Source organism: Pleurodeles waltl, chromosome 1_1 (assembly GCF_031143425.1).
Source record: "Pleurodeles waltl isolate 20211129_DDA chromosome 1_1, aPleWal1.hap1.20221129, whole genome shotgun sequence".
Lineage (NCBI taxonomy): Eukaryota > Metazoa > Chordata > Amphibia > Caudata > Salamandridae > Pleurodeles > Pleurodeles waltl.
The window spans coordinates 111,042,763-111,114,851 of record NC_090436.1 but is presented as its reverse complement, the minus strand read 5'-3'; positions in this window follow the sequence as shown (position 1 = coordinate 111,114,851).

Sequence of the window (72,089 nt, the reverse complement as noted above, 5' to 3'; positions counted from 1 at the left end):
ATAAAAGTCTCATATATATAGAAGCAATTATTGTAAATCAATATTCTTCATTGGACATTAATTCAACTTCAGGATTATAATTTGGGTGATAGTATTTATTTTAATCTTAAATTTTTATTTTTACATATGTTTTTGAATAATGTCAAACTACCTTAACCAGAATGCAATGGGGTGGTAATAATGACATCACACTATTTAAGGGTGTTAAGAGAAAAAACTCATTAACCATAAGCAAGACTCAAGTGGAGTTGAAAAGCGTTGGTGCTTGCTATTTTATCAATAAATCTGCCTAAAGGAATTTTGGAGTGCGGTAAATTACTTTTTGGATATATATATATATATATATATATATATATATATATATATATATATATAGAGAGAGAGAGAGAGAGAGAGAGAGAGATCTATATATATTTATAGAAATATATATATTTATATATATATATATTTATGTATATATATATATATATATAGATAGATAGATAGATAGATAGATAGATAGATAGATAGATAGATGGATAGATGGATAGATATAGATATACCTATTTCTACAGACATATAGATATATATATATATACATACATATTTTTTTAATGGCTATATGGTATCCCTGGGGGGGCAATCATGCCCTCAGAGAAACCAAACATCTATGTTAAAAAAAATACCCCCACAGGGGGTCAACCCTGCTCACGGGCGCCCCCCTGTGAGTTTATTTTGTATTTATTTACAACCAGGGGGAACTAACATATATATTTTTTTAAATATGCCCCTGGGGGGGGCAGCCCATTTTCAGAGGGGGCCGACCCCACCCAAGTGTAATCCCTGGTGTCTAGTGGGGTTTCGTGGCCGTGGAGCGCAGCACAGCTGCGATCCACGACCAGGAAACCATTTCAAGAAGGCCTTGTTTGAAAGGGGAGAATCTCCCCTTTCAAATGAGGCCTTCCTGAAAGGTGGGGATGCCCTTTCAGATCTGTTTTCCCCACCAGAGCAGAAAGCGGCCTTACCTCGGCTTCCTGCTCCATTGGGGAAAACAAATTGTGAAGTCAGCAGACATCTTGGCGCACTGAGGTCGCAGAGTGGGCGGGTGGGGCAGCAGGAGGAGACACAGAACCTCTTCCGTGTCTCCTGAGGAAGTTTTAAATAAAACAAAGTCCTCAAGGGAAACACACTGGAGGATTTTTAAAACCCCGCCATGGCATCGGCCACTGGTGAAGACCCGCACCAGGGAGGGTGTGCGTGCATCAGCCAGTGGCCAACGCACACACCAATGTGGTTAATGAGGACTGAAACAGAATCAGAGATTATCAAATTTTAGTTTAGGCTTGTTATCATAGGGATTTTAGGCAGATGGTCAAGGAAGGTGTGACCTACAGATCACTGCACTCATCACAAACGTCTTACAACAAGGAAATATCTCTCTAGCCATGCATAAAAGTTTGCCTGTAAATATACATTTATGGCACTTCTCCACTTATGTAAGTCCAGACAAAATAAAAAAGTAAGATCCCTAGAGAGGCCATATTTGGGGGTAAGGATCTACCTTCCTTCACAGCTCCCGGTGTTGCTTGTTTTTGGACTATCAACAAACACCGTGGGGTAAATCTACTAAAGATTTGCACTGCATTTGCATCACAAAAGAGACACAAACCAGCACAAACTGTTGATTTGGGGTTTACTTTTCAGTGTTGGCTCATGGAAGCCTAAAGTAAGCAAGCACAGGGCAATAGTGTCATATCGTAATAGATATGCCACTTTTCTGCTCTCTACCTTTCATGATAGATCAACACAAATTAGCCTATGCTGAAGTTAGGATTGTGTTTACTTTTCAGAAAGGCATAACTTTCCAGGTCCACTTATGGATTTCACACCTATTTGTAACACAAACTGCAAGCAGGTAAATGCCACAAAAATAGGAAAAATTTACTATCACTTAGGAAAATGCAAACACTGTGGTAAAAATGTTTTTTTCAGAATTTTTTTTATGTCTAAAAGATGGAAAGAGTGTGCTCTTAGCACGGCAAACCATTTGCTGATGCCATTTTTAGAAAAGAAAATACAATTTCTTGCAAAGCACTTTTTTCCCATTTTTAGAAAATTATTATATCATGGTGACATTCTGGGTTCACTCCACAGTAATTTACAGATCCATGTGAATAAAGAGGATAATAGTTTTTGCCTGTGTACCTTATGTGGAAAAAAGATGTGAAGGCTTGCTGATGAAGTGCCACAGTGACCATACTCAGGCAGAGGGGCCACAATCTCAGCTTGTTTGTTTACAAGCAAAATGAAAACTAAGGGCCTGATTTAGATCCTGGCAGAGTGGGTTATTCTGTCACAAACGTGACAGATATCCCATCCGCCGTATTACGATCCCATTATACCCTATGGCAGCAGCGCCGCGTCCCGTCTCCTGCCGGAGGACGCCGTGCAAGCAGGTAAGTGTGTAATGCGTGTGTGCATGAGTGGGTGGGTGTGTACATGCATGTTGTGTTGTGTGCTTGCGTGTGAGCCTGGATGTAGGTTTGTGAGTGTTGCTGTGAGTGTGTTTGAATGTATGCATGCGTGGGTATGTGTGTGTATGCGTGTGTGTATGGATGTGTATGTATGTGCGTGTATGTGTGTATATGTGGGGGGGTCGGGAGTGGGAAGGGGAGGATGGGGAAGGACTCTGGGGATGGGAGGGGGAGACCCCTGTCAGTGCCAGGGAAGGAATTCCCTGGCACTGATAGTGCCTAGCGCCATGGTTTCCATGCGGTACAGAAACCACGGAATCCATGGCGGTGGGCGGGGCCAAAATGCCATGGGTGGTCTAGAGACGTCCACCGGGCTTGAGACTGAAGTCTCCAGCCCAACGGTCGTTACCACCGTGGCGGTCGGCATGTTGACTTGGCGGTTTGGCTTTGGCCAAAATGCCAATGTCATAATAGTAGACGTAGGTACCGCCAGCCTGTTGGCGGTAATACCTCCACTATAGGACCGACCGCCGGGGTCGTAATGACCCCCAAGGACTACTGAAAAAAATAACTTTCAGTTTGCGAATGCAATAACAAAGATTGGGGTCTGCTGTTGATTGCAGGCCACCACCCCTGGTGTTTGCAGCCAATCACAGAGAGGGCGCAAATAAGGGTCTGCCTAATTAATATTCATTAGGCTGACATTCTGTGACCCCTGTGACTGAAGATTTTGTGAAATGACCTGTTAGTACATAGATCGTATCACAAAATTAGAGATAGGTTGCAAAAAGAAGATTTACAACTTGCATCTACTTTTTTGCGAACTGTCTGTTTGCACATCTGACCATAAATGGTTACAGTGTGATAATTAAGTAAGATGAAGGTTTTGGTAGATTAGAGTTCTGAGTATGTTTTGCAATCGTTTTTTTTCAGCCCATGATTGCACTTACCATATCTATTCGCCCTTTTGCAAGGTCATTGTGAAGTATAATTTTTCCCCTTGGCTATCAGATCCGGCCTCCATTCACTTCCATGCCAGGGCCATATTTACTGCAGCCTTCACATCAAAGTGCTGAATGACGAATGGTTCCTGAACGTCCTATGAATTAAACAATAATTTCCATTTATATGACAAAAATTATCACATTTATGAACATCTTTAGTCTAAGAGGTGAAAAAGGATAGAACCAAGTACCAACCAAAGCTATTTAAATCAGTCATTTGTTAGGCATGGTGTAGCAGGAACCTCATGCATTCAGAACAGGCAAAGGCCATTGATAAGTCCTGTCTGTAAATCAAAGAGATACTTAAGCCATTAATGATAACTATTTGCATTCATGGGAATGAGAAAATGTATATTTCAGATAGGATCTTTATAGAATCCTAATTAAACAGACTATGGCCCTCATTCCAACCCTGGTGGTCTCTGACCGCCAGGGCGGAGGGCAGCGGAAGCACCGCCAATAGGCTGGAGGTGCTTCCTGGGCTATTCTGACCGCCGCGGTCAGAAAAGGGGAACCAGCGGTTTCCTGCCGGTTTTCCCCTGGCCCAGGGAATCCTCCATGGCGGCGCTGCTTGCAGTGCCAGCATGGGGATTCCGACCCCCTTCCCGCCAGCCTGTTTCTGGCGGTTTTCACCGCCAGAACCAGGCTGGCGGAAACGGGTGTCGTGGGGCCCCTGGGGGCCCCTGCACTGCCCATGCCACTGGTACGGGCAGTGCAGGGGCCCCATAACAGGGCCCCACAAAGATTTTCACTGTCTGCTTAGCAGACAGTGAAAATCGCGACGGGTGCCACTGCACCCGTCGCACCCCTGCAACTCCGCCGGCTCCATTCGGAGCCGGCTTCATTGCTGCAGGGGCTTTCCCGCTGGCCCGGCGGGCGCTCTTTTGGAGGACGCCCGCCGGCCCAGCGGGAAAGTTGGAATGGCTGCCGCGGTCTTTTGACCGCGGGGCGGTCATTCGGCAGTGACTGCATGGCGGGCGGCGACCGCCGCCTGCCGCGGTCAGAATGACCGCCTATGTTCTGAAGATTAAAATGAAACTTTTACTTAGAAAGTGAAACTTTGGAAGTAAATATTTATGGTTTTATACTTGCGATAGTGATCTTAAAATGCAGGAACACGAATGTGGCACTGATAGATGGAGAGGTGTGCAATGAAAAATAGGTTTGAGCATTTATTGGTTACATCTTTTGAAAAGCAAACACAAAGCCATTTGGTGCTCTGTATTTTTATTTCCATTGTATCCTGAATTGTCTGCAGGGGTGAAAAATATATTAGCACATGAACAGATCATACAAGTGCAAATATTAAAGTGGATTATAAGCAATATCAGAATACACAGTGCATGAATAAAATAGAGCACCACAGACGGCCATTCATAAAAAAAGATGAGTACAAAAGAGGGCATGTAAAACTTGCCCAAGAGTACCGATGCCCAAAGCTCTGCTCAGAAGCTTGCGGCTAGCACAATTAATGTCAGCACACCGAATATCAAGGTAGCCTAGTATCTACCCCAGGTCTCTTCATGGACGTCAAAATGCCAGCGGTAGCAGAAATTACATCACACATGCTTTGACCTCCACTTTCACTCACACACACACACACACCACATACTTACACCTGCACACAAAATCACACTTACCTACACTCTTTCTCACGTAAACACACTCTCACCCGCAAGAACACAACATACATTCGAAAACATTTTTTACTTACCTCAGGTGCCATGAAAGGGCATATTCCAGCTAATTGTACTTCATATTTATTACACTAATAGTGAATAATATTATTCACTATTAGTGTTATAATAAATTGACAGAAAACAAAGAAAGTGGATCCCCAACTGACGACCATAAGGATGGGCTGCCACTTTGCTCCTGGCACTGAATTTGCCACCTCGCAGCCAGGTGTCGCAAAGGCAGTGGGAGGTGTTGCAAAGTGCAAGCCAGGAGTCGCAGCTGCGACCCCTGTTGACCTCTACATGACACCCATTGGGTCGCTTTAATCTCTTATTCCACTGCCTGACACCTTCTTTATCTCTCCCTTTTGTGATGATTTTTCCATCTTTCTCTTCTACCGTTTTTCCTCATTGTGTATTTTCCCTCCCTTGCTCTCTGGAAATGTATGAAGAGTTAAAAATAAGTGCCAGTCCCCAAATATGACTGCTGGTGACCCCATCGGCAACCACCTGCTCCAATTAAGCACTGACAGAAACAAGCATGTGAGAAATCTCGGTCGGTGGACCTCAAGGCAGTCAGCATACTGGCTCAACAGCTTTTGTACAATTTTTATCTAGTTCGTATAAAACATTTTAATGATTTGTGCAAACAAAAGGAAAAAAAGTGTCCTGTAATCACTGTTGGGTAGTATCTAATATGAAATTAACGATTGAGTTACATTTAAATATCCTGAAAACATACAGGGGCTGTTGACAAATGAGTCCCATGAGGCAATTGTGATATTGTATTATGCATCCTGTACAGACAAAGATTCATCTATAGATTTCCTTCTTCTGTTGGTACCTCTTCTCTCAAAGACTCTACTTTGCGGAGGAGGTTAAAAAAGGAGGTGGAAACATTTCAGGGTACCATCGCTGCCAAATCCAGAGATGCCACATCACCCAAAACACGTCACGTCACTGTGACAGCTGACAGGCTAGACCACCCCGTCCAAGCATATTGGGGTACTTTCAAAGTGACAATTTCTATCTGGGGCTTGCAAGAGCTTTCCCTGTATCTTAGCTCTGCCCGAGTGGCATTGCAAAACTGCCTGTTCCCCGTTTGTTCTTGTTAGATGGGTATCTCCTTGATATACAGATTCTCCCCCTTCCTTACTCTACCAGAGGAAGACTAATTCCACACAAACTGGCCTTTTGTCCAGGAGTGGCTTTGGCCTACCAACTGGCAGGAGGCTACTTAGTTTGGCCTGGTAGGGTAGTTTTAAACCCAATTCCAAATAAGGCTGGCTCAGGGAAATATTATAATATCAAAAGCATGATGGAGAGTGTTAGAAATGGGGCCTTTGGTTGGCAGTCAGGTTACCCCCTGTCCAAGCAAGGACGCTCACTCTAGTCAGGGCAATGGAGAAGCACAATTAGATAACCCCTGCTTACCCCCTTGGTAGCTTGGCACAAGCAGTCAGGGTTATCTCAGAAGCAACGTGTAAAGTATGTTAACACACACAATAACACAGTGAAGACACTACAAAATGGACACCACACAAGTTTAGAAAAATATTTATCTAAATCAAACAAGACCAAAATGACAAAAATCCAACATACACAAGTTAAAATACGAATTTTCATAAGAATAAGAGACTTAGGGGGTCATTCTGACCCCGGCGGGCCAGGGTCGGCGGGAGCACCGCCGACAGGCCGGCGGTGCCCCGCAGGGCATTCTGACCATGGTGGTAAAGCCGCGGTCAGACCGGCAACACTGGCGGTCTCCCGCCAGTGTACCGCCGCCCTATTGAATCCTCCAAGGGGGCGCAGCTAGCTGCGCCGCCGAGGGGATTCCGACCCCCCCTACCGCCATCCAGTTCCCGGCGGTCCGCCCGCCGGGAACCGGATGGTGATAGGGGGGGTCGCGGGGCCCCTGGGGGCCCCTGCAGTGCCCATACCACTGGCATGGGCACTGCAGGGGCCCCCGTAAGAGGGCCCCTACAAGTATTTCACTGTCTGCTTGGCAGACAGTGAAATACGCGACGGGTGCAACAGCACCCGTCGCACCTTCCCACTCCGCCGGCTCGATTACGAGCCGGCATCCTCGTGGGAAGGGAGTTTTTCCCTTGGCTGGCGGGCGGTCTTTTGGCGACCGCCCACCAGCCCAGGGGAAAACTTAGAATACCCTCCGCAGTCTTTCGACCGCGGAGCGGTATTTCGGAGGGGGAAGTCTGGCGGGCGGCCTCCGCCGCCCGCCAGACTTAGAATGACCCCCTTACTCCATAAAAACCAATGGAAACGATGATTTTGCACAAAGTACCTGGTTTGCATCAAAAATAAAGCCGTACAGGCAAGCATGCGTCAGAAAAGTCAGCAATGCGTTGATTCCTTCCTCGCAAGGGAGGCCGTGCATAATTTCTTCTCTGGTCAAGTCGGCGATGCGTTGTTTTTCTCCCTCGCAAGAGAGCGATGCATCGATTTCCGGACGGGGCACCTCGGATCCACGCAGAGTCAGGTTGACTTCGACATCCAGGGAATATGCGTGGAATATCCTGTTGAATGGTGTTAGAAAACTGCGCTGCGTGGGGTTTGCGTTCTTATCAACAGCCGCAAGCAGGTGTTGTGCGTCATTTCTCCAGCCACGATGTGTCGATCTCCCAGCCGCCATATAGGTGGATCGTCAATTTTAGCCGTGAAGCCGTTGGCATGACATTTATCAGCTGCGTAGCAGATAGTGCATCAAAAATATCCCTGCACGGTGTTCTGTGCGTGGATTTTCAGCTCTTGTTCTGCCAACTTCACCTTTCAAGGGCCCAGGGACTGGATAGGACACCACATGGCAGGACAGGAGTCTCAGCAGAGAGTCCAGGTGCTGGCAAAGGAAGTCTATGATGGCCCTGGGACTTCAAAACAGAAGGCAAGCTCAGTTCAAGCCCTTGGAGATTCTTCACAAGCAGGAGTATACCACAAAGTCCAGTCTTTGTCCCATTTGACAGGCAGAGGCAGCAACTGCAGGATAGCCCAACAAAGCACAGTCACAGGCAGGGGCAGCACCTCTGCTCAGCTCTTCAGCTCTTTTCCTTGGCAGAGGTTCCTCTTGGTTCCAGAAGTGATCTAATTTTCAGGGGTTTGGGGTCCAATACTTATACCCCTTTCTGCCTTTGAAGTAGGCATACTTCAAAGGAAAGTCTCGGTTGTTCACAAAATCCTTGCCCAGGCCAGGCCCCAGACACACACCAGGGGGTTAGAGACTGCATTGTGGGAAGGCAAGCACAGCCCATTCAGGTGTAAGTGACCACTGCTCCCTCCACTCTAGCAGAGATGGCTTATCAGGATATGCAGGCTACACCCCAGCTCCCTTTGTCTCACTGTCTAGAGGGATTCACAAAGAGCCCAACTGTCAAACCGACCCAGACAGGGAATCCACAAACAGGCAAAGTCACAGAATGGTTTAAGCAAGAAAATGGCTACTTTCTAAAAGTGGGATTTTCAAACTAACAACCCAAAAACCAGCTTTACTAAAAGATGTATTTTTAAATTGTGAGTTCAGATACCCCAAACTCCTTATTTCTATCTGCTCTTAAAGAGAATCTGTACTTTAATAATATTTAAAGACAGCCCCCATGTTGACCTATGAGAGAGATAGGCCTTGTAACGGTGAAGACTGAATTTAGCAGTAGTTCACTGTTAGGGCATGCAGCACACATCAGTATGTGTCCCACCTTTCAAATACACTGCACCCTGCTCATGGGGCTACCTAGGGCCTACCTTAGGGATGCCGCCTTACATGTATAAAAATGGAAGGTTTAGGCCTGCCAAGTGGGTACACTTGCCAAGTCAAATTGACAGTTTAAAACTGCTCACACAGACACTGCAGTGGCACGTCTGAGCCATGTTTACAGGGCTACTTATGAGGGTGGCATAACCAGTGCTGCAGGCCCACTAGTAGCATAGGCCCTATGCAGCTCTAGTGCAATTTACTGGGGACATACTAGTTAATCAAATATGCCAATCATGGATAAGCCAATTACATATACATTTTATATAGGAGCACTTGCACTTTTGCACTGGTTAGCAGTGGTAAAGTACCCTAGTATCAAAAACAGAGTCCAGCACCCATCAACAACCTGGGAAGCAGAGGCGAAAAGAGAGCAAATATGGTATAATGAATATTTTATGTGTGCTCTGGGCCTTTGTAAACATAGGAAGGTCACATCAATCATTTCTCTTTTGTGAGTCAAAATTATATTCTGAGCAATTTGCTACCAGAATGGAAACCAGCAGTATTCGTCTCTCAGCCTGGAAATATATGCACACATGTGCACACCTATACCCCTGTGACTAATGCAGAGCCTCTTATCTCAGGGTATAGCAGCAGGTTTTTTTTAAAGTCGAGCAAGAATATACATCAGTTCTGTTTTACCAGAAGTTTACAGTGTGTGGGGGTCTCAATTAGTGAAGCATACTCTCAAAGGTCCAAATAAAAAAAATCTAGGGGGTTTAAGCGGATAAGAACCAAATTTCTAAAAAACGCAAATTGTTTTTACACCTTTTTTGAGCACTAGCAGCTATGTTGGAATTGGTTCAGGGTCCCCAGACCAGACTGGGACCACTGGGCTCCAATTATGATAAGTGGAGTTATTTACCTCTGCTGTCTTGGAGCCTTACCTCCTAATGAGCCACAAACATGACACCAAGTACACCTTTTAGCACTTGACATTCAAGGTAGTAAAGCAAGGGAGTCCAAGGCTCAGTGATGGATGTGGTCGGGTGTTAGGGGCTCAGAGCACTGCACAGCCTAGATGACTAGTAACAAATCAATGTCCAAACAATACTTATCTTATAAAAATAAAGTTATTCTACACACAGAAAAATAGTACACATTCAGTAACACATTTTGAGGTATCTACACAGCTGGGCAACCAGAGGTCTGTGGCTAGTGTATGAATTCATACCTCTGTGTGAACAGGCACTCAGTTACTGCAGTGCACTCTAGGATGTGCAGTCTACGTAGCAATACATTTAGAAATCAGGTTTCACCCTGTCGCGTAGGCTCTCATTATTCTAATGAGACTACTGGATTTTGAGCAGCAAGATCGTCCACAGTGTGGGAGACTGAGTCTGACCCACGGTGGGTGACACCTATTGCTCCAAATCTGGGTTTTGCTCCGGCTAACTAGCAGTGCCTCATCTCTCCTGAAAGATAAAGATGATTGGGCAGCCGAGCGCATGACATATCATACTTCTCAGGGAAATCGTGGACACTCAGTTCGCGTCTGGTTCTCTCATTCACAATTCGGTCTCATATATAAATGACAATGAAGGCAGTATACGTTTTAAAGACTGGTTTAATAAAACGACTGCATCTTAGATAGCAAAGCGTGAGCTGCAATAACCAGAACGACATAACATAACAATATTAAAATGGTGACGATGAGAGTGAAACATAAAAATAACTAAAGTTGATGCACTATTTTCTATCTGAATCAGAATTTGAGCATGGCATGTTAAGCTCTAATTCTGCCTTTCAGGTTCCCCCGGGAGGACATCGACCCTCATACCTGAGCAAAGGCCTGTAGCCTACATTAACATCTATAGCGAAGCATTCAGCATACAGTTTTGGTTCCCTGGCTGGAATCTCCCTCTCAACGTGTAATGGGACTAGGCAGTGTTTTTATAATAACACAGCTAATGGTCTAAGAAACTGTCCATACGTAAGGATGTGTATTTTCTACTAATGTTGGAGACTAAACTTCTACCACATTCACCGGGAATGTACCAAACTGTAGCCTTGACTGAAGCACAAAGTGATCAAGAATGTATTGTTTAAGAACACAGTGCTGGGCTAAGCAAAACAGTTAGACAGAAGAAATTAAAACGAGACCGTAAAACTGGTTATTGTAAAAATAACAATGCAAAGCTGAATAAAATATATCTAGGTCAAGGTGCACAGCGGCCTAGTGTATTAAACTAACGTGCATGGAGCTATAACTAAAATGGCTACACAACAACCCTCCATAATAGTCCATTCATGGGGACATTTTCCTGTCCCACTGCCCTTTTTAGCTCTCTGAGCTAGCCAAATTCACTTACAGCTTTTAGTTCTCAATATTCATGATGATCCCCCCTTTGTCTCACGTAACCACTCTTCTGAACTTCCTCTCAATGAGCGTGCTTGAGGGCTGCAGTGCCAGGCAAGGTCCTCCCTGGACCGGAAACAAGCATCCTGGGGCCAGCCAGGCTAGCTTGAATCCAGTGGTACAGTGAGTATGGGACCCACATCTGGGCATACCCTTCACACTTTGGGAAATTTTAGCAACACAAAGGGAAGATGGACGGAGTGCTGAAACGTTTCAAACACTCACCCCCAGTCACCGATCTGGGTTTAATACATCGTTCTTTTGCTCACCATGCCAACCCAGTTTGGACCTATCCATATGCAAATCAGTCTTGACCATGTTCCCCATGGGAACAGTCCAGCCCGAACTACTGGGCCAGGTTCTCTCTGGACCCGATACAAGCATCCTGGGACCGGTTTCAGGGCATCACCCTTCATCAGCCAGCACAGGACCCACGTCTAGGCATACCCTTCCCACTTAGGGCAATTTTAGCAACACAAAAGGATAATGGACTGAGTGCTGAAACCTTTCAAACACTCACCCCCAGTCACAGATCTGGATTTAAGCCAGCTGTAGTGATGAAGCCACTCAGGTATGAAAGTGAGTGATTAATCACACTTTACATGGTCTAGGTGGCAACTTCTTGTAGCCATGCCTTTGTTGGCATAAAAACGTCTTCAGTGTCAAGGACTGGGTTAGTGTGACCAGTGCAGTAAGGAATATTTCTGCCTGAACCCTTCTGCAAAGAGCCTACCGAGTTATGCCTCAGGGGTACAGGAAGTTATAGCCATGGGGAGCACAACTTGGTGCAGGGACAGCATCACACTCACCATAGCTCAAGGGAAACAGCTCTATCCCAATCTCGTTCATTTTTTTGCTGTCATATTTCAGTCCTTCTTGCACAGCTCCTGCTTTCTCCAGGGAGCTGGATTCTGTGTCACTCTTTGAGGCAGCACTTCTCTGTAGAAATGCCTCCAATATTATTTTATCCACAGTGATAGTTCTTTCCCTAAATCCTCCTCCCAAACAGCACTTCTACTAGGATTGTCACAGTACTTCAAGTGTTGTCCCAGTATCACAATAAGACTGGCTCCCCAATGCACAAGCCCTGGAACTCAGAAACTTTCCCCATATCTTGGGTGTATGCCAAACAGACATTGGTCAGTGAGAAATACCTTGAACACTGACCCCCAGCGCACTGCTGTGCGCCACCTGAACACTGGTCAGTGAGAAATTCCTGAAACACTGATCAGGAAATTCTACCCAGTATTTATCCCTAGGTAGCAGACTTAAATGTGTGTCCTATAGTTATGATTTGTTTTGGGCAAAAGCTGATTTTGGAGGGGGGATGTCGACATTCCATCCCAGGAAACTGCCCAACCATAAAACAATTGACATGCCAATCTGACAGGAAAAAGGGATGGAACATTTTGTGCCCTGACTGAAGATAAAGAACAGAAAAGAATGAATATTTTCCCCACCTGGATACTATACATAACTGGCTGCACCACACATCTGGGTGACCGATCACTATTTACTCAGATCCCTCATTTGTTAACTCTGTCATTTGGGCATAATGTCCTGCTTAGGTGACAGTTGCTAAACTGGAGCAAGGACCATTGCCATACCAGCCTGGCCTAACCATGTCTCCAAACATTAAAACTCCATTAGCTTGGGCTTGTTTGTGCAGGCAGGTGCACTCTCCCCCATCTACATGGATCATGCTGTTCCATGCCAATGCGTAGCACACATCTTCTCCTTCTCATGTGTGGCTTGATAAGCCTGCAACGCCAGTAAGTGGGATTATCTGGAGGCCACGTTCAGTAGCATAACCAGGGTGCTATGGGCCCTAATTCACAGAAGAAAATGTGTCTCTTTACTTCCTGGTTTTGTAGTAAAATACATCCACTAAATGGGGTGAAAAGGACCCCTCTGTCAGGAGCATTCACTCAGTATGCATTGTGTTCAGAGTAGAAGAAGATTTGTCACAATGGACAATCAAGGTCTATTCACATGGACATTAGGTACACTTATATCTTAAATTATGACTTCATGCAGTAAAAATTAAGTGAGCTGTAAGTCACGTTCTGTTAGCGCGTCAGACCTTAATAAGTAAACTTAAAAGGGGACGCAAATAGTTCGATGTACCTTTTGACTCGCAATTAAAAAGTTCTTACCATAGCTCCAGTACATAATCAATATTTAATATACAATAATCAATAGTCATTAGTAATCAAAATCAATAATCAATGGAGTCAGTAAATGTAACGCACCATGACCTTTCAGACATGAATAACCACACCTTTAATAGAAGTTTAGAAAGTTTATTTCCCTATATTAACAATGCTAAGGTCATGTAGATTAATCTCAAAATCCAATGAAGCACACACAAAAACAACACTGGTTGTCCTAAACAGTGGAAGAAACACAATCTAATCAAAGCTTGAACTACAACACATTCTAAAATTATGGTGCAAATCAATAACAATGTCAACTGCGACAAAGTTATAACATACATGGAATTCAGCAGAAACGTTCATCAAGCAATAGTCCCTGTTATCCTAATTCAATTAGTAAGAATCCTTAACTAACATCAGATCAGCATCGGCATGTTGGGCTTCATGCAAAACAATTTAGTAACACAAATTTGGAAAAACATCTAACTATGGCTCTATCAAAACAGCCTAGAAAGAAAAATCAAATATGCATAATAATCACATTTCAGCTATACCTATCCTTAGGGTGGGTCAGCAAAGCAGAATCAATCTTCGTCCTTAGGACATCAGTCGATCATCAAGGCATCAGGCTTCAGCATCAGAAATTAAAAGGACAAAGTCATTTAAGCATTAAAGTTAATCACGTCTCTTATCAAGACGCATAAGAAAGTAATAACCTCTTGGTCAGGAAAAATATGGGCAGAATGGGCCAGAATGTCAGAATGAATGTCTTCTCTCCATACAGTGTTGTTATAATAAAGTCACCGAAACTATCCCCTAATTCCCTATTGGTCAGTTAATCGTATGTTCACACTTTGTCCAATAAAACTACTATCCCAAATCTATGAGTTCTACTATTTCTCCATTCTAAAATTGTTGATTGGTTTATCTTGTGTTGTCCTCATCATCCGGCTTGTCAGGTAACAATATTGTTGCAGCTTCTATTCCAATCAGTATCTTCATTGTTCTTGTCCTGGGAAAGTCCCTCTCACACACATTACACATAAAATGTTGCAGTAGCAAGAACATCAACTCCTAGTAGTCGGATCACATGAAAAACTTCCGTTATGAGCACATTTAAACAATACAATAGACATCTCACAGTTTATTTCACTTGGTCAGCATTTTTATCAAATGCTAAGAAATACAGCTTTTACATGAGGCCTGGCAAAATAGGCCAAGACACTCACTGAGTTAAGGCCTACAATTAATAAAGCTAAAGCATACTTCATAACTCTCAATATGACATATTACTGTATTAGTCTAACATATATTCAACATTTCATACTATTTAAACATTGATTAGTATACTTCGTTGACATTGGTGGCCATTCTTCGTGATCACATTTTCAAGTGTGTGCATTATTTTTCTACGTTATTTCATTTTCTAGATGAACTTATTATTCAAAATACATGAACGCTTCATTAACAATTTTTATTAAAGCACCTGCGCTAGCAATTCCTCCTCTGATGACTAAATATGTCATCACACTAATCATTACCCACAAATTTTCACATCAGCTAAGCTTTTACGATTCAATTTCTTCATAATTTCGTTTTCCCTTTGAATGTTCTCTGTAAATCTTTCCCTTTTCTTTTCTTACCTCCTCTGATTATTCTTTGACTTTTTCATTTTAACTCTTTAGCATAATTTGCATAATCTCCATATCCCCAATAGACAAACCACAACAATTAATATCCCTTGTAGTATTTTCACTGGAACCCCATTCCAAATGTAGCTGAGCCAATTTCCCACTGAAGCAAACCCTTTGCCAACCTTTTCCCAAACACCTGGTTCTTTCAATTCTTTCAAATCAGCACTTGTATTAGTCAGATTAGTAAGTATGTCCCTCATCTCTTTACTATTATCTGGAATATACAAACAACAATGCCTAGAATTAATCATTCTACAGACTCCACCATCGTAAGCTAAAATAATGTCTAAAGCAAGACGATTTTAAAGAGTCATAGCTCTATCAGCAGCTAACTCAGTATCTATCAGGAGTATGGCCCCTGAAAATTTGTCAGCATGTTATCCTCAATAGTCGACAACTTTTGAATCTTAATCGAATTCAGAATGACTTCCACTGAAGGAATCACCGCTCCAAATATATCTCCCACTATAGCAGAAGAGGACTCCCTCCTCTCTGTTATGATGTAATTCAGTCACTTTCGGAAACATTTTCAAATCCTCCATTTGATAAATCTTTGGGAAAACTATACCCAAATAACATGTCCCCTACCATCTTCCTGGAAGACGGTAATAAGAATTAAGTCCACAAATATAGTAAATCCCTGGAATTGCAGGGTTCTGTCCATTCAACATAAAAGTCCATTTACTCTGAGACAAAAACACATGCCTACATTCACTTGTTCCCACAAATAAAGTGTCAGTGTGCGATTTAGGCCTATATATCCAAAGTTTCCCTACGTGTTGTGCGTCTTAAGTTAATTTCCCTTACGTTTGAATCGCACTATACGCATATTGATTCTTGTAAGTCCTTTTGTCTAAGCCTTTTTCTAATTACTACTTTAATGCCTTTCTCCTTCATCTGTATGATCTAAGATGCTGTTCTATTAAGGTGTAAGCAAGCATATCAAATTACTTCTATGCGCATAAGCTGTGCCAAACGTCAATGTAGATTCAAAGAACCCTCTAACTTTTACAGAGTCATTATCTTTAGCTACTCTACTCCAATACCTAATTATAGGAACAAACAAAAACACAACATCATAGTTGGAATAGAAATACTGGATGTACTCTTGGTTATAAGATCCCTTGCCAAAAGCGGTTAGCAGCTTTGTCAAAATCAGGTTTCAAAAGTCAAATCAGGTTATCGATGTCTCTTCTGGTTACTTTCAACAGTCTCTTTCTAAAAAAAAAAAATCGCTCAGATTGTTTTAACAGTTCAGTTCATTAGCTTCCTTCATGTGCCAAAATACTGACCCGGAACTTCTCTATCAAAACAAAAAGACAAAATCTCTTGCTGCCATTCGTTAGTAATTGCATATGCTCATTCAGGACCTGCATATCTTCGACTTGCTATTCTCTTTCTCTTCAATTTACGATCGCCATTCAGCTCTCCTTCACTTAGATCTTCTTTCCTTGTGGTATCTATTTCTTCCTCGATTGTTGGTTCAACAACCACATCATTCCCTTTCTCCACTTGTGATTCCATCCACTTATCTTCTTTTGGGGACCGTTTGTCAGTATTCTCTACAGAATTGAACTTGAACCTTTTCCTTGTTTAGTGGTGTTTTCTCTTGACGGACCTGCAACCAGTTCAGTAGGAGTCAGATCACTTTGACTTTGATCCACCTCAACTCCTTCCCCTTCTGGCTCTGGCAATTGCTCTCTTTGTCTATCAAGACTGTCTGTTTCTGGGAAAGGCCTCCTCTGACTAGGCTCTCCTGCTGCTTCAGTTGAGATAGGCTCTCCACCACCATCCTGGAGGTCTCCTCCCTCGTCTCTCACAGGAATGACTGAACCATCCTCAACAAGCTCAGATCCAGTCTCAGTTCCCCTTTGTTCTCCTTCCAGCCCTGAGACTTGTTTCACTGTTGTTGGTACTCTCAACAATGCTTCTTCATGATCCAGTGCACATGCCACCTTCTTCGTGTGACTTGCATGAATCCAGTTCGGAATTTCAGCACACTTCACAGCTGTAGTAGTTGTCAAAAGCACTTGGTAGGGTCCCTTCCAATGAGGCTCCAAACACGTCTTTCTCAATTGCTTTTGGATGACAACCCAGTCCCCAGCTCGCAGGTTGTGCCCTGGGTCATGGATCGGTGGCAGTGTGGTGGCCTCCACCTGCTGAGAAAAAGAGCAGACCACATCAGCCAGACCCTTGCAGTAATCCAACACCATATCATCTGTAATGTTGACAAGTGCATTTGCTGGCATGGTTGGTAACCTCATTGCTCTGCCCATGAGGATCTCATGTGGTGACAACCCTGTCTTCCTGTCCGGTGTGTTTCTCATTTTTTGTAGCTGCACACATCTTTGTAACTCCTGACTTCAAGGTACCATTCATCTGTTCCACTAGTCCTGATGCTTCAGGGCGGTAACTACAATGCAACTTCTGCTCAATGTTCAATGCTGCACACAGTAATTTAATCACTTCATTGTTGAAGTGACTTCCCCTATCTGATCCTAAAGAGATCGGAAACCCGAAACGCGGTATCAGTTCTCTAAGCAGTAGTTTTGCTACTGTGAGAATATCATTTCTTCTTGCAGGGTATGTTTCAATCCAGAGACTAAAGATGCAAACAATCACCAACACATAGCTCAATCCTCCACACACAGGCATCTCAATAAAATCCATTTGCATTCTGCTGAATGGACCTCCTGCTCTTCCAAAGTGGCTCAAATTAACCACTGTCCCTTTCCCTGCATTTAGCTTTTGGCAAATGGCACAACAATGGCAAACTGCTGCAGCAACTTGTCCAAACTTTGAGCTGAACCAATCATGTTTGAAAAGATGAACCATGGCATCCCTCCCAATATATACTCAACCATGATAGTACCTTTCCATTTGAGACAACAGGCTATTTGGCAAAACTGATTGACCCTCCTCAGAAACCCACAATTGAGCTTGTCTTTGTACACATTTCATTTTTCTCCATGAACATTTCTCCTACCTGTAAACATTATTCTGCAACGATTTTAATTCTTCCAAAGTGTCAATTATTTTCAATGCATAGCTTGTGCAAGTTTCATCTTCTTCAGGTAACAGTTCCCACTTGTGTTTGAACGATATACAGTTCAATGCGCAAACTTTGCGACTTGATCTGCATATCCATTTCCCAATGACACACAGACCTGCGACTTCAGGTGTGCACTGCATTTCACCACAGCAATCTTTCCAGTCATTTGAATGGCATGTAACAACTCTTTGATTCTCTCACGATTTCTCACCGGTGAACCAGAAGAGGTCAGGAAACCTCTCTGTGACCAAAATTGACCAAAAGCATGAACTATTTCAAATCCATATTGGCTATCCGTATAGATGGTGACTTTTAACTAAGCAGAAACATGGCACGCTCTGGTAAGGGCTACCAGTTCTGCTACTTGGGCAGAAAACACTCCTCAAAGCCAAGAAGCTTCCAAGGTACCTGCAATTGTGCACACAGCATATCCTGCTCTCAGTGTCCCTGTATTGTCTCTCAGACAAGACCCATCAACAAAAATAATTTGGTCATTTTCTTCCAATGAGGTATCTCTAATGTCAGGTCTCATTTTTGTGCAAAAATCAGTTCAACATCTTCCTCTTTTTCAGTTTCAGCATTTTCGCTCGGAAGTAAGGTTGCCGGGTTCAGCACTGTACATCTTTTCAATGATACACTTGGTGATCCCAAAATACTCGTTTCATATCTAGTCAACCTCGCACCATTCAAGTATTGGGTTTCCGTCCTTGTCAGTAGAATCTCAATAGAGTGAGGGACCATTACAATCAGGGGATATCCCATTACAATGTCCTCACACTATGTAAGGTTTTGACCAACTTCGGCAACTGAACGCAAACATCCTGGTAAATCTGCTGCAACTGGGTCCAAAGTAGCTAAAAAATATGCTTCTGGGCGGTTTACACCTCCATGGACCTGTGTCAAGACAGACAAAGAACATGCATCGTGCTCATGACAAAACAATGTGAAAGGTTTTGTGTAATCAGGAATACCCAAAGCTGGAGCCCCGCAAAAACTCTCTCGTAATTCAGTGAACGCTTTCATTTCATCCTGGTCTAACACTATGGGATCAGTGACTCTCTTATGAGTCAACTTCTGCAATGGTCTTGAAATGACTGGAAAATTTGGAAACCATTGGCAACAATAACCCACCATCCCCAAAAACATCCTGACATCTCTCTGTGTGGTTGGGGGATTTATCTGCAATATTGTTGTAATCCTTTCCCTGATATCTTTCTTGACCCCTTCTCAATCTGGTGACCCACTATTTTCGGACAGTATTGTAATTTCAGTGGAGACACTTTGTGACCATTCTTTCCTAAATGGTTCAACAGGGCAATCGTATCATACTTACACTCGTCCCTTGTCTTGAACGCAATCAGTAAGTCATCAATGTACTGCACCAAGGTTGATTGGAAAGGCAATTCTTTTTCAAAATCAGATGAATATGGAAGGTGACTCTGAATACCCTTGAGGAATTCTGCATCAGTAATAGACTCAATCCAGAAATTTAAAACAAAAGAGAAACTGGCTATCCTCATTAAGAGGCACAGAAAAGAACGCTTGTGACTAATCGATGACAGTAAACCACTCAGCATCACATGGAATCTGGAACATTATCACAGCTGAATTTGGCATCACGGGACAACATTTGACCACAATCTCATTTATTTTTCTAAAATCCTGAACAATCCAAACGTTCCCACAGGGTTTCTTCAAACCCATTATCGGTGAATTACATGGACTGCTCAACACTTCTTTCAGAACCCCTTTCCTTACAAAGTCTCCAATCATCTGAGTCACTTTCATCAGGACGGCACGTGGTACTGCGGAAGTTGAGGAAAGACTGCATTCAGTTTTATGGTAACTTTGACTGGCTCCACTCCCTTTATCAAATCTACTTCTTTTCCTGTCAAATCCCACACTTTCTCCTTTACCATTCCCTGCAAATCAGGATGGAGCTCTTTCACTGTGAACATCAGTAAAATCTCAATCAAAGGGTACTCCTCAGTTGTAGTTTCGCACTCTATTTCTGGGGCTTGGTCCTCTTCATCATCACTATTCATCTGAATCTCAAGTCCATCATTTGAGCAAGTAATCAAACACTTTGTTTTACACAACAAGTCTCTTCCTAGTAGGGATACCGGACTTGAATCGCAGACTACAAATTTATGCAATCCCTGAAAATTGCCAATCTCAATTTGAACTGGATCTGTAATCGGGTTTGTCAAATACAGGTTTGCTACTCCCACAACCTGAACTGTTCTTCCTGAAAGGGGCACATTCAGAATCTTTGCACTTCTCACTGTAGAGCGTGTAGCTCCCGTATCAACCAAGAATGAAACTCTGTGTCCCATAACCTTTCCCTTCACATAGGATCCTCTCTGAGCTACCTCTAAGGAAGTCACAAGCACACATGGCTCCTCATCTGAACTGTCACTCGTTCACTCATCATTTATTCCATCCTCACTGTGTAACGGGAATTGCTGCACTGTATTACTATTTCTGTTTTACCTCTGTCCTATGACCTGTTGAGAAAGCATCATCTGTTGCTGCTCCATCGGGGTTTGAGGTATTTGAATTTTCTGTCTAGGTACCATGGGAACTTGCTGTTGTATAAGCTGCAACTGTGACACTTGTGCACGGGGCATTTGCACCTGCTGCATGGGCTGAAAATGCTGCACTTGATTCACATTATTCTGAACATTTGGATTAGGACCCCTTGTTCTCGGTCCTCTCACATTCTGGAATGAATTGATGTCATTACTCTGCTGAACATCACCTTCCTGCACCCTCATCTGACACTCCCGTTTCCAATCTCCAACAGCTCCACAATTGTGACATGGCAATAGCTTCTTCATTTCCTACACATCATTCTGAACCACAACAGTATTCATGTCTGGACCACGATTCATATTACCTCCACGACCCCTACCTCTCATCTGAGGCTGAAACATAATGTTTCCCTGCTGATGCTGTGGCAACTGCTGTAAAAAATTCTCCTTGCACTCCTGTCTGAGCTGCTTTAATCTGCATCACCATCGCTCTCTTTTTCAACGTTTTCAGCTTCAACTCCGTCTCATCACTACAGTATTTCGCATACTGCAACACCTCATCAATTGGCTATGCTTGCCAGAAAATCAAATGACTCTTAATCATCTAGCTAATTTCAGGTCCCAATCCTTCCACAAGGATGCAGGGGCACCTGCTGTGCAACTGCATTCGGAGTCCGCAGTGCCAACAATTTCAAATTATGACTAACATTAGGTCCTGTCACTGTGTCTGGAAGTGCAACAAATGGACTAAGGTCTAGCAATGATCTTGATGCATCAAAAGTCTGTCCCACAGGAAAGACTACCTGAACATGTTCATTATGTCCTCCCCTCATTAGGCTCTGAGACATTGCTCCCTGTTCACCTACAATCAGTTTCTTCTGTGCAAATAATGGTACTGCTGGTCCAACAGTAACAGGTAGTGATATAGCATCTGGGGCTGCTCTGGCACCTACACTCTGTGGGAGATTAACTCCCATATTCTGATTCATCATTGGAGTCATGACTGACTGTGTCCCTGTTACTGGATTAAATCTTGGCATTACCTGTGGCTGCACTTGGGGCAACAAAATCGGAGTCGGCTCAGTCTGTACCAGTATTGGTCTCGGGAAGACCTGCTCCGTAGGCACCACTGAGTTCGAAGTCATTTCCTTAATGGGCACATCAGGATATATTCTCTGCACCTGTGGTGGTTGCATCTGAGTCTGCACTACAGGAGTAGTGGGCACATTAAGACCACTTTGCACCACATTCTGTGTCAGGTTAGCATTAACCTGCACCGGACTCGCTGTCCCATTAACCTGTGTCGGGACTGTCGGGTCAACACTAGTACTCGGACCACTCTCATGTACTGTATATGGTGGGGGTCAATCTCTCAATAACTGTATAATAAACTCCTCATTGTCCAATTCCTCCTCTACTGTTGAAGGCTTTCTAGCCCACTTACCTTCGGACGGACATTTACTAGGGCTTTCTTTCCTTCCTTCTCATTCTCCTGCGTTATTGCCAGAAACAGAAACAGAAAATCCCTTGCAAAGTCTCCATTCTCCATACCTTCTGAACACAATCCCAACTAGCCTCCGCTAGAGTCTTTTTTGCCTTTCTCATCCTCCTCTCGAGTTTCAATGGCTGATGCTGTCTGGCTACCAGCTCCCAAATCGTTAATGCCTCAAACTGTGCTGGTCTCGGAAGGGGCTTTTATTCATATGGCGCCATCCGTAAATGTTCCAAAACCCTCAAACTGAACGTCCCATTTGTAGGAAACGCTAAGTTCCTATCTTTCTTTGTCAGTTTGCACCATTGCTTTAAACCAAAGCTGGTGTATTCTCTGGTGGTGTAGCCTCGCCTACATTCGCTGTAATTTACGTATCGCCCCTTAGGGCACTTTTCAATGCTTTGCAAAACTTAATCTTTTCTACTTTTTGTTTATTCAAAATCAAATCAGGAAGTGACTTTTAATCCCAAGATTCCTTTCACCCACGTTCTCAACCAATTGCCTCTCACGGTGGCTGCCAATCTGTGCGCGACCCTTCTCACTAACCGACCTATCCCAGCACAGTTCCAATGACGTCACACTCACACGTACTGCAGCAGACAAACTCTTGCGGCTTGTCCACCTAAACTTCAATTCACACAAAACTGATGCAAAATATTGCGAACACTAATCAAAACCCAAAAACAACTAATCTGCTGGTTTAATACAGGAAAGGTAACACAATTGCTTCAGAAACCAGATTTTTCACTGATGGCTCTCCTCGCACTTACAGCTACTCGTCTTTCTCAGTCTCACAGATTCGCAAGCAAAATTCGGCCCACAAATTTTACTCTCAACTGGTCAATTGGTTTGTCCTAGTGCACATAGGACTTGCCAAATCTCAGTCGAAAATTTCTCTCGCCCACTTTAACTCACACACTGACACACCCGATCAACCTACTAAACCAGGCAGATTACAACATTAACCAAGTGTCTGATACACTTTTCAATATACTCTGGAGTCTTAGACCACGCAGGGTCCGTACATCAACAACCATGTGTATAATTTTTTAGCACAAAGCACCACACTCATATGAAGTTCCACGACTTCCCTACTCTCATACTGCGGAGTACGCACACTCCTACTATGACTTCATTTGGATTTCGCAAACTCCCTAAAACCCTCACAAACCTCACAATTCACTTGCAATTTGCACAAGCTGTGCAGGCCAACCTATTTCACTCACACTATCACTAGAATGCCGGGAACATCCTCAAACAGCCATTATCAGGATCTGGGAAAGTCATTTCTGGACCTAAGGAAACATCATTTTCTCTCCAATTATCATCATTGAAAAACAAAATCCAAATCTCAATAATAATGATTCTCAAAAGGACCAACTCATCAAACTGCTACCACCTCTGGGAACATTTGTTACTGTGTACTGCACGTCTATGGTAAGCTCCTAAGGAGACGAACCACTCTGTACCGGTCATCTACGGCAAGCTCTTAAGGAGACTAGCCATCAGTCTGCTACCATAACTGTTAGCACGTCAGACCTTAATAAGTAAACTTACAAGGGGACACGAATAGGTCGATGAACCTTTTGGCTCGCAATTAAGAAGTTCTTACCATAGCTCCAGTACATAATCAATATTTAATAATCAATAGTCATTAGTAATCAATAAAATCAGTAATCAATGGAGTCAGTAAATGTCACGCACCATGACCTTTCAGTCATGAATAACCACACCTTTAGTAGAAGTTTAGAAAGTATACCCCCCTATATTAACAATGCTAAGGTCATGTAGATTAATCTCAAAATCAAATGAAACACATACAGAAACAACACTGGTTGTCACGAGTTTCAGTGGTCTTACCGTCGAGGCTGAGAGGCGTAGGGGAACGGTCCTTGTTCCGGCAGGTTCTGCTCTGGCCGAGGTAAGGGAGACCCCTTCCAGTAGCCACGGTGCTGTTTGGTATGAGCAACCACTACAGTCCGTGCCCTCCAGAAGGAGTCCCAGAGGAAAAACCCCAGTAGGGTAAAAAACCTCCACAGGAACTCCCTGAAATGAAAGGAGGACACCAGGGCGTTAGGACCAAAAATCAGGAAGACTGGAAAAACGAGGCAGGTCAGGAACAGACAGGATTCGCAGGAGGAGAGCAATCAGAGCGTGACTACCACCAAGGAGTGTTGCAACGCAATGGACAAGTAGTTGAGATCCCTTTATATACCCTTAGACAGGAAGTAGAAAACAGGAAGTAGAAATACCACCATCTTGGATTGGGGAAAAGAAAACAATGGTGAATCAGTTATGTGCGTCTAACAATGCATGCTGGGCAGAGAGGAAGTGGTCAGCATGCTGGGAAGAAAAGGAGCAAGTATAAAGTGCACCATGTGTAAGGGTTCGGTTTAGTTCTCAGGATATCGGTAAGTGGTAGGCAGGTGATGTATAGGCAAGCAAGAAACGGTAAAGCGTATCATGCGCTGTAAGCGGCCATGCCGCGTCTGCCTTTATGGTAAAATTTATAATAAGGGAGGCGGCGGGTGCCGCGACCCTTAAACCGGCTCCTTGGAGCCTCCCTGGTTCTCGCCTGAGCCGCAGCATCCCCCGCGACCCAAGCGTCAACCGCGGTGTTTACCGCAACTCGAGCACTGGCCGCAGCGCTCCCCGCGACCCGGGCGTCGGCCGCGGCGAGATTGACGTGCCGCGGCAACCTGAGCCCGCGGCCGCGGCGAGCGCCGCGGTGCGCGCCGCGGCGTAACACTGGTTGTCCAAAGCAGCGGAACAAACGCAATCTAATCAAAGCTTGAACTTCAACACATTCTAAAATTATGTTGCAAATCAATAACAATGTCAACTGCGACAAAGTTATAACATACATGGAATTCAGCAGAGAAGTTCATCAAGCATTAGTCCCTGTTGTCCTGATTCAATTAGTAAGAATCCTTAACTAACATCAGATTAGCATCGGCATGTTGGGCTTCATGCAAAACAATCTAGTAACACACATTTGTAAAAACATCTAACTATGGCTATATCAAAACAGCGCAGTTGGTACCTAGAAAGAAAAAGCAAATATGCATAATAATCGCATTTCAGATATACCTATCCTCAGGGTGAATCAGCAAAGCAGAATCAGTCTTCGTCCTCAGGACATCAGTCGATCATCAAGGCATCAGGCTTCAGCATCAGAAATTAAAAGGTCAAAGTCATTTAAGCATCAAAGTTAAGCACGTCTCTTATCAAGATGCATAAGAAAGTAATAACCTCTTGGTCAGGAAAAATATGGGCAGAATGGGCCAGAATGTCTGAATGAATGTCTTCTCTACCAACAGCGTTGTTATATTAAAGTCACCTAAACTATCCCCTAATTCCCTATTGGTCAATTAATCGTATGTTCACACTCTGTACAATAAAACTACTATCCCTAATCCGTTCTCATATTGTTGATTGGTTTGTCTTGCGATGTCCTCATCATCCGGCTTGTGAGGTAACAATATTGTTTCAGCTTCTGCTTTAGTCAGTATCTTTATTGTTCTTGTCCTGGGAAAGTCCGTCTCACACACATTACACATAAAATGTTGCATTAGCAAGAAAATCATCTCCTAGTAATCGGCTCACACGAAAAGCTTCCGTTATGAGCACATTTAAACAATACAATAGACATCTCACAGTATATTTCACTTGGTCAGCATTTTCATTAAACACTACGAAATACAGCTTTTACATGAGGCTTGGCAAAATAGGCCAAGACACTCGCTGAGTTAAGGCCTACAATTAATAAAGTTAAAGCATACTGCATAACTCTCAATATGACATCTTACTGCATTAGTCTAACCTATATTCAACATTTCATACTATTTAATCATTGATTAGTATACTTCTGTAACATTGGAGGCCATTCTTCGTGATCACATTTTCAAATGTGTGCATTATTTTTCTACATTATTTCATTTTCTACATGAACTTATTATTTAAAATACATGAACACTTCCTTAACAATATTTAATAAAGCACCTGCAGTAGCGTTTCTATGATTTAAGATGTTATAACAAATATTGGGGTGTCATATCCTTCCCTAACTAAGATGACTTTTATGCAATGAAGGTCTCATGTCTCGCGAGAACAAACATGGGTGTAGCATCTATCTTTGAATATCAGGTTGCTTACCTGGAAGAAGTTTACTTTCCAATGGTCGAATCATTTTTTTAATGTCTCACACAGTTGGAAGGTGGATCCATACGTTGATCATTAATGGAATCTACCTTTTGTTGGAGAACCATCACCAGCTGTAGTATGGACTTGGAATTCTTTGTTAAACACAGTATTTTATTTGATAGACATTACGGAACGATAGTTACTTTCTTGACTTGGATTAATGATTTTACTTTCCTTCCAAAGAGTTTGAACTATGTATTTGAATTGTCTTTCTGAAGTTATTGTGAACTGCAGTCAATATTATTCAAGGTCATAGACGGATTAGGTTGCATACATATACATATATCACATTACCCTCAGAGGAGTGAGGGCTCAGACTGACATATTTTTCAGGCAAGCCATTTTGCATTCACAAAAACGCACAGCTGGAGAATGTTACTACAAATTATTGGTGTAGAAAAGGTACGTTTATTGGATATCAACAGGACAATACATTTCTGTTTCCTTCTCTCCCAGCTGCCTCCAACCGTCTCCTGTGGCCCCCTGCATTCTGTTGAGTCTCATGCCCAAGATTCTTCAGTAAGCACGAGACTCGGCAGACAACAATCACATATTAGAACAGACCCAACACATCTTCCCCCTTAACAACAATAAAAATAAAAACACACCTTAATGTTACAACAAAACAATTGACGTGCTATACAAAACCCAAACTTATACAATCATTAAGGAAATTAACATCGTAAACCTGGAAAAACATCAGCAGATAATTAAATACAGTACATCCTAACTAATTATGCAAAAAGCACATAATCATGATATTTGCTGGGCAGAACCTAGTTCCTAGGTGATGCTCTTTGTTTTGTCTCTTTTGTTTCATGCATCACCATGGTAGTTCCATTCCTTCCTTTATCCAACAGTTCCACTTCATACACCAAGGACAACTTCTCTTTATTCCACCAATTACCATCATTTAACTTGACTGCATTTTTGCAAATTTTGACAACCCTTCTAGGGATAGAAAACCTAGATTCGCCTTTCTGAACAATGCGTGCACTCTTAACCTTCACATAATTCCCCATCCAAATTGTTTTTCTCAGTTCCCCCTATACTCTGAGCAGACTTCCTTCTTTCATTTACCTTCTCAATCAAGCCTTCATTAATTGTAAATGCAACCATCCATTCTTTTGTTAACTTGTTTGCAGGAACCCTACCACTCAAAAACACAAAAGGGGACACAACTGTATCCGCATTAGGAGTGGTACGCACTGCCCACAACAACTTCCTCAACTCCACCTTGTAATTCACTACCACTAGCCTTAGCTAGCTGTACATTTTCCTTAATCACCCTTGTTAGAAATGGGGTTTTTGGGTCTCTCAGAATCAAGTCATATAAACCTTTATAATCAGCTACTTTGTTGCCCCGCACCCATCCATTCAGTGCCTTGCTGGAGAAATCAAAGAAATCTACCCATGTTTGTGTGGTTTGTTTGGTGCTGTCCCTGAACCTCTGACGGTATCCCTCAGGGGTCAGCCCAAACTTGGCAAGTAAAGTGGCTTTCTGAAGTGGGTAAGTGTTTTGATCAGGTGGATCCAATGTGAGGAGTGTATCCCTCCCCAATGGCGGTACATAACCCCACATAGCTACCCCCCATTGCCCTTCAGGAACCTCATGAGCCCTTAGTGCAACTTCATAAGCAGCTAACCATTTATCTATGTCATCTCCCACCACAAAACTGGGCACCACATTTTTGGGTATACGAACCTCCAGCAGGTCCTGTCAGTATGCTGCCACCATTATTGCTGGATTCAGACTGTCTCGCCTTGATCTCCAGCTCCTTGAGACTCAGTTCATGAGCCAACAATAGTTTCTTTTCAGCCAAAGCTCTCTCAGCCTCCACCTGTTTGGTTGCTCTTTCAGCTTCAGCTTGCTTGGCTTCTCTTTCAGCTTCAATTTGTTTGGCTGCTCTTTCAGCCTCAGCTTGCTTGGCTTCTCTTTCTGCCCTTCTCTCCTCCTGTTGAGCCTCAATTTTCAGTTTTGCCATTTGCAATTGGAACTCCCTTTCTTCTCTCCTTTCCTCTGCGGTCAGGCTTTGCACAGAGACACTGCTCCCTGGTCTGGAAGGGGGCACAATTGCAGTGGCAACACCATCCACAGATAGTGAAAATTCCTCTGAGGGGCCATTTTCTGGCTCCTCTTCCTCATCATCCTCTAAATGGGCTTCTGCCCAGGCCCTCAGCGCCACTTGAAAGTCCTCCTTTCTGGAGGCCCCTTGGGTGGGTACCCTCAATGCCCTGCAGAATCCTCTTAGTTGTTTGACCGTATATGTATCCAACTGGACTAGGTCAAAGTCCCTTGTCTGAGACCCAGTCAGAGACATGTTGAGTGAGGATTTAGTTTTTGAAAATTGTCAGGAAAAAAAACGGATTTGCAAAAAGAGATAAAAACCAAGTTGACCTTCAACTGTGGGTAGGTGGTGAAATACTTAGCTACTGTATGTCACTGCACAAATACAAGTCCTATCCTCACCGCTGATCACCAATGTTAGAAATGGGGTTTTTGGTTGGCAGTCAGGTTACCCCCTGTCCAAGCAAAAGCCCTCACTCTAGTCAGGGTAAGTCACACACAATCCAAGATTATCCTGTGCCCACCCTCTGGTAGCTTGGCACGAGCAGTCAGGCTTAACTTAGAAGGCAATGTGTAAAGTATTTGTGCAATAAATCATACAATACCACCATATAGCACCACCAAAAATACACCACACAGTGTTTAGAAAAATATATATAATATTTATCAGGATAATTGTAGGTCAAAAAGAATAAAGTTGCAATGGGAAATTGTAGAGATATCACTGAAAAGTGATATAAAGTGTCTTAAGTCTTTAGAATATAAACAAAGTCTCTTTCAAGCACAAGTACCTGGTTTGGAGTGGAAAAATCTCCTCAGAGGGCCACAAAGGAAGAGGTGCGTGGAAAAAGGGTGTGTGCGTCGATTTCTCCCCAGCACACACGGACTCGCGTTGTTATTTTCCACGTCATTTTCCGGCACGCGGACAGCCTCTTTCTGTGGATCGCGGGGATTACCAGATGTCCCGGGTCTGTGCGTGGATTTTCCTGCTTGTTCTCCGGCTGCGCGTCGGTCTGCGGGGCTGCGCGGCTGCGCGGCGAAATTACGATCTCACGGCAGGCATTGCGTCGATTTCTCCTCTAGACGTCAGTCTGCGGGGCTGTGCGTCGAAATGACGATCGCACGGCAGGCGTTGCGTCGATTTCTCCACTAGAGGTCGGGCGGCGTTGTCCTTGCGAAGCCGTGCGTCGGATTCTCGGTCGCCCCAAGAGTGTCGCGTTGATCAGCGTCGGTGTGCGGCGTTTTTCTCGCCACGGAACAAGCTGTGCGTCGAAATTTTCGGCGCACGGAGCGTCCAAGTGAAAAAGAGAAGTCTTTTTGGTCCTGAGACTTCAGGGAACAGGAGGCAAGCTCTATCCAAGCCCTTGGAGAGCACTTTCACAGCCAGACAAGAGTTCAGCAAGGCAGCAGGGCAACAGCAAGGCAGCAGTCCTTTGTAGAAAGCAGACAGGTGAGTCCTTTGAGCAGCCAGGCAGTTCTTCTTGGCAGGATGTAGTTTCTGGTTCAGGTTTCTTCTCCAGCAAGTGTCTGATGAGGTAGGGCAGAGGCCCTGTTTTATACCCAAATGTGCCTTTGAAGTGGGGGAGACTTCAAAGAGTGGCTAAGAAGTGCACCAGGTCCCCTTTCAGTTCAATCCTGTCTGCCAGGGTCCCAGTAGGGGGTGCGGCAGTCCTTTGTGTGAGAGCAGGCCCTCCACCCTCCCAGCCCAGGAAGACCCATTCAAAATGCAGATGTATGCAAGTGAGGCTGAGTACCCTGTGTTTGGGGTGTGTCTGAGTGAATGCACAAGGAGCTGTCAACCAAGCCCAGCCAGACGTGGATTGTAAGGCACAGAAAGATTTAAGTGCAAAGAAATGCTCACTTTCTAAAAGTGGCATTTCTAGAATAGTAATATTAAATCCGACTTCACCAGTCAGCAGGATTTTGTATTACCATTCTGGCCATACTAAATATGACCTTCCTGCTCCTTTCAGATCAGCAGCTGCCACTTCAACAGTGTATGAGGGCAGCCCCAATGTTAGCCTATGAAGGGAGCAGGCCTCACAGTAGTGTAAAAACGAATTTAGGAGTTTTACACTACCAGGACATAGCATCTACATCGGTACATGTCCTGCCTTTTACCTACACAGCACCCTGCTCTAGGGGTTACCTAGGGCACACATTAGGGGTGACTTATATGTAGAAAAAGGGGAGTTCTAGGCTTGGCAAGTACTTTTAAATGCCAAGTCGGGGTGGCAGTGAAACTGCACACACAGGTCTTGCAATGGTAAGCCTGAGACAAGGTTAAGGGGGCTACTTGAGTGGGTGGCACAACCAGTGCTGCAGATCCACTAGTAGCATTTAATCTACAGGCCCTAGGCACCTGTAGTGCACATTACTAGGGTCTTATAAGTAGATTAAATAGTTCAATCAGGTATGATCCAAAGTTACCATGTTTAAAGGGAGAGAGCATATGCACTTTAGCACTGGTTAGCAGTGGTAAAGTGCGCAGAGTCTAAAAACCAGCAAAAACAGTATCCAAAAAGTGGAGGGAGGCAGGCAAAAAGTTAGGGGTGACTATCCTGAGGCTGTCAGGTCTAACATGTGTCCCCCCCAGCTGAAAGTGGGGAGAGCTACCCGACCTCCTGGGAGCTCTCATCGCTAAGGCGGAAGTACCTGGAGAGACCATCAGCATTGGCGTGGTCAACCCCTGGGCGATGATCCACCGTAAAGTCCATCCCCTGTAGGGAAATGGACCACCTCAAGAGTTTTGGATTCTCACCCCTCATCTGCATGAGCCATCTGAGGGGCCTGTGGTCTGTCTGAACCCGGAAGTGAGTCCCAAACAGGTAGGGTCTTAGCTTCTTCAGTGCCCAGACCACAGCAAAAGCTTCTCTCTCAATAGCACTCCACCTCTGTTCCCGTGGTAATAGCCTTCTGCTAATAAAGACTACCGGTTGGTCTAGGCCCTCCTCATTTAGCTGTGCTAGAACTGCCCCTATGCCATGCTCTGAAGCGTCCGTCTGCACGATAAATTCCTGGGAGTAGTCAGGGGCCTTGAGCACGGGGGCCGTGCACATGGCTTCCTTCAGGGCGTCAAAGGTTTTCTTACAAGCCTCTGTTCAATTCACCAACCTAGGTTGTTTCTAGGACGTGAGTTCTGTCAAGGGTGACACAATGGTACCATAGCCCTTGACAAACCTGCGGTAATATCCTGTGAGGCCTAAAAAGGCTCTCACCTCAGTCTGCATTCGAGGTGGTTGCCAGGCCTTGATAGTTTCAATCTTGGCCTGGAGTGGCTGCACCTTGCCACCACCCACTAGGTGTCCCAAGTACACCACGAAACCCTGCCCAATCTGGCACTTACTAGCCTTGATGGTCAGGCCTGCCTGTTGCAGGGCCTGAAGCACCTCCTGAGGTGAAGCAGGTGTTCCTCCCAGCTGGAACTGTAGACAGCTATGTCATCCAGGTAGGCTGCACAGAAGGCATCCTTGCCAGCTAGGACCCCGTTAACCAACCGTTGGAAGGTAGCGGGCAAGTTTCAATCCAAACGGCATCACCCGGAACTGGTAATGGCCATCAGGGGTTGAAAATGCGGATCTTTCCTTAGCCCCCTCAGTCAGGGCGATCTGACAGTACCCTGAAGTAAGATCAAACGTACTCAGGAACTTGGCAGCGCCCAGCCTGTCAACGAGCTCATCAGCTCGGGGATGGGGTGAGCATCAGTCCGTGTGACTGAGTTGAGACCCCGGTAGTCCACACAGAACCGGAGTTCTGGCTTCGCACCTGGGGCAGTAGCTTTAGGGACCAACACCACTGGGCTGGCCCAGGGACTACTGGATTTCTCGATAATCCCTAGAGTCAACATCTTGGAGACCTCCTCCTTGATGCTGGCCTTCACCTTATCCGACAACCTGTAAATTTTGTTCTTCACAGGGAGACTGTCACCGGTGTCAATATCATGAACACAGAGGTGGGTCAGTCCAGGAGTAAGGGAGAACAGGGGGGAGAACTGCTCCAACAGCTCATAGCAGTCTCCTTTCTGGTTTAGAGTCAGGGAGTCAGACAGAATGACCCCGCTTACTGACCCATCACCTTCTTGGGCAGAGAGGAGGTCGGGGAGAGGTTCTCTCTCCTCTTCCATTCCTTCATCTGTGACCAGAAGCATGTTGATCTCCGACCTCTCAAAATGAGCTTTTAGTCGGTTCACATGGAGCACCCTTAGGGGATTCCTAGGGGTTTGGAGGTCCACTAGGTAAGTGGCCTCCCCTTTCTGCTCCTTTATTTCAAATGGGCCAGACCAGCGGTCCTGGAGAGCTCTGGGCTCTACTGGCTCCATTACCCACACTTTGTCTCCAGGTTGAAACTCTACCAGGGTGGCCTTCTGGTCATACCAGTGTTTCATTACCTCTTGACTGGCCTCAAGGTTACTTTGGGCCTCTTTCCAGAAGCCGGTCATCTGGTTGCGGAGGGCCAACATGTAGCTGACCACGTCCTGAGGGGGTGTCTTTGGAGCTTTCTCCAATCCCTCCTTGACAATGCTTAAGGGTCCCCTGACAGGGTACCCATAGAGAAGCTCAAAGGGACTGAACCCTACCCCCCTCTGGGGGACCTCTCTGTAAGCAAAAAGAAGGCATGGTAAGAGGATGTCCCACTAACGCCTCATGGCCTCAGGGAGGCCACCAATCATGCCTTTCAGGGTCTTGTTGAATCTCTCCACAAGACCATTAGACTGGGGGTGACAGGGTGTGGTGAACTTGTAGGTTACACCACACGCATCCCACAGAGACTTCATGTATGCAGACATGAAGTTAGTGCCTCTGTCAGACACTATCTCCTTGGGGAATCCCACACGGGTAAATATCCCCATCAGAGTTCTGGTCACCACCGGTGCAGTTACGGTCCTCAGAGGGATTGCCTCTGGGTAACGGGTGGCATGGTCCACCAAAACCAGGATGAACCTGTTGCGTAAGGCAGTTTTGGGGTCCAAGAGACCAACAATGTCGATGCCCACCCTTTCAAAGGGGGTGCCAATGACAGGAAGTGGAATCAGGGGGGTTTTAACCCTTTTTCCTGCTTTACCACTGGCCTGGCAGGTAGGACAAGATCTGCAGAACTTATCTGAGTGTGTCCTCATTTTGGGCCAATAAAAGTGGGTGACAAGCCTGTTAAAGGTCTTCCCTTGCCCCAAATGTCCTGCCAGGGGAATGTCGTGAGCCAGACCCAGTAGGAAGGTTCGGTAACATTGGGGGACCACCAGCGTACGTGCTGCCCCAAAGGCCGGAACCTTAAGCTCACTGTAGAGGAGATCATTCTCCCAATATAGGTGGTGGTCGCCAGAGACGTCACCTGCTGCCTGGTTTGAGGCTTGTTTCCTCAAACCTTCCAGAGTGGGACATTCTTTCTGCGCCTTGCAGAATTCCTCCCTGGTGGGTCCACCCTCAACTTGCCAGCCAGCAAGCTCAGTTAAGTCACCTAGGGTGGCAATGTCTTCCCCAGTTGGCTCGGGAGCCTCCTCCTCAGGAGCCCCGTCAGCCACTGCGGGAACTTCTGGGGCCGGTTTCCCACGCCCCTTGTCCCTCCTCTTGGCAGCTCTCTGGGCCATCGTTCCAGGCTCCAGATGCCCTTGACTTCCCTCTCGGTCAGCCATGGACCGTGTGGTCATGCAGACCCACTCAGGTAACCCTAACATCTCCAGGTGAGACTTGAGCTCCACTTCTTTCCAAGCAGTATGCTCAAGATCATTGCCTAACAGACAATCTACAGGCATGGCAGGACTCACAGCTACTTTCAGAGTACCAGAGACCCCCCCCCCACTCAAAGGGAACCAGAGCCACCGGTAGGTGACTCTCGCGATTGTCAGCGACTATGACCTGGTGGAATGTATTAGGGACTATCTGCTCTGTTGACACCAGCTGACTCTTGATAGTAGTCATACTGGCTCCTGTGTCACGCAGAGCCTCCACCTTCTGCCCATCAATGGTGACCCACTGCCGGTACTTGGAAGTATTTTTGGGCATGTGGGCCTTGGGCACCATTTCTCCTTCTCCCAGGGACACTAGGGAAATCTCTACCTGTTCCCCAAAGCTATCTGGGTCCATCTCCCCCCGAGCGCTACACTAGTCAACCCAGGTGCCTGTCCGGTAGTGGACGGTGCCCTCTTGGGGCACTGGGGATCGCCTTTATAGTGACCATACTGGTAACACTCCATGCATTTGGGGTTAGATTTCCCTGACTTGTCATAGGTCCCTGGCTTTTTCCCAAATCTGGAAAAGGAAGGGTTGCCACCCCCTCCCTGGGAATTCTTTTGGGGGCCTTTGGAGAGTTCCTTATCTGCAAGTTTAGCTCCCCCCTCTTTCTTCTGTTGGGAACCCTGACCACCTTTGTGGGAGTCCCCCCCAGGTACCTTCTTGGACACTCTGGTGCTAACCCAGAGGTCCGCCTCCTCAGCAAGCTTCCTGGGATCAGTCAGCTTACTATCCACTAAGTGCTTGCGCAACTCTGTATAAGTAGTATTAAGCATATGCTCTCTCAGAATCAAGTCATATAAACCTTTATAATCAGCTACTTTGTTGCCCCGCACCCATCCATTCAGTGCCTTGCTGGAGAAATCAAAGAAATCTACCCATGTTTGTGTGGTTTGTTTGGTGCTGTCCCTGAACCTCTGACGGTATCCCTCAGGGGTCAGCCCAAACTTGGCAAGTAAAGTGGCTTTCTGAAGTGGGTAAGTGTTTTGATCAGGTGGATCCAATGTGAGGAGTGTATCCCTCCCCAATGGCGGTACATAACCCCACATAGCTACCCCCCATTGCCCTTCAGGAACCTCATGAGCCCTTAGTGCAACTTCATAAGCAGCTAACCATTTATCTTTGTCATCTCCCACCACAAAACTGGGCACCACATTTTTGGGTATACGAACCTCCAGCAGGTCCTGTCAGTATGCTGCCACCATTATTGCTGGATTCAGACTGTCTCGCCTTGATCTCCAGCTCCTTGAGACTCAGTTCATGAGCCAACAATAGTTTCTTTTCAGCCAAAGCTCTCTCAGCCTCCACCTGTTTGGTTGCTCTTTCAGCTTCAGCTTGCTTGGCTTCTCTTTCAGCTTCAATTTGTTTGGCTGCTCTTTCAGCCTCAGCTTGCTTGGCTTCTCTTTCTGCCCTTCTCTCCTCCTGTTGAGCCTCAATTTTCAGTTTTGCCATTTGCAATTGGAACTCCCTTTCTTCTCTCCTTTCCTCTGCGGTCAGGCTTTGCACAGAGACACTGCTCCCTGGTCTGGAAGGGGGCACAATTGCAGTGGCAACACCATCCACAGATAGTGAAAATTCCTCTGAGGGGCCATTTTCTGGCTCCTCTTCCTCATCATCCTCTAAATGGGCTTCTGCCCAGGCCCTCAGCGCCACTTGAAAGTCCTCCTTTCTGGAGGCCCCTTGGGTGGGTACCCTCAATGCCCTGCAGAATCCTCTTAGTTGTTTGACCGTATATGTATCCAACTGGACTAGGTCAAAATCCCTTGTCTGAGACCCAGTCAGAGACATGTTGAGTGAGGATTTAGTTTTTGAAAATTGTCAGGAAAAAAAACAGATTTGCAAAAAGAGATAAAAACCAAGTTGACCTTCAACTGTGGGTAGGTAGTGAAATACTTAGCTACTGTATGTCACTGCACAAATACAAGTCCTATCCTCACCGCTGATCACCAATGTTAGAAATGGGGTTTTTGGTTGGCAGTCAGGTTACCCCCTGTCCAAGCAAAAGCCCTCACTCTAGTCAGGGTAAGTCACACACAATCCAAGATTATCCTGTGCCCACCCTCTGGTAGCTTGGCACGAGCAGTCAGGCTTAACTTAGAAGGCAATGTGTAAAGTATTTGTGCAATAAATCATACAATACCACCATATAGCACCACCAAAAATACACCACACAGTGTTTAGAAAAATATATATAATATTTATCAGGATAATTGTAGGTCAAAAAGAATAAAGTTGCAATGGGAAATTGTAGAGATATCACTGAAAAGTGATATAAAGTGACTTAAGTCTTTAGAATATAAACAAAGTCTCTTTCAAGCACAAGTACCTGGTTTGGAGTGGAAAAATCTCCTCAGAGGGCCACAAAGGAAGAGGTGCGTGGAAAAAGGGTGTGTGCGTCGATTTCTCCCCAACACACACAGACTCGCGTCGTTATTTTCCACGCGGGGAAGTCGTGCGTCGTTTTCCGGCGCGCGGACAGTCTCTTTCTGTGGATCGCGGGGATTACCAGATGTCCCGGGTCTGTGCGTGGATTTTCCTGCTTGTTCTCCGGCTGCGCGTCGGTCTGCGGGGCTGCGCATCAAAATTACGATCTCACGGCAGGCGTCGCGTCGATTTCTCCTCTAGACGTCGGTCTGCGGGGCTGCGCGTCGAAATTACGATCTCACGGCAGGCGTCGCGTCGATTTCTCCTCTAGAGGTCGGGCGGCGTTGTCCTTGCGAAGCCGTGCGTCGGATTCTCGGTCGCCCCAAGAGTGTCGCGTCGATCAGCGTCGGTGTGCGGCATTTTTCTCGCCACGGAACAAGCTGTGCGTCGAAATTTTCTGCGCACGGAGCGTCCTAGTGAAAAAGAGAAGTCTTTTTGGTCCTGAGACTTCAGGGAACAGGAGGCAAGCTCTATCCAAGCCCTTGGAGAGCACTTTCACAGCCAGACAAGAGTTCAGCAAGGCAGCAGGGCAACAGCAAGGCAGCAGTCCTTTGTAGAAAGCAGACAGGTGAGTCCTTTGAGCAGCCAGGCAGTTCTTCTTGGCAGGATGTAGTTTCTGGTTCAGGTTTCTTCTCCAGCAAGTGTCTGATGAGGTAGGGCAGAGGCCCTGTTTTATACCCAAATGTGCCTTTGAAGTGGGGGAGACTTCAAAGAGTGGCTAAGAAGTGCACCAGCTCCCCTTTCAGTTCAATCCTGTCTGCCAGGGTCCCAGTAGGGGGTGTGGCAGTTCTTTGTGTGAGAGCAGGCCCTCCACCCTCCCAGCCCAGGAAGACCCATTCAAAATGCAGATGTATGCAAGTGAGGCTGAGTACCCTGTGTTTGGGGTGTGTCTGAGTGAATGCACAAGGAGCTGTCAACCAAGCCCAGCCAGACGTGGATTGTAAGGCACAGAAAGATTTAAGTGCAAAGAAATGCTCACTTTCTAAAAGTGGCATTTCTAGAATAGTAATATTAAATCCGACTTCACCAGTCAGCAGGATTTTGTATTACCATTCTGGCCATACTAAATATGACCTTCCTGCTCCTTTCAGATCAGCAGCTGCCACTTCAACAGTGTATGAGGGCAGCCCCAATGTTAGCCTATGAAGGGAGCAGGCCTCACAGTAGTGTAAAAACGAATTTAGGAGTTTTACACTACCAAGACATATAGCTACATCGGTACATGTCCTGCCTTTTACCTACACAGCACCCTGCTCTAGGGGTTACCTAGGTCACACATTAGGGGTGACTTATATGTAGAAAAAGGGGAGTTCTAGGCTTGGCAAGTACTTTTAAATGCCAAGTCGGGTGGCAGTGAAACTGCACACACAGGTCTTGCAATGGCAAGCCTGAGACAAGGTTAAGGGGGCTACTTGAGTGGGTGGCACAACCAGTGCTGCAGATCCACTAGTAGCATTTAATCTACAGGCCCTAGGCACCTGTAGTGCACATTACTAGGGTCTTATAAGTAGATTAAATAGTTCAATCAGGTATGATCCAAAGTTACCATGTTTAAAGGGAGAGAGCATATGCACTTTAGCACTGGTTAGCAGTGGTAAAGTGCGCAGAGTCTAAAAACCAGCAAAAACAGTATCCAAAAAGTGGAGGGAGGCAGGCAAAAAGTTAGGGGTGACTACCCTAAGGCTGTCAGGTCTAACAACCCTATTAAATCGTTCAACAAGGCCATTACTTCTAGGATGATATAGCGATGTTTGAACATGGTTAATACCCATGTATGCCAGGAAATTGGAAAACTGAGCCGACGTGAACTGACACCCATTATCTGTGAATATCTCATCAGGAATACCTTCCCTGTCGAAAACAGATTCTAAGAACTCAAGGACCTTTTGAGAATTCGGCACCTTAACCAACTTAAGCTCGAGCCAACAGCTGTAAAAGTCAATCAATACTATTCCATATTCAACCACACCTCTAGTCAGGACAACAGGACCAATTATGTCGACTGCAATTTTACTCCATGCTTTATTGGGTACCTCAATTGCTTCAACAGGAGTGGGTAGAGTGACCTGAGACTTGTCACTTATTGTGCACACTAAACAATCTCTCACAAAGTGTTCTACCCCCTTATCCAAACCAGGCCACCAAAAATTCTCACAAATTCTTCTCTTCATGGCCCGCATTCCTATGTGACCTTCATGACCCAATGTTAAAATCCTGTTCCTCATGCCTTCCGGCACAACCAGAACATCAGCACGCATTAAAATGTGGTTCACGACTGACAATTCCTCAAAGACTTGTTTGTAAGCCTCACAACAATTAAATCTACATGCAGACCACCCTTGTAGAATGCCCTCCAAAACTTCTTTTATTTGTTCATCCTTTTCGCATGCTTCCTTCCACTCAACTTCCGTTACAGCACCATCCATATGGCAATCTATGGAGCACACTAACACATCATCCTCATCCATTCCTTCACCATCATGCACATTTCCACTTGGAAGACGAGAAAGACAGTCAGCAAGCACATTTCTAGCTCGGGGTACATATTCCACATGGTAATCATTTGCAATCTATACTGCCACTTAGCAATTCTAGGAGTAGCATGTTACGCACCCGTGGTAGAAAACAACTGTACTAAAGGTTTATGATCCATCCTGACCGTAAAATGCACACCCCACAGATAAGATTTGAAATGCATAATTCCCCACCAACATGCAAGAGCATCTCTTTCTATAGTTGAATATGTAGCTTCAGTACCTCTCAGACTTTGTGACGTGAAAGCAAACACTTCATCCTTACCAAGCCTCTGTTGCAACAATACAGCCCCCAAACCTAGTTGGCTGGCATCAGTCATAATTATAATTTCATCCTTAGTATCAAATGCTTTCAACGGAATGGCATGTGCAACTTCTTTTTTCATAATTGTAAACTCCTGCTCACATTTTGAGCACCATTCGAATTTGGCATTTTTTAAGAAAAGATTCCTAATGTTATGAGCTTTACCTGCACAACTGGGAATAAATCTGGTGTAAAACTCAATCAAACCCATAACAGATCTACAGATGTAACTTGATCCTTATTGCACAGTGATTGGAAATCCTCAATGGCTTTAATCAAACATGCTTTCGGTTCAACCCCTCACTCTGATATCTTATAGCCTAAGTAATCAATACATGTTGTGCTGAATTTACATTTGTTTGCCTTGAGAGTGATCCCTCAATCATTTAAAATAGACAACAATTGGTTCATCCTTTCATCATGCTGCTTTTGATCCTTTCCAAAAATCAAAATATTGTCCTGGAATGCAATGACCCCCTCCATATACTTGAATAAAATATCCACAACCCTTTGGAACACAGCAGAAGCCGATGCCAAACCAAATGGCATGCGTTTAAAATGAAACAACCCATCAGGCGTAATAAAAGCCGTCAGGTGTCTAGACTCAGGATGTAAATTGATTTGATGATATGCCGAAGCCATGTCCAACAGATTAAATCTACTAGCATTGCCAAGAGTAGACAACATCTCTGCATTATTAGGTAAGGGATGGTGGTCTACCCAAATTTGTGCATTAAGATCACGCAAGTCCACACACATACGTAGTGATCCATTAGCCCTGTGATTAATCACAATTGGATCAACCCAATCAGAGGCTTCTACTTTTTCATTAACATCCTGTTCACACAATCTGTCAAGCTCCTTCCTCAACTCCGCCCTTAACGCTAAAGGTACCCTTCGAACTTTATGTACTTTAAGAACAGCATTGTCTATTACCTTAATCCTGTGAGAGAAACCTTTGAACATTCCAATCTCCTCATTGAAAACACCAGGGAAAACATCTAACCATGTATGTTTTTCGACAGACAACACATGTTTATAGTTCTTGCTTAAAATTACTTGATCAGGATTATTGGGATCCAGTAAAATTCCTAAACTCTTTTGATCATCCCATCCCAACAGACATGTATCATCCTTTGCAACATACACCATTCCTTTAGATGTGATTCCTTGAAAACAAAATTCAACTTCGCATTCACCCAACACCTCAACAGGTTTACCTCCATAACCCACTGGTTTGATGTGAGAATCCCTAAGTTCAATGTGGTCAAAACATTCTTTCCATTTCCTTTCACTCAAGAGAGTATAAGGTGAGCCTGAATCAGCCACCACAACTACTTCACAGCCATCAATTAACAATTTGCAGAAAGGCCTTTTAGACCTATTGGAAAACATCCCACAATTATTTCCTTTGTTTAATTTAGAAACATTGGTGATGGTTAGTATTTCATCCTCCTCACTAGTAGTAGGCTCCAATCCATAAACATTATCATTAAGCACTTTAAGAACTTTGGCCCTCATTATGAACACGGTGGTAAATACCGCACCACCGGCGGTAAAAACTGCCAGCAGACATGTGGTCCGGACCGCCAAATAATGAACCATCTGAAACACAGGTATCCTGAAAACCACTCACCGCCACCAGAGGAGTGGCGACAACTACAGCAGAGCCCACCCAAAGGCCGACGGAAAGGTCCTACCCGCCCATCAAATAATGAAGCACTAGACCGCCGTCAGTCCCGGGGCGGGAACCACTGCCAGGCAAAGCCAGGCGGAAACAAACCACATATAAGGAAACACTCACCGGAGGCTCACACAACACGCCGAAGCAGACATGGATAGAGAGCTGCAGATCATGCCAGCCCTGCTCCTTGCCGTATACCTCCATGACCGACACCGCCGATGAAGACTATGACGGTAAGTACCGTAACCTACGAAACAAGGCAAGAAAGGGCACAGGTACATACCCACCCACTCCACCCACCCTGCAACGCTCCCACAACCCTTCAAAGCAGCACAAGCCATACACCCCACAGCAAGAGGTACTTACCTGATACAAGGCAAATCCAACCTATCCAAAGTACATACATGTGCCCCACACCCACAAACAATGAAACAAGAGACCACAGATCCAGAGTGTGCCTCCAAGAACACAGGCCACACATTAACCTTTATTATGCTCACTGAGCAAACGAAGTGGATATAAGGCCAATCGCCAGACCGTCTAAAGACAAGTCTGATGGGCCACAATGGCCCAAACCTGACTCCCACAGGGGGCTGCTGGATGGTGACAGTCCAGGACTGTGTGAGGGGCCAGCCTGATCGTCGGTGTCCAGGATTCCATCCCCAGTGTCCTGTGAGGTACCTCTGTCTCCCTGTGGGGCACTGCTACTCCTTCTCCTGTCCGTCAGGGTGGCATGGGTGGTAGTGCCTCTTGGGGGAAATGGACATGTCTCTTACATTAGCATGGTCAGATGGGGTGCAGAGGCCTGGGCGGGTTTGTGCAGCTTACATACTTTGGGGCCATGCAGGATGCTTTGGTGAGGTTAGCATTGCTTTTAGCTTAGGATGTGGAGGTGCATTATGGGTGTTACAGGCCATTGTGTTTCCTTGCAGGGGTGGGTGACTGTGCACAGGGGGAGGGATGTGGGCCTGTTAGTGGGTTTGTGGGCATGCAGGGGGAGTAGATTAAGTGCTTGTGGACTGGGTGGGGTAGTGTTCCTGGTGGGTGTTGGAGGGGTGGTGCATGCATTTCAGGTGTGATGGATATAGGGTAATAGTAGATGACTTACCCGAGTCCATTCCTCCAGTGAGTCCAGTGAGGCCCTAAGGGTGCAGGATGGCCAGTACCTTTTCCTCCCAGTCAGTGTAGTCAAGTGGCGTTGGTGGAGGTCCTCCCCAGTCTTCTGGACTGCAATGTGGTGCCTAGATGCCATGGCCCTGACCTTCCCCCGCAGGTCGTCCCATCTCTTGCGGATGTCGTCCCTGGTGCGTGGATGGTGTCCCACTGTATTGTGGTTGGGTGTAAGTATTGTGGATTTTGGTGTTCGGTGTCTGCTTCTGGTGTTCTCTGTCTTAGTTGGCCTACTTTTGTTGCAAAGGGTTGTGGGGTGTGTCTGTGAGTGTTTTATAGTGTTGTGGATGTGTGTCAAGTGTGTGGGTTTTTAACTTATCCAATGTGTGCACGTCTTACTGTTTCGTCCACTCGCCGCCCGTGGCGGTCTGCACCGCCAATGGTCAGTCGTCTTCCACTGACCGCCGCAGTGATTTGTGCATCATTATTTGGAGGGCGGGATGTTGGTGTGCTCGGCAGTGGCGGGGTGGGAGGTCCAGCATTTCCGCCAATAAGGTCCTGGCGGTGACTGGGGGAAGAGAGATTTTTGTCGGATTCAGATTTTTGATTCATTATATGGTGGGTTTCTGTTCACCGCCAATGGCGGTCTTCTGTTCGACGTCGCCACGGCGGTCGACCTGTTTACCGCCAGGTTCATAATGAGGGCCTTTGTCTCTTGTACCAGACACCATTTTACTCTTGGCTCTGCACACCCTAGCAAAATGGCCCATTTTAAGACATTTGGAACATTTCTTTCCCAATGCCGGACAACCACTTGCGTTTCCTAAATGGAAAGAGCTATCGCACCTATAACACTCAAACTTCCTGAAATTCTCCTTTTTAACAGATGTCTCAGGTCTAACATTTATATGATTTTTGTTAGACTTCTGCTTAACTAACGATACACTTTGATGCAAGTCTTTGTCACCAGATGTATTGATTTGTTCCATGTATGTTGTGATATTTTCGAATCTAGTGGCTATTTCCACAGCTTTCTCTAAATTTAAGTTTGGTGTTGACAAAAGAGTCTCTTGTACCTTCTTATTATTAGTTTTCTCGACAAGTTGATCCCTTATCATTTCGGCCTCGCATGCTTTGTAATCGCACGAAACAGGTAACATTCTCAGGACACCTACAAAACTCGCAACAGGTTCACCAGAAACTTGCACTCTTTTCTAAAACTTATGTCTCTCCATAATGACATTCTTACACACTTTAAATCTAACATCAAGAGACTTAATAGCTGAAGCATATTCATCAATTCCCCCATCTCCCTCCCCTTCTGCCAATGGTACCGCTACATGAGGAATGTTTTTTAAATTTTTACGACCTTCAGGTCCTAGACAATGTCGAAGGATGGCAATTTGTTTCTTAGAGTGAAGGAATCACCATCCAGTGCATCCAGATAAACTTCGAAACCTTCCTTCCACAGGTCCCAGTCTGATTCTGATGAGACAGGATCCAGAGTAAAAATAGGAGGTGGTAAAATAGAGTGATGCATGTCAAAATAAAGTTAATCACACTAAAATTGTAAGGTGTGCGTGTCACTGCAAAGTAAAGACAAAACTGTGCCACACATATAACTTTTAGTCAACACTCAAAAGTTAGTGACACACTCGTATGTTAAGGTGTGCATGTCACCGCTTGATGTTAGAAGAAAGAGGATCATAAAAGTTAATAACAGCTGGAAACGCTGTAACACGCCAAAAAAACGCTAAATACCAGATGCCAGCGAGCAGTGTAATGGATCATAAACACATGCTAGATCTTAAAGGTAACGTAGGCTCCCAAACAAAGTTTCTGTCCTTCAAATAAGATAATAAAGCTGAAAACACTGTGATACTAGGACTTGAACTCGTAACCGGCTTAAAGAAGAAGCTAGAGCCAGAAAATAAATGCAATTCAATGAGTGCTGAAAGGAATGAACACTATAAGTGTTTTCTTTCACCAGTTTCCACAATGTTCCGCTGCCAGACGTTTAAAAAAAAAACAGAACCACAGTGCTTCACTTGTTGTAAATACACATGCGAGGTATCCAGGCAACCAACGCTGGCAGCGTATCGCGTAGAGGCACGCCCATGTTGGAAAACCATACACATGCAAGGTTTCCAGGCAACCAACGCGCTGGCAGAGTATCGCTTAGAGACACGCCCACCGCTGCTACATTTGTGGTGCATGCCTTCCTCGAGACAGCACGTGCCTAAGGGGTCGGCTCCTCCACCTCCTCGTCCGAAAAACAAATTAGGCGAAGTCAGCCAGGTACACAAACTGTGAAACGACACGGTCCGCTGGAAGTGGCAGACAGAGGAAGACAGATTCAAAGACAATTCCGTAACCACTTCCGAGGCCGAAGATCTCACCACAGTGCACGCATGGATAACCGTACTGTCCTGCAGCCTCCCTCGTCACGAATACAAAGTATTGGTGTAGAAAAGGTAAGTTTATTGGATATCAACAGGACAATACATTTCTGCTTCCTTCTCTCTCGGCTGCCTCCAACCATCTCCCGTGGCCACCAGCATTCTGTCGAGTCTCACGCCCAGGATTCTTCGGTAAGCACGAGACTCGGCAGACGACAATCACATGTTAGAACAGACCCAACAGTTACCCAACTCTAAAAGATATATCAGATATAGTAAGTTATATTGCTCAATGCGGTACAATAGGCAGTAATGTTTATTTACTCTCTTCAGGACTCAAACACATGAGACAGTTCCTTTCCAGCTCCAAGAAAGGGTGTATACAGTGACATTTGCCCCTTTCCCCCGGTTACTCAGGAGTGACTTTTAGCCTCCTTAGAACAAGGTGGGCAAGAAAGAGCAGCACTGAAGTTCAGACATCCCAGTAGTGGAACTGTGAGTCTGACACCCTTGCACCCTTGGATACTGGTTCTACTGCACCTGCTACAAAATTGATAGCTAGGCACCTGTCCACCCTGGTCCATGGAGTCTGTCAAGGTGTTGGGTGTTGGCCACTCAGGCACTGCCATTTTGGGCACTGGGGAAAGTGGAGTCTGGGTCAAAGTGTCAGCCTTGGCAGAAAATGCGGCTGAATCATTAAGGCGTCCGACTCCTCTCTGTCTGCCATGATCAATGAGCAGTGTGACAGGCATGGCAGGCCTCAGGCTAGACTGATTTGCCCTCTTCCCTGCTGCAGAGTTTAGTTTGTGTGCCTGGCCAGACGAACAATATAATGACGGTGGACTTCTGGCTCAAGTGATTGACAGGGGACTGAATGCAAACTGAATGCAGATAGAGGGTGATGACGCAGAAAAAGAAGGTCCGACATATATTCATGTATACCGTGTAATCAATACATATAATGAAGTGTGATTTTAGTAAAGAAATAATGTTCGAGGGAAATTGTGCCCTAGGGGTAGTTCGCCATCATTATAAACGAGCTTTATTAATCACAAAGTATTGAAAATGTAGTAATCCGTCATAATCGCAAATGTATGCCATGATTTCTTGTTTGAAAACTGTTTTTGCTTAGCTTAAATTTAGTACAGGCTTTGGCCTAGTTGCTTGGTTTCAAATTCTAACTGCGTGATTTTTCCTTGAACTAATGAAACATATATTCTTGCTTGAAGTTGTATTTTTCCAGTAGAAACTGGCTGGTACACTTATCTCCAAGGTTTCGTGCTAGGCCGGTTTCATCCCCTTTGATACAAGGTCAGTCTCTGCAGGTGCGGACAATGAAGGTACAGATAGTAAAATAATTGGCAAACCATGTTACAATTTGTGTTCCAAGGCTCCAAGGACAGTGTATGCATAAATGAGCGCTAGTAAAAGACAATTTTGATTGGACAATTTGAAGCCAACCTATGAACCCTCCAATGGAAGACCCTGCAGAATTTGGAATGTTTCTTACTTAAACCCACCGGACAAAGAGAAGTCAGCCATTTTCCTCGATGCCAGTTTGAAGCCTGATGCCAGACTCCATTTTGGACGACATCCTGATGCCCTTTTCTCTATCTGAGAGAAAGAGACTTTAAGAATTCTCACCCTAGAGACTTTAACTTTGATTTGCCCCCGTCTTGCCCATGCAGTAACTTTGCCCCATTCTCCTTGCCGCTGCAAGGAAACTTGCCCTTAACTTTGCCCCTTTGAAACTTGCCCCATGCTGATCAACCGGTACCTGAAGGACGAAGACTTTTCTTGAATGCTGATTGTATTTGGTAAATATGAAGGGATAAATGTATTATGCATTGTGTTTTTCCTTTTAGGTACCAACTGCTATTTTGATAGGGTCCTAGCTAGAAGTTTTCCAAATTTGTGTTGACTAAATTCGTTTTGCATGAAGTCCCACATGCCAATGCTAATTAGAGGTTAGTCGAGGTATTCATTCAATGTATCATGAAGAATTGAAATCTTGTTATGCTGACCGAATGTATGCAATTAGTCAAATACAGTTAGTCACATTCGTGATTTACATTGCTATAACAGAGTGTATCATCATTCAGATTTTGCGTAGATTGCGTTTCTTCCGCCGTTATGGACAGCTAGTAATGTTCATATACATATATCAATTGGTCTTGAGACACATATATATCGTGCTAGCTTTGTTAATATAGGGAAATAAATCCACTAACTTCTAATAAACTGGTGTGGTTATTCATGACTGAAAGGTCATGGTGCGCCGAAATACCAACTGTTATTGATTTCTGATGTGTTATATTGATCTATTAATTGAGTAATGATTACCGATTACAACAGTTATTGATTACTGATCTGAGTGACTCGACTATTTAGGATGAGGAGAGCCCGACTCGGTTAAAAGATTCAACGACCTCCAACGTGTCCAGGTACAGGTAATTTATAAGGGCTGGACGCGTTATCAGTAGATGGTAGCAGAGATTGATGGTTTAGCCCTTTGGGACCCCATCCGAACAATAGACAGAGACAGGTTAGAATTTTCTTTGATAAAACAAGTTGGAGAGATGATGATGCCCTAAGTCCCCAATGACTTTCCCGGGATCTCGGAGCTTGCGAATGAGGAACATGGAGATATGAGAATGGTCTCATCGTTTCTAGTGACGGTATGAGTGAAGTTAGGGTTTCGCGCTTGCACAGCTCATCGCCGCAGATTAATTGAGAAGTTTGTGAGGATTTAAGGGGTTAAAAGATATTAGAGGAGTGTTACTCCAAAGGTGTGAGAGTAGGGAAGTCGTCGAACTTCACGTGTGTGTAGCGCTTTGAGCAGAAAAATTGTCCACGTGGTTGTTGATGTTGAGACGGGCCCTGCGAGGTCAAGAGACTCCGGAGTATGTTGAAAAGTGTATGTGACACTTGTTTGATGTTGTGATCTGGTCGGTTTAATAGGTTGATCGGGCGAGGTCAACAAGTCGGTATGAATGTTGCAGAGTGAAAGAAAACTTCGACTTTGAGAATTGACGAATTCTAAAGTGCACTAGAATAGTTCATTGATCAGTTGAGAGTAAAGTTTGCGGGTCAAATTTTGCTTGCGAAAGTGGGAAACCGAGAAAGATGGAATAACTGCAGAGGCTAGTGAAAAATCCCTAAGGTTTCTGAAGCGATCGTATTACCTTTCCTGTAGCAAACCGACAGATCTGTTTTATTCTTTTGGTAAAGTGCTCGCGTTATAGTGCAGAAATTAGTTTATGAGTGAAGCCGAATGAAAAGAGGACAAGCCGCAGGACTTTGTCAGCCGCAGTGTGTGAGTGTGACGTCACTAGGAGCCGCGCTGGGATAGGTCGGTTGGTGAGAAGGGTCGCGCACGGATTGGACGCCGTCCGTGAAGCGCAATTGGAAGGGGAAAGGCAAGCGAAGAGTATTCCGGGAATTAAAGTCACTTATTGATTACATATTTTAGAAAAACGAAAGACGGAAAGATGAAATTTTTCAAAGCATTCAAGAGTGCCATGAGGGGAGATGTTTATATTAAAGCAAATGTAGGAGAAGAAACACCGCCTGAGGGTACACCAGCTTACATCGTCATTGAAGAAAAGGGTGTAGCGCCATGTCTTTGGCTAAAACAATGGTGCAAATTAACAGAAAAACATGGAAGTGTAGCGTTCCCTATCCATGGGTCGTTTAACCTAAGGGTTTTAGAAAATCTGAGATTTGCGCTATACGACATGAAAGTACCTCCAAGGCCAGCACAGTTTGAGGCATTAGCAATTTGGGAGCTAATAGCTAGAAACCAACAACAAAAGAAATTTGAGACAAGAATAAGAAAAGTAGAAAAGACACTAGCGGATGCTAGATGGGACAGCACACAAAAGGTTTGGAGATCAGACGTATTGCAGGGAATTAAATTGTTTCCAGCGATTACTGATGAAGCAGAGACGGAAGGAAGGAAAGCCACCTGTAAGACAAACAGGAGTCAGTCCAGAGAGGAAGAGAGCAATAGAAACTCGAAAAGGGGAGACGAGTCAGATGATGAGGAGTTCATTATACAATTGCTGAATGATCGCCCACCACCATACGTGGAAAGCGAAAAAGGCTCAAGCATTAGTACTGCCCCTCCAGAACCAATACAGGGTATTGTAACACCAAATTTGAGAATATCTCAGAGGCCGAGCAGCTCTGACATGCCTTTCTCACCACGAATATCACGGATTCAGAGAATGTACCCAGACGTGCCAACATTGAAACCTGCTGATAACTATCAGCCACAGGTTCAAAGGCACTGTTGCGATGAGCATAATGTGGGAATGACTTCCGATTCAATGGCGCAGGGAGGACAAAACTATCAGAGACCGACATTGATTCAAGCTGAATCAACGCAGTTCTCGATGCCCCAAAAGCAGACACAAGAAGTGCGAGTAATAGAAAGCCAGTTAGGTATGCCAGCAATGATGAACCACAATGTGGGGATTAACATGCCACAGAATTCGGGGAACAGACAGAATCCAGACGCAATATCTCTACCTATCACTGTAGGTCCACCAGTACCACTGTACTGTATATACAGGCAAATTCAAGCACCGGCGACCAAGGGTTAATGATACAAAATGGGACAGGGAGAAGATGCATAGAAACCACTCCAGAGACAACTCCGATAGCGGCACTGCCAAATGGATCTGGGTCCTTGTCGGAATTTAGTCCAATTCCAATTTGCGCTCCGTCAACCGTGGTAAGGTCACATCCACCACTATTAGTACCGTTAACTTCACAGACTGAAACATTACAGAAACCGTCAATGGCAGTTGATGTAACTGCTACATTGATGGCACTGAACGCGCAACAGTTAACACAATGGTTCAACAGCCTGAACTCCCCACAGAGTACATCTAGCGGGAAGGGAGAAGAATACCTGAATAAAATAAGGTTGGGCATGGAGGCAGATGAACTGGTAGAGGGAACAATGGGTTTGAACAGATTAGAATCATACACAGAGGAAGAACTAAGATACATGTGCCCTAGGATTACAAGAGAAGTGAGCAACATACATAAGAAGTTACAAGAAATTGCAGACAGAAACGAGATCCATATAGGTAAGACTAAACACCTGAGCAGAAGTTACAGGTTAGACTTTGAGACAAAAGATTTTGAACACATGAGATCCGCAGGGATGAAAACACACCTTAAAGAGATACTGCAGAGTGCACAGGTCTGGAGATGCTTAGACAAGTGGGAAAGCAGGTGGGTTAAGAAAAAGGATAAAAAGAAGGAAAATACTTCAGAACGAAGTGAGAAAAAACAACAGAATGACGATCTGATAACCATGTTACCAATGAGAGAGACAGCAGGGGGAAAACTTGTGCATGTACCATGGCACAGGTGCGATATTCAATCCTTTACGGATGACTTTCCCAAATTAAGAGAGAAGCCGATTGAGTGGTATCAACAAACGGATAGATTTGTGAAACTCACGAAGTGTCTCTGGGAAGACCTGAATACTTTATTTGAAATTGTGGCTCCGGCAGATTTGTGGGAAGATTGTAAAAGGGCTGTAGGTTGGCCGACGAGTGAACCAGAGAGAGATAGGGACACAGGTGCGCCATCACCTACGGTAATGAGTTTGTACCACAAGGTGATCGAGCACTTGAAAACCAAGGTTGCGTCGAAAAATGTGGATTGGCAAAGGATTGACAGGACGCTCAAGAGGTTAAAGAATCTATACACGCGTATTATGAGAGGTTGTTGAAAGCGTTTAAAAATTACAGTGGCACGGAAACGATTGAGCCAAAAGACATGCTCCATTTTGTGTTCAGGTTTGTGGAATGGCTGAGACCCGAAATTAGCCAGATGATTAAATCACATTTGATTTGTTGGCAGTCAAAGTCGATCGATGAAGTGTTGAATTATGCAAAATACTGCAGCGATGAGATTGAGACAAAGCAGAAAAGATTGAAGGAAAAGGTGATGGTGATGCAGCTTAGAGCAGCTCAGACAGGTTTACAAGGTTTGCAAGGTTTTCAACAACAGATGCCGCAGCAGCAGCAACAGGGAAATGCTATGTTTCAGCCGCAGATGAGAGGCAGAGGCCGAGGAGGTTTTGTGAATAATGGTCCTGATTTGAATACCGTTATGATTCCAAATGGTATACAGGCAATGAAGAAGGTGATGCCATGTCACACGTGCGGAGTCGTCGGGCATTGGAAACGGGAGTGCCCAATGATGGTGCAGGAAGGTGTAGGTCAGAAAAACAATGATGTCAATGCATTTCAGACTATGAGAGGACCGAAACTGAGAGGTCCGAACCCAAATTTTCAAAACAATATAAACCAGATGCAGGGTTTACAACCCATGCAACTGCAACAAGTGCAAATGCCTCGTGTGCAAATGACACAATTGCAGCCAATGCAACAGCAGTTTCCTATGGTACCTAATCAGCAAATGCAAATACCCTTAGCACCAATGAATCAGCAGCAAGCAATGCTTCCTCAACAGGTCACGGGTCAGGGAATGAGTCAAAATGACACAGTACACCAATTCCCACTACACAGCGAGAATGGAATAAACGATGCATGGGAGAGTGAAAGTTCAGATGAGGAGGGAAATTGTGTGCTTGCAGCATCTTTGGAAGTTGATCAAAAGGGTCCGTATGTGGAGGGAAGAGTTATGGGTCATCGCGTTTCATTCTTGGTTGACACAGGAGCTACACGTTCCACTGTTAGGAGCATTGAAGTGCCAAATTTGCCACTTTCAGGGAGAACAGTTCAAGTAGTGGGAGTAGCAAACAGGTACCTGACGAACCCAATCACAGATCCAGTACAAGTCAGAATTGGTAACTATCAAGGGACACATAATTTTGTGGTATGTGACTCAAGCCCGATATCACTGTTAGGGAGAGACCTATTGTGCAAATTGGGATGTTCGATTATGTGTTCAAATGATGGAATAAAAATTCAGACGAGCAGTGATGGGGAAGAAGAAGATAGTGGAGAAGGGGACGAAGTAGAAACTGTCGATGAAGAATATCCCCTGATTACCCTTTACCCAATGATTACTGAAGCAGATATTCCTGCTGAGTTACAAGAAACAGTCGGAAAAGAAGTGTGGGATATGACAGGAAAAGAGGTGGGATTGGTGAAAGGAGTGGAACCAGTGAAAGTGACCGTAAAACCCAATGTAACCTTTCCCCAGACCCCACAATACCATATGGCCCAAGACACCCTCATGAAAGTCGCCCAACTCATTGATGAGTTTGTAAAGCAGGGAGTACTGAAAGAAGTGTTAAGCAGTTCATGTAATTCACCAATTATGGGACTAATAAAGCCAAGTGGAAAGGTACGAATTGTGCAGGACTTGAGGAAAATAAATGACATAATAATTAAATGCTGCCCTGTAGTACCAAATCCAGCTGTGATAATGTTTCAAGTCCCTTGCGATGCCGAGTGGTTCTCAGTCATCGACTTGTCACAAGCATTCTTTTTGGTGCCTCTTCATGAGGACAGCCAATTTCTCTTTTGTTTCAAATTCTTAGACAGAGTTTACAGTTGGTGTCGAATTCCTCAAGGGTTTTCGGAGTCACCGTCAATTTTCAATCAGATTCTAAAGAAAGACTTGGAAGCGTTAGAATTGCCATTTGAGTCAACCCTAGTACAGTACATTGATGACTTACTGATTGCATCCAAGACAGAAAGTGACTGCACAGCCGACACCATTGCCCTATTGAACCATTTGGGAAAGAATGGACACAAGGTGTCTCCTTCGAAATTACAATTCTGCCAGAAGAAAGTGAAATATTTGGGTCACCAAATAGAGAAAGGGTCACGAAAAATTATGAAGGAAAGAATAACAAGTGTACTTCAAATGAGTCCCCCAAAGACGAGGAGGGAGGTGAGGAAGTTTTTGGGAATGGTGAGTTACTGTCGCCAATGGATTCCCAACTTCTCAACCCTAGCAAAACCTTTACTGAAACTGACCCAGAAGGATGCATTGGATTAAATTGAACTGAAAGGAGAAGAGATGGATGCTTTTATTGAATTGAAAGAATGCATGTGCAGGGCTCCAGCTTTAGGTATGCCTGACTACACAAAGCCTTTCACATTGTTTTGTCATGAACGTGATGCATGTTCCTTGTCTGTCTTGACTCAAGCCCATGGTGGCGTAAACAGACCAGTAGCATATTTTTCAGCTACTTTGGATCCGGTCGCAGCAGCACTGCCAGGGTGCTTGCGCGCCGTAGCCGCAGTTGGTATCAGCCTCACTCAGAGTGAAGGAATAGTGATGGGACACCCTTTAACAGTCATGGTCCCTCACTCAGTTGAGATACTTTTGACACGTTCCCGAACACAGCACATGGCTGGTGCTAGACTCACAAGGTACGAAACAATAATTCTGGGATCACCTAATGTGCAGCTGAAAAGGTGCACTACGTTGAATCCAGCAACCTTGTTTCCCAGTGAAAATGCTGAAATTGAGAACGCTGAAGACATCGAGCACGACTGTCTTCAGGTGACTGAATTTTGCTCCAAACCAAGACCTGATATCAAAGATACCTGATTGGAAGAAAATGATCAAATTATTTTTGTCGATGGTTCATGTTTAAGAGATGCACTGGGTGTATTGAAAGCAGGGTACGCTGTATGCACGGTAACAGGTGTCTTGGAAGCATCTTGGCTTCAAGGAGTTTACTCTGCACAGGTAGCAGAATTGGTAGCCCTTACTAGGGCTTGCCAACTTTCTGCATTGATGAAAGTTACTATTTACACTGATAGCCAGTACGGGTTTGGAATAGTGCATGATTTCGGACAATTGTGGTCACAGAGAGGCTTCATGACCTCTTCAGGATCGCCAGTGAAAAATGGCGAAAGAATAAAAGAATTGTTACATGCCATCCAACTACCAGGAGAAGTAGCAGTGGTAAAATGCAGTGCACATTCGAAGGGACAAGATTATGTTTCTCTGGGAAATGGATATGCGGATCAAGTCGCAAGGTTTTGCGCATTGAACTGTATATTGCTTAGGGATGAATGGAATTTGATAAGTGAACCAGAACTCGAACCAAGCGAAATATTTGCTCTAAAGGTGATAGATACGATGGACGAATTGAAATCCCTACAGAATGATGTCAGTGAGGATGAGAAACTCTCGTGGACCAAATCACAATGTGTAAAGAGACTAGATGAATTATGGGTTTCAAGTGAAGGGAAATTCGTTCTTCCAAATAGCCTTTTGACACAGATAGCCAGATTTTACCATGGACAAGCTCATCTTGGGAGGGATGCCATGATTAGGTTGTTTAAAACTGATTGGTTTAACCCCAAATTCCGTCAAGTTGCTGAAGCAGTTTGCCACCGTTGCGTCATTTGCCAACAGATGAACGCAGGGAAGGGAACCGTAGTAAATTTGAGCCACATTGGAAGAGCAGGGGGTCCATTCAGCAGGATGCAAATGGACTTCATTGAGATGCGTGTGCATGGGGGTTTGAAGTATGTGTTGGTGGTTGTGTGCATTTTTAGTCACTGGATTGAAGCATACCCTACACGCAGAAATGACAGTCTCACCGTTGCAAAACTACTCTTGAGAGAGTTAATACCACGTTTCGGATTCCCGATCTCTTTAGAATCAGATAGGGGAAGTCACTTCAATAATGAAGTAATAAAATTGCTTTGTGCAGCACTGAACATTGAGCAAAAGCTGCATTGTAGCTTCCGCCCTGAAGCATCAGGTCTAGTGGAACAAATGAATGGCACATTGAAATCGAGAATGGCGAAAATATGTGCATCGACAAACTTGAAATGGCCTGACGCATTGCCTTTGGTACTAATGTCAATGAGAAACACCCCTGACAGAAAGACTGGACTGTCCCCACACGAGATTCTCATGGGCAGAGCTATGAGACTTCCAGCAGTTCCTGCAAATGCGCTTTTGAATATTACAGATGATATGGTGTTAGACTACTGCAAAGGTCTAGCTGATGTGGTTCGATCTTTCTCTCACCAGGTGGAGGCAACCACCTTGCCACCGATCCAAGGTCCAGGACACGCCCTGAAAGCAGGTGACTGGGTCGTGATAAAGAAGCACGTGAGGAAGTCGTGTTTGGAACCCCGTTGGAAAGGACCTTTTCAAGTGATTTTGACGACTACCACCGCTGTGAAGTGTGCGGGAGTTCCCAACTGGATTCACGCCAGTCACACAAAGAGGGTATTGTGTCCCACAGATGAGGAAGTTGAAGCGCTGAAGTTGCCAGTACCTGATAACAAAGTACCAAGCGCTGAGACAGAGCGAAAAAGAACTAGAAGCGAACAGGCAGAAATAGAGGAGGGAGAAATATTCTCTGAGGGCGAAGCAACTGATTCACTTGGGGAAGACCAAGGAGGAGCCTCAGAAAGCGACGAAGCAGCTGAAGGTAACAAAGAGCCTGAAGCAGCTGAAAGTGACAAAGAGCCTGAAGAAAGTAACGGTGACAAAGGGCTCGAAACAGGTGAAGAAGCAGGAGAGCCTGATCTGAGGAGGGCTTTCCCAGAAGCAGACGATACAGGAAAAGAAAAGGAAAATCTGATTGACTCCCCAGAAAGAGGGGACAAGGCAGAACAGAACGAAACTGCTCAAACTCCTTCAGAAGAGATTGCAGGTCCATCAAGTGGACACAGTGCAAAAAGAAGACCAAGCATATCACCAGTAAAATTAAGAACTAGAGAAACGTTGAATGACAGTGAAGGGCCAAGAGTGAAAGAGAAAAGAAAGGAAGTGTCTGTTGTAGTACCAACTCCAAGTGAAGAAAAGGACTTGGGCAAAGAGGAAAGTACCAGTGAGAAAGAATCAAAGAGAGATGCAAAATTGAAAAGAAAAAGGATACCGAGCAGGAGGTATTCCGGTCCGGAGTGGGCATACGTAGCCAATAACGATTGGTCAGACGAATTCGTATCCCTGAGTCTTGAGAACGAAGAGGCAGAACTTCATTTTAGAAATAAAAACTTTATGGACTCTGTTGATTGAAACCATTGATCACCTGATTGACTTTTCAACCGGCTAAGACATTGCTAACTTGATTGACTTTGAAACCGATTTTGAGACAACGCTGCTAACCGATAAGAGACTAAGCTGCTAAAGAAAACTGTGTGAACATTGAACTCGTTCAGCTTTGTAAATACCTGCAAATACGCTTTGATAAAGTGTCTTCGACTTTCTGATTCTATACAGATCATGACTAGCTTCACTACACAGGGGCGTAAGATGAAGTGTTGTAAATACATGTGTATAGGCTTAATAACCGCATGCGTACTAATAATTGTAGCAATAGTTCTTGGAATGCATGGTAAAAGAGAGAGTGAGACGAATGATGCTTCTACTTCTAAACCTATTATCGTTACTGAACTAACAGCTCTGAAGAGACTTGAGCAAGACGAGAGACACTTGCATGATAAGAAGGAACTTTCATCTAACGTTTTCTATCGCTTACTGAGTGAGTATGTTGAGACCATGGATGCGAAAGATTGTTATGTGTGTACACAAATACCTACCTTAGTAGTGGAAGGGGTAACGTATCACAGCATGCCTCTTACGTATGGAATTACATGTAGTATAGTAGCTTCCAGATTTTATGCTCAAAAAGACATTCATTATTTCTATACTAATTACAATGTTACTTTTGCGTATGTCCCCATAATAGGGCATTTAAGTAAGATAGCTCGAGATTATTATGCCAAATTAATGAGGGAATTCTTCGAACCGGTGTCACCTTTTCACACAGCTCACGCACATAGAGAGAACCTTACATGCTTGCTTTCACCAGTAGAAATAGAATTTTTAGACCGCACTGATGATAGGAAGAATGAAATGAAGGAGAAATTAGAGAGGGAATTACACGAAAGGACGTCTGTAGATAATTATGCTTTTGCTGCAATAAAGACACAAGGAAAAATAGCTTTAGATACATTGCATGTAGGAAGATTTTGTATACATAGATTTCCATCATATTATGACACAGTTTTTGTGGGAACGAGTGAATGTAAACATACGTATGCATTTCAATCTAAGTGGACGTTCATGCTGAATGGACAAGACCCAGTTATTCCTGGAGTATATTATATTTGTGGACTCAACGCCTATTATCGTCTTCCTAAAGGATGGTATGGGAGGTGTTATTTGGGAATAGTGTTCCCAAAGGTTTACCAACTAGACGACTTAAAGAAATTTCCAAGGCTGTCTGAATCACATCGTGTTCAGAAAAGGGAGACAGCTTCTGGTGTGGTAGGAGATATATTTGGAGCATTGATTCCTTCAGTAGGAGTCATATTGAATTCAATCAAAATACGAAAGTTGTCTACTATTGTGGATAACATGCTGACAAAGTTTTCAGGAGCTATAATCCTGATGGATGCTGAACTCGCTGCAGAAAGAGCTATGACTCTTCAAAATCGGCTTGCCTTAGACATTCTTTTAGCAAAGGATGGCAGCGTTTGCAAAATGCTTAGTACACGTCACTGTTGTACATATATACCAGACAACAGTGGAAAAATTAGAACGATGCTTACAAATTTAACTAAAGAAAGTGGAGATTTAAAGGAATTGAAAGAACCCGGAGTTTGGGAGAAAGTTGGAAAAGGATTTGCTTCTGTGGGAAATTGGCTCAGCAACGTTTGGAACGGATTGTTACTAAAAATAGTAAAGGGAATATTGATAATATTAATTTGTTTATTAGGCTCTTGGGGAATATGGAAAGCTTTCAAAATGTTAAAAGCAAGGAACAAAAGAAAAAGAGAAGAGAAAATAGAGAACAAAATGGTGGAAATATATAGGGAAAAGTCAAAAGGGACTAAAAGAAAAAGGGAATTGACTGAAGTGCCAAATTACTATACAGAATTTTAATGGAATAAAATTTGTGGGTAGATTTGATGTGATGACATAATTAGTCATCAGAGGAGGGATTGATGACGCAGAAAAAGAAGGTCCGACATATATTCATGTATACCGTGTAATCAATACATATAATGAAGTGTGATTTTAGTAAAGAAATAATGTTCGAGGGAAATTGTGCCCTAGGGGTAGTTCGCCATCATTATAAACGAGCTTTATTAATCACAAAGTATTGAAAATGTAGTAATCCGTCATAATCGCAAATGTATGCCATGATTTCTTGTTAGAAAACTGTTTTTGCTTAGCTTAAATTTAGTACAGGCTTTGGCCTAGTTGCTTGGTTTCAAATTCTAACTGCGTGATTTTTCCTTGAACTAATGAAACATATATTCTTGCTTGAAGTTGTATTTTTCCAGTAGAAACTGGCTGGTACACTTATCTCCAAGGTTTCGTGCTAGGCCAGTTTCATCCCCTTTGATACAAGGTCAGTCTCTGCAGGTGCGGACAATGAAGGTACAGATAGTAAAATAATTGGCAAACCATGTTACAATTTGTGTTCCAAGGCTCCAAGGACAGTGTATGCATAAATGAGCGCTAGTAAAAGACAATTTTGATTGGACAATTTGAAGCCAACCTATGAACCCTCCAATGGAAGACCTGCAGAATTTGGAATGTTTCTTGCTTAAACCCACCGGACAAAGAGAAGTCAGCCATTTTCCTCGATGCCAGTTTGAAGCCTGATGCCAGACTCCATTTTGGACGACATCCTGATGCCCTTTTCTCTATCTGAGAGAAAGAGACTTTAAGAATTCTCACCCTAGAGACTTTAACTTTGATTTGCCCCCGTCTTGCCCATGCAGTAACTTTGCCCCATTCTCCTTGCCGCTGCAAGGAAACTTGCCCTTAACTTTGCCCCTTTGAAACTTGCCCCATGCTGATCAACCGGTACCTGAAGGACGAAGACTTTTCTTGAATGCTGATTGTATTTGGTAAATATGAAAGGATAAATATATTATGCATTGTGTTTTTCCTTTTAGGTACCAACTGCTATTTTGATAGGGTCCTAGCTAGAAGTTTTCCAAATTTGTGTTGACTAAATTCGTTTTGCATGAAGTCCCACATGCCAATGCTAATTAGAGGTTAGTCGAGGTATTCATTCAATGTATCATGAAGAATTGAAATCTTGTTATGCTGACCGAATGTATGCAATTAGTCAAATACAGTTAGTCACATTGGTGATTTGCATTGCTATAACAGAGTGTATCATCATTCAGATTTTGCGTAGATTGCGTTTCTTCCGCCGTTATGGACAGCTAGTAATGTTCATATACATATATCAATTGGTCTTGAGACATATATATATCGTGCTAGCTTTGTTAATATAGGGAAATAACTCCACTAACTTCTAATAAACTGGTGTGGTTATTCATGACTGAAAGGTCATGGTGCGCCGAAATACCAACTGTTATTGATTTCTGATGTGTTATATTGATCTATTAATTGAGTAATGATTACCGATTACAACAGTTATTGATTACTGATCTGAGTGACTCGACTATTTAGGATGAGGAGAGCCTGACTCGGTTAAAAGATTCACCGACCTCCAACGTGTCCAGGTACAGGTAATTTATAAGGGCTGGACGCGTTATCAAGGGTCAGCAATAAACTTTCGCACTGGACCGCAAATTGTTGAGGGTATGGATGCGTAAGAGCTGGAATGCTCTGGGGCGCGGGAGAGCAACAGGTAGCAGGATATTGGAAGGCACATGAACGCCAGTCAATGGCGCTGCAGGCAGGGTGGGAGACAAGCAGTTCTGGCACAAGTGGACACATAGTTAAATGTATGAAAGGAGGACGCAGGACAGAGAATGAAAGAATCCCGGGACATAGGAGAGCACAGAGCCAAAGATAACAAAGATCCCATCGTATGGGCGGCCAAGTGGGAGACGGGTGTAGAGATAAATGCAGGCCTTGAGACAGAGACAGCTAAGGGACCGGGCATCTGAATGGGAAGAGGGTAGTGAGTGAAATGGAATGGTCCCACGTCATAAACGTGGACAGTGTTCTGAGATAACTGGTCAGGAGGGGGCACAAACGCAAGGATCTCCCATGCTGCTACTGCACACATGGTGGCAGTGGATCACTCCAGCGACACACATGCCACTATTTAATAGCAGGAATGTGAAAGATTTTGAAAAAAAGAACATCAGGGAAATGTCTTTTTCCCAGTCGCTCCTATTGAAGCAGAGGCAATTTTAGGCGGTAGACAGCTACAAATAAAGCCATTTTGGCCTTCAGATTTGGTAGTATCCCTGCTGAATCGGGTCTGTTGGCATGTGTGCAGGGTGAAAGTGGGCAGCAGCCTCCGTAGCAAAATTCTGGGTCCATATTAAGCACTTATGATCCTATATCAAACAGGCACGGATATAGGCCGGAAAAGCATTTTGCTGTTGCTTACTCTTGAAGTTCTCTTGAATTACTCCTGAATTCAGTGAGTAAGCCAAGAGTACTCCTTAGCACTACATAAATCAGTCACAGGAGCCTCGGCAGCATCGACAGTCAATTTCTGGCATGTGTTACACTCATCAAGTGTTTTGGCAAACTAAACCAGCAACAAAATGTGCGGCTGTAGTTCTCTCTGAATTTTAACAGGATGGATGCTATGCTCCAAATAATGTTATTTGTAAATTTCCGAAGATGCTTACAAAATTTGGATGGATTTAAAAGCTTGGTCCCCATCCAATACAAATGATATTTGCAACACGATGCTTTTGTGTGAAATGTCGATGGAACCATAAAGGAGGCCAAAAAATGCTGGAAAGATGACTGTGTGAAATTATACTTCTCCCTGAAAGTGGCGATTTTAATTCCAGGCAATCTTTCCACCCTACTGAGGCTGAGAACCCGAGTACCACTACATTGGATAATAGCGACGCCTGTTACTTACAGCATTTAGAAATGTGAGGAGTGGTATGAAGGTCTGTCTAAATGCATGTTATTCTATCCTGCATCCAACTGCACACATTCAAATGAATGTATTGAGAGAAATTAATTATTATTTAAATACATGGTACAACCAGGGTCGGACTGGCCTATAGGGCACTTAAGCAGTGCCCCTTAGCATATAGTAAGACTTATTTTTGCTGTTTTTGGGCCTGCTTTACGGCCTATTGGCTCGGTTTTTAGTGTTGATTTCCCTGGTATTAAAATAAACTTTGCCTGGAGGAAGCTCAAATCCGTATGGCGAAACACTTACACAGCTCAAAACAGTAATTTGCGAACGTGGGCCACTTCTTGAGGTACTAATTCAAAAGTGGGGGCAACTTTTATTTTGGTCCCGAGGCCTATTTTCTGTCTTAGCCCGGCCCAGTGTGGGACGTTCCTTCTCTGCATTTGTCTAAAGCAAAATTCATTCCATTTGTCTAAAAAAAGATCTGCAGCCAGAAGGACAATGTGATATAAAGAAATCTCTAAGGTGAGGAGACAGAAAGCAATTAGAAGCGGGATACAGGCGGGATGGAAGAGCAAAGTGCAGTTCTAGCTCCATTCTGAATCCCAAACAGCGAAGGCACAATGTTGATTTCTTCAGATGACAACTGATGGCCCTGTAACCTTAAAGTCTGATGATAAATGTAATAGTTAATTCATCAGCAGTGCAACCTTTTACTACTACATTCTCAGCATCATTTCCATGCTGAAATGTCAGGAATGAGCACGTTTTCTGAAATGTATTTATCTATTTTCTAGTGGTCAAGTGTCAAATTATGTCCATGCAGTGAATCCATATCTTTAGATCATTTAATGCAAATACTTATTTTAAAGATGGCAGATGCACGCGCTCGCACTCTCCCACATCATACGAACGTGCACAGGCTCTGGCTGTGAGAAGCTGGGTTGTTGGTTGATGGGGGTGAAACCCCATTAAAGTAACAACTAAAACCCTTGTCAGGGTAAACCACAAAAAGTCCTTCAATTAGCCTGTGTTTAATCCTCTGGTAGCTTGGTGCAAAAGCAGTCCTGCTTAACTTAGAGGCAATTTGTAAAGTATTTATGCAGTACTCATGCACTATTAAACTGAAAACACAAGCAAAATCCCACACCAGTTTAGAAAAATAGACTAAAATTGAATACATACATTTAGACCGAAATGCCAAAAATCCAATCAGTAGAACTGAAGTTACTTAAAGTGATAAATAGAACATAAATGATCAAAGCGCCAACAGCAGACAAGTAGTCCCTCAAAACTGCGGCAAAGTCAAAAGTTATGGCCGACCGAGATGGAGCACATTTAGATATACAAAGTGGATTGGGTCCAGCCTCCACTTACTTTTGGACTTTCTAGAATTTTTCAAGAAACATTTCTGAGAAGGTAAAGTTTAGCGGAGCAAGGCAGCTGGTGGTGTCAGGGGAGGGGGCTTCAATGTTGGCTAGCCACAGGATGAAGTCACAGTGAAGATTTTAGGGCCTAAAATATTTTTGGCAAGCTTTCTCTGTAGCAATGGCAATGCTATGTTTACCTGCTAGATAATGGCCAACCTACCTGATTTAGATTGGGCAGGCCATAGTTTTGACTATGGCGGTGACTCCTTCGTCACCACCGTAGCCAAATCTCTTCCACAGTTCAATGGAATAATGTCCTGCCGAACAAATGGCTATATGTCTGCCCACCCAATCAGGATGGATGGACATATAGCCATTTTTGTTGGTCGAACGTGCAAATCGCTCTGTCCCCGTTGTTCTATCTCTATGCGCTTGTAACCACGCCCCTGTCAAACTCATCAGTTTGGTTGGTTCGTGGGCTTACCTTTTAAAATTTGGTTGATTTCATTAGTGAAAGGCATGCATACATCATGCCTTTTCCGGTGTTTAGTCTCCTCGAGCGCACCAGCCAACTACTGAAAACATACGAGGCTCAATGTTTCGTATGGTTTCTGGACTACTTTTTCTCTTCATTTCTCAGGTAGGGTGATCTTGCTGGGCAATAGTCGAGCGCTTTGCATTACATCGACCCTGTTACATGGATATTTGCACTTTTGCCGGTAACATGGATAATTGCACTTTTACTGACACGTTTCACTGCGAGCGAACTTCTGTTTCCCTTTGTGTGTCTGCTTCGTGCTCATAGCGGCCGTTGGCTCGATTATGTGAAACTTTTTTACTTTTCAGTTTATGTGGCAAGAAAAGTCTGGTTAGGAGTTTACAACGCTAATAGCTCTAACGCGAGCAAATGCGAGACCCATTGCATTGCAAAAGCTTGTATAATGTCTGTCCCCACCACGCAAACGCTAATGTAATGAAATAACTTGCATTTTACTGTTGCTACCTCCCCCAGTATTCTTTTAGACATGTTTGCCAAACTCTAATTTGCTAAATAGAATCACCCCTTTTAAAGCCCTAACACACAATGTTCAGAGAGATTTCAACAGGATTTTTTATCAAAAAGGACCAAATTTCAGTCCCCAATGGGAGGGAGACCAGGAGAACATAGATATGTAGGCAGATAACATAAAATCATTATTGTTGCCATGCTTCCCTAACGTAAAAATATGGTTGATCTGTCCAACCTCTACTTTATCTCAAGAAATATACATTGTGTGCTTTAATACCTTCTCCTTATAGCATTTGGCTGGATGATGTAGGTAATAACATTGGCTGGGTAGAGCACAGTGCTTTCAACTTTGAGTGGAATGAGGATGTAGAAATGGAACTGTGCAATAACTGTCTCAAGCAGATAATTAATACAGATGGCATTAGAGGAAGAATGTAAAGAGAAATAGAAAACATTAGCATCCAGGAGTAGAAGAAGCGGGTAGGACAGTGAAATAGGTAGACGTGAGAGGAGAAAGTGAAGGCAGGATAAGGTTATAGGGAGGGGGGAGGGTGGGGCAGGGCAGGGGGGAGGAAAATTGCACAGTTGTTTCAATGTCTAGTGAGGTTTTAGTTTTGTAAGGAAAAGGCCAAGGTTTGCTCGATTGTAAGTGCACCTGTTCCATTAAAGCGGCCTTTTACACACAACAACGGTGTCATGGTGTCGTTCCCTCCTCCCCAATAAGGTGTGCTTCTTGTAGTAACATGAAGTACAGATATTTAGAGGTGAAAAAACGAAAAGATCTTTTCATCGTCATATATGAGTAAAGCCCTTAAAAATTAAAGAAAGAGACAGCGAGGTCCTACCCTTGTTAGAAAGTATTACAATAGTGTTTTAATATCAAGGAGGATAAGGAGATAAGAAGGGGGGGCGTACTATTGGCAGGCTTTTATTATGAGTAGCCTGGTTAATTGCGATTTGTGAGGTAGCTCCTCTTATCTCATATATCGCAATTCAGATTTTCGCAGCTAACAGTACTGTCCCGCAGTATTCCCACAATGCATTTTGTCAGATTAAACTTGCTGAAATTTACCAAGGTAAAAATGTTTGATAATTACAGGGACATGCAGATTTTGGTGCACTAAGTACCAGCATCTGTATGTTAGTCCCCATTATCCAGAGCAAAGCCATAGCTGGGAGTTATTTATTGGACCCAACCCAGCGGAGGCAGAATTTTCCACTCCGATAAATATGGGTCCAAAAGCCCAGCCATTCATAACAAGGGCCTACGTTTTCTGATGTGATTGAGAAGACTTTTGTAGCATGCCTAAGCACAGGAGGCATCTGACATTTATCCAGAATCAGTGGAGGAGATATGGGTATATAAAGGTTCTCAAAATTATTGCACTTTTGATCTTAAGAGGCGACCATCAAAGGTGTGTTCAAGGTGCCTAAGAATCCTTCTAACTCTACCCAATGAACATATTACCTAGCCTGGCAGTCAATTAGTATGATTGTGATGGCCAGTTCAAGAAGGCCAAATCAGATTTACCACTTCCTCAAGATCATTCTTAGTGTGAGGAACCTCTTTCTTTGATACCTCCTTTTGTAAGGGAATAGGCACTGTGTCTTTGCAACCATTGAATGTTACCTAGTATATTTATTACATAGGAAGCAAGCAATGATGGACCACTGCTAATTATTTTTTGCTAGGTTACAGGACTGGTTACAGGATGAGCCTCTTAGAATTCAAATGAAAGGATTAATTCCACCTCCAGAAGGGTTGTTAAGAGGTCAGAGAGAAAAACAAATCATACAGTTCTTTTTTTTTATTTTCAAGGATTCCAAAATGCTTACATTGGGCCTGATTTAGATGCTGGAGGTAAAGGTCCTGCCATCAACTTTTCGAATGAACACCCGTCCACCGCTATGATGGTCCACCCTCTGTATTTAGATGTTGGAGGTCCATAGACAAAAGTGTGCATTCAAACTGCCGTCTCCACCTAGAAAGACCACCCACGTTTATGGTGAGAGCAGGAAAAGTGTATTCCGGTGGGACCCCAGCCACCCTTCCTGCTGTGCAGATTTGGATGTACCTTACCACCGAGAAAAAAGTGGCGGTCCGACCTCTACTTCTGAGTTGGTGGATTAAAGGGAAAAAGGGGTTAAAACTCACCTTTTTCCCCCATTCCACCTCTGTCTTCGGCTGGCCACGACTGGACAACATCTGCCATCACTGTTGCCACCAACCTACAGATTAAACATGACCCCGTCACTGGACTCGAAGGTGGGGACGCCGCATTGCCAGGGTTTGTTGGGTGGGCACTGCACGGGAGGTTGGGACCACTGCAGGCATACACGTCACAGTAAAAAATTTTTTACTGTGACATGTATATGTCGGAGAGTCAATTGTGTCACACATGGCTAGGGACACACTGGCACAACACGCATATCACACACATACACAACTGTCCTTATATGTCATCGTTCATTGCAAAATGAATGCTGGCACAATAATGACATTACACTAACACTGGACAACAGTGTCCATATGTACGCATTGCAAGGGTACCTGTAAGGGTAGGTTTCCGCTATCTGTTGTGTATGTGAGTCAGTATGTGTATGTGTGTGTGTTTGTGGATTGAGGTGGAGGGAGCTGGAGTGGATGGTGTGATTGTGTCTGTATGTCTGACACTTATATGTGAGGCTGATTTTGTTGTGTATGTTGGGTTGCCATGTGACACATTCAGGTGAGTGTTGTTGTTGAGTGGAGAACATTGTTGTGATGTGTATAGTTGTGCCTGTCTTTGTGTAGCCGAGTTTGGTTGATGGTGTTTACATGATGTGTTGTTTAGGGTGTAGCGCAGGGGGACACATATGACTACGATACAGTATTTGTATTACTTACTTCTATTCTATGGCCACTGCCATTGTACGATGTCCATTGGGTCCTGCTGCCGTCTCCCTCTGTCAGCAATCCATCACCACTCCGTTTGCAGAGTTGAAACATCTAAATACGGCAGCTGGAAGACCGCAAACGTGACTTATTATCTTTATATCCTCTAAAATCAAAGTCTGTATTTTTTGTTGCAGAGTCCATGCTTCATATCCCCTGCTTTAGTTGTGAGCTAGCTACTCCTCTGCTGCCTTTAGTCTGCTCTCTGAAGTATTAAGTCTTAAGTGAAAGTCAAAATATTAGCCCTTGGTGACATCCCTTTAGACGTTTAGAGAGTCTTGTCTACCACCAATCCAATCAAGGATTTGATTGCCTCAAGTGTTTTTAGGATGACAGTCTGGTAATGTTTTATATATGTATTCTCCTTTAAGGGAGGTATGCTTATGTGAAGTTAGAATTCCACTATTCGATGTTGTCTTGCAGTTAAGTGAACATAGAATGTTGAGAAGAACTGGAAGCTGTGAAGGCAGTAGCTGTTTATGATGTTTGTTGCTGTGCTGTGTTGGAATTTCTCCTTTTCAATAAAGAATAATACTGGTTTTCATCATTTGAACTTACTCATGCATCATTTGGAACAATACTTCACAGATAGTCACTGTTTCTGTGGGTTGGAAGCCACCAGGCACCGACAACACCTTTGAGAACAGTGGTCTTCTTGTGGCATAGCTTGGGACATTTACTGTAGGAGGGTTAATGACAGAGTAGGAGATTATGTCCAACATCTGAGTGCAGAACATGTAGTTGTGGATGTGACAGTGTTATGACATGCCATGAGAGCATTAAGTAAATGTGAGGAGAGATACTGGTAAGATATCCATCCGTCTGTTCCCTTCTAGGACAAAATGCTTGCAAGCTACTAACTTAACTCTGTCAGGCACTGTGGTTGTACAAAATTGCTTGGTTGGGGTGGTAGCAATTAAGAGCAATTATGAGTCTGAGAGTCAGTACTCTAATGAAATACTTCATTGGAGAGCTGCAAGTAGTGCCCCAAGACAATCCCAAGGAAGGTGTTTGGGCAAGACATCCATCAGTGCAGACTACAATGGTGAGATGTAGCACTGTCATGTAAGTCACACTAGCACTCTTTCCTGGTGCAGTTCTGACTTATTGGACTACGCACAATGCAATTGGAGCATTTCACTAAGAAGAAAATTTCAGCCAGCCAGTGGATAGAACAAAGATCCTTAGGTAAAAGCAATACTTATGGTGTAAACCAGAACAAATTCTAAACAATAACCTCCTGCAGTCACAAGTTATTCCATACAAGATAACAATACAAAATAAGTGCTTCTCAGAGCAACCATTTGAGAACCTGCTATTCTCAATACAGATTGTACCTCTGGCACTGTACCTCCTCAATTAATACTGAAATCAAAGCTAAAGTGGTAAAGTACTTGGGCTACTGGCAATTACAAGAACATACCATGCGGTGGTAATAGGTCTTCCATGTGAATTTTTCAACAAGTATGTTAACATACTAGAAGCTCTCTAACTTAACATTTTTCACTAGACAGCTACAGTGCTGTAGCAGAGATGTGAAGAAGGGCTTAGTAACATGATGAAGTGGCACACCAGCAGTAGATCGGTTATATGTGGCAGGGATGGACACCCCCTCTACAAGACTCATCCACTTTAGGCATTCCTCACCACAGGTGTACTGTGTGTCTCATCTGGGGGAACAGCAAAGCTGCAGAGATGCGTAGTATCTACCTGATCTGCAATACGGTTTCTGCTCAGGCTGTCATGGACTGTCTGGCATGCACCCCTTCCCGCATAGCCTTTATTGAACCTGAGAATCCCATACTCACTGAGACTTGTTAGGGCATATCAGGGCCACCCCAGTCCATGGTTGTTGGTCCTCTTGATATATGCTGACTTCCCTGTGTTAAGATCTGTGAACAGTTCAACACCCCCCATCTCTGGGACCACCAGAACCATGGCAGCATGTCCCTACAACCAACTTTGATCATGCAGGTCTCATAGCTAATTCTAGCAAGATTTCAGCTTGATTAATGTATCCGTAAGACAAGGCACCCATCTTTGGCTTTGCTGTATTTAAACTTCACAAAGGTATTGTACTTGGCTTTCTGCCTTTGTACCGAGAGGAAACCTGTGCACCAATCCATGATCTCTAGCTATCGTCACTCACCTGGGATTCAACTTCAGTCTGTCCAACAGCAGCTTCTGTTCACTCTGAATTCATGGACCTTCACCACCTAAAACATCAAAAGTCAATGTCAGTGATTCAGTGAACCCTGTAAATATATGCTTTGACTCAGTGAACCTAGAAAATAAATAAAACCCAATCCCAGAAAATGATCTGCTGCCCGGGCATCATGAATACAGACCCTGGAGACTACATCCTGGCTGACACCCAATCCTTTGTTGCTTTTCTCACATCTTTGGTGCCCTAAACAAAGCCTGTCTATGGCAAGTGCTGGCATCCTTTAGACCGTATATTTCTGTTGATAACTTATTTTATAAGGGGACACATTGGGGGAGGTCGCATGGACCTTTGGACTATGACAGTGAGAAAGGGTCTGGTCTCAAAACAACTCATCAATAAACATTTCAATCAATAATATCACAAATTTAGATAGGGAGTCAATAACTTGAACGCATCATGACCAATTATTTCCCTAGATTAGCAATGCTAAGATCACGTAATCAAGTGCATAACAATATGAAATAGATACACAAATAACACGGGCTGTTCAAATCTCCTAAAGAAAATCAGCTTCTGCAAAACTAATATTGTTAAACACTCAAGAATAATAGTACAGAATAACAACAATATCAAATGAATAACTGAAACAAAATACATTGACTTATGGCAGATTAATCAATGACAATCAATTCATTTTACAGACAAAGTTGGGGTATGGGGCACCCTAAAATATTACCCTAATCAGATTGTGTATGTTTGAGCTTTATGCAAAAAGAAAAATCAGGCCAAAATATATTTTGGAAAACATCTACATATGGTGCTAACAAAAATCAGCGGTTTGCTTCTAAATGGGAAAACATAAAAACCTGCAAGAAAAACAGATACACAATTTTATACCTCTCCTTGATTGGGTTCAGCAGGCGGCAAGGATTTTCTTCAGCAGAGCATCTTCCATGGTCAGCTTCAGACGGGCAGTGACATATGGGAAACAGTTCAGTAAAATGTGGCCTTAATACATCTGAACTGTCAATGGCAATAAGCTAAGGTTAAGCATCAAGAACAGAACAGAAAAGACTGCAAAAGAATTTCAAAGCAACTGAACTATGAAAGAACAGGAAAGAATCTAAAGAGCAACTGAACAGAAAACTGAGCAGGAGCTAGAGAGACTGAGTCTGCGAGAGACAGAGTGAGAGAGAGACTGACTGACTGGCCTCCTCATCACTCAAGGTTTTTTATTAAAGTCTCAGAAAATATATAAATTGTCTGCCATTGGACAAATACTAGGGTTACTAGGAAAGAACCTATTAAAATTCATACAACTTCCACAAAGTAACAGATTTCTTTGGTGGCATCTTTTCAGGCTCCTGTTCTCACGCAGAGATTTTCACCAAGTGCTTCTCATGGTGTTCACAAAATGCAGACTGTACGCCATTGTTCTCCACCAGCACACTATCAGCTAGGAAAGTTACAAATATTTTGCGGCTAAGGAACATTTCTCATGTGTTTTGTGATGCTCTGGGAAAGAATGAGATATCATCTTCCCTTCACATCATAAATTCTAAACCTTTCTCTACATGTGGAGTTAACTAACCTAAGTGGCTTTCAGCATATTTAAAATGTGCAATATAAAAATTTCACAAGCTCTAAACTAAAACATTTTCATTTCATAAAATCATTAGTTAATCATTGTTCATAGTTAGTAAAATACGGAATACATCTCAAAGAGTGTTTATTTCAGTAATACATTTCTGTAACAGTGTGTATTCACTAGTAAAGTGTGGGGCACATTTAAAACGTGTGCTCATGTTATTTCATTTGTGCACTGTTTAAACATACATTAGTTTCATTAATAAACCGCACAATTAGTCAGCACTAAATTACGCTCTCTCAATAGTCTAGCAAATATTGTGGGTCAGTTTTAGGTACTATTCTTTGTAGTCTGAGAGGAGAAACATCTTCAAGGGATTGAGCTGCAGAACTATTATGTTAATAATGAGCTATGGGAATTACTACCCTCTGTAATCCCATTCTCATAACTCAGAACAGAACTCCAGCCTGCACATTTCCAGAAGCCTATACTACAAATAACAACTACTGCTCTGCTTTGAGAATGCCTCAATATCTTGCCCTAACTGTTGTTACAAAACCTCCTAATATATTCATGAATAAGCACCGCATGCAGTTTCTTTGCCGTTCAGCTTCTTTCTTTGGCGAATCTTGAAGGGTGATCATCTTTTTGAGTGACGCTACAGCATGGTTCATTTCACTAGTGGAAAAGGATAATGTGCCTGTTTATGAGGCCATTTACATCACTCTCAGGTACAAGAGCAACCCAAAACTTAAGACAGAATTTTGAAGCCATGCAAAGCCACTTTGCGTACTTCTGAGTGGCTCCAAAAATCTGTAGTAACACAACACAGTGCAAATTGCTGCGTTGTGTTACTCTAACCTGGGAAGGCATTCCATGGGGATTGCATGGGTGTTTCCACACAACTCCAATGCGTTTTGATATATACCCAGACTTATAAGAACTTGTATACCTGGGGTGCTCCAAAATCTTACACCTTCCCAGGGGAGGCATAACAAGGCGAAATATCTCTATTGAACTGTTAAATCTGAGACAAGAAATCAAGGACCTGCCTAAAATGTAAGAAAATTCAACAGGTTGGTAGAGGAAATCAGTTATCTCCAAGAGAATAAGAGTGCCACTGTTCTATTGTGGCCTTCTCAATGACCTATAACCTCAAAGATAGATTGGGTCAAAGTGCAAATCCACCTGAGTTGTGCTTTGAGTTATCTAGTTGACACTGTTCTGGAGGTACTCACAAACCAAAGAAGCACATGTTTTCATCCAGAACCGTTGCACATTCATGGCTGGTCAGTTTGCTACAGACATTACCCATTCCACTGTCCCCTTATTATAGGCTACTGGCAAATGGGTGTACCACCATAATAGTCATAGTAGACCTGTTAACCAAATAGACACATTTCACAGTGTCCGAGAAGCTCCCTTGTGCAAAAAAGCTAGCAGATATCTTTACTCAAACAGGTTGTAGGTTTGCAGGAGTTAACACGCTCATTAGATACAGGTTCATAGGTCACATCGAAGTTCTGAAGAAATCTTTGCACATCTGTGAAAGTCGGTGTTCATCTCTGTTCAGCTTACAATTCCCAAATGAATAGAAAAACCATGTGAGTGTATTGGTCCAAGAACCATAATTTCTCAGTTTATTGTCCATAGTCACAGACATGTGTTATGGGCAACAATGTAGACTTCATATCGATATTCCGTCGTTCTGATGAAGTCTCGGAATTAAAATGGAGACAGCCTGACCCAACAAAAAATTGGGCATATTTATAAGCCCCTAGCGCCACCTTGCGCCACATCAGCGTCATTTATTTTTACGCTAATGTGGCCCAACAAGGCATTGAGCCACTTCGGAACCTTTTGCGCTACATTAGCCTGCGCCTGCCATAATGTATGCAAGGAGGGCTTTCCCCCATTACGGGGGCTGAAAAATGGTTCATGGAAATCTAAGAGATTTCCTTGCGTCATTTTGTACGGCACTTTTAACGTCTCCTCAGAGCAGGCGTTTAAAGGGGGCTTCCATTATTTTTAATGGGCCCCTATGTACTCTGCAGAAGTAGAACAAACATTTTGGTACTACTCCTGCAGAGTACATCAGTAGCATCATGAACAATTATGCTATTGCCCCCTACCCTGTGCCATGGTGTGCCGTATTTTAAAAACAGCACTCACATGGTGGCGGTACGGGGGTGCTAAGGGCCACAGGGAAAGTGGCGCTGCACCCAGTGCAGGGCCACTTTCCATAAATCTGCCCCTATATTGGCAAAACATCCTAATGAGGAAATATCATATTTATCAAATTGCATGAGTTTCACAAACCGTCTTCATGAAACAGTAACAGGTCTATATACTGAGACCCAGGTTTGGTTCCCAGGATGCTTGTTTCTGGTCCAGGGAGGACCTGGCCTGGCAGTTCAGGCTGCACTGTTTCCATGGTGAACAGGTTCAAGAATGATTATGCATATGGCTGGGTCCAAACTGGGGTGGCACAGTGAGCAAAAGAATTGATGGATTAAACCCAGATCTGTGACTGGGGGTGAATGTTTGATTCGTTTGCATTCCGTCCATCATTTGTGTTTG